The 69,149-nt window shown below is 51.4% G+C and overlaps 2 protein-coding genes across 7 annotated transcripts; both read right to left on the reverse strand.

The window, feature by feature from the left end:
- Positions 1–1,596: 1,596 nt before the first annotated feature.
- Positions 1,597–28,277, reverse strand: Znf385a (zinc finger protein 385A). 5 transcript variants are annotated; one of them, XM_041669244.1, is made up of 8 exons: positions 28,177–28,277; positions 20,761–20,897; positions 8,299–8,409; positions 5,842–6,004; positions 3,808–4,050; positions 3,316–3,485; positions 3,055–3,150; positions 1,597–2,929 (listed from the first exon to the last, which is right to left on the reverse strand). In XM_041669244.1, exons 1-8 carry the CDS (start codon positions 28,184–28,186, stop codon positions 2,699–2,701), a joined length of 1,161 nt encoding a protein of 386 aa, XP_041525178.1. In that variant the 5' UTR covers positions 28,187–28,277; the 3' UTR covers positions 1,597–2,698. The 5 variants fall into 5 exon arrangements, with proteins under 5 accessions (XP_041525178.1, XP_041525179.1, XP_041525180.1 ...); XM_041669245.1 differs by lacking the exon at positions 28,177–28,277 and adding an exon at positions 21,807–21,943; XM_041669246.1 differs by lacking the exon at positions 8,299–8,409.
- Positions 28,278–31,898: 3,621 nt separating this feature from the next.
- Itga5 (integrin subunit alpha 5) lies at positions 31,899–61,358 on the reverse strand. 2 transcript variants are annotated; one of them, XM_041669647.1, is made up of 30 exons: positions 61,316–61,358; positions 47,693–47,823; positions 46,270–46,382; positions 46,054–46,174; positions 45,824–45,885; positions 45,685–45,730; positions 45,336–45,461; positions 45,148–45,192; positions 44,992–45,035; positions 43,248–43,304; positions 43,061–43,113; positions 42,686–42,894; positions 42,229–42,420; positions 42,011–42,056; positions 41,571–41,672; positions 41,367–41,422; positions 41,125–41,279; positions 40,830–40,967; positions 40,667–40,734; positions 40,276–40,426; positions 40,095–40,187; positions 39,902–39,981; positions 39,695–39,775; positions 39,486–39,591; positions 38,484–38,636; positions 36,867–36,950; positions 36,649–36,762; positions 34,556–34,657; positions 33,801–33,923; positions 31,899–33,255 (listed from the first exon to the last, which is right to left on the reverse strand). In XM_041669647.1, exons 1-30 carry the CDS (start codon positions 61,333–61,335, stop codon positions 33,172–33,174), a joined length of 2,955 nt encoding a protein of 984 aa, XP_041525581.1. In that variant the 5' UTR covers positions 61,336–61,358; the 3' UTR covers positions 31,899–33,171. The 2 variants fall into 2 exon arrangements, with proteins under 2 accessions (XP_041525581.1, XP_041525580.1); XM_041669646.1 differs by lacking the exon at positions 61,316–61,358 and adding an exon at positions 54,284–54,542.
- Positions 61,359–69,149: the final 7,791 nt, after the last annotated feature.

Here is a 69,149-nt window from a genome sequence, read left to right on the forward strand (position 1 = left end):
AGCACCAAAAGGAAAGGGAAGGAACATGGAAGGAGGACCAGGCTTAGGGAGAGGGGTGGATGACAGCTTCCGTTTTGAAACACCAAGTTTGGGGCATATAGGTTTCCCAGCCTCTCCAGCTCATCTCTCTGATCCCTCCCTGTCAGCCTCCTCACACGGGACCCAGCTACTGTTTTCCGCCCATTTAATTTTTTTTTCATTTGTAAAGTCTGTTTATTTATTCTGTGTGTGTATGGCAGGAGAGTGAGGAACCTGCATGCCATAGTATAGATGGATCACTTGGGGGAGTGTCAAGAACTAAAGTCCTTAAAGTTGTAACAATGTAACAAGTTCCTTCACTGAATGCCTCCTTCCTCCATTCCTTCCTCTAAAGGGCCACCTTTGCCTTCTTCCTTCACAACCTTTCACGTCTGTTTCTAACAGAATTATTTACGTGTATGGGTGTTTTGTCTGCATGTATGTCTGTGCACTGTGTGCATGCCTGGTACCCTGGGAGGCCAGAAGAGGGTTTCAGGTACTTAATTGCCATGTGGGTGCTGGACATTGAACACAGATTCTCTGAAAGAGAAGCAAGTGCTCTTAACCACTGAGTCATTTCTGTAGCCCCGGTCTCTTCTGCCTTTTTTGAGTTGCAAAGTAGAAAAACCTATTTGATGTACTGGGGCCCTACTTCAGTTGATAAACCCAGGGGGCCTATTCCTATTTGATGTACTGGGGCCCTACTCCAGTTGATAAACCCAGGGGGCCTATTCTGGTCTCCTTCCTCTTTCAACCACATCCTACCCTCCCTCCTGTCTTCTGCAAGACTGGGAAGTGGGGAGAGAAGTGAGAAATCCGGGGCCCAGTGCAGACTCTGGGTTTGAGTTTGGCTTTTGTTTTGGTTTACTAGTCCACCACCCTCTAGAGCCGGAAGGCATGAGGAGATGGGGTGGAGAGGTGTGTCAGTTACAGTGTTTGGGCTGGATTCTGCGGTTGAAGAGGTACCCTCCAAGACACCAAGTGCCCCAAGACACAGGCCACTTGGGTCCTGACGAGAGAGTACGATAGCAGATCTGTAGATGGCACAGCCTCAGCCTCGGTGGGCTTGGATACAGGAGGCAGAAACCTGGTAGAAAACTCAGGTTCATACAGGACAAAGATCCGGAGTCAGTATATGAGGCCCATCCCTGCTTCCTCTGTCTGTTTTGTTGGTGTGGGTTCCTAATATAGTCAGAAAAGCCTGGGTTCTTTCCTTAGTCTGGGTATAGACCCCGCTCCCTAGAATCGCGAGAAACACGAACGGAATGGAAGACTCCTTTTCTGCGTTCTTAGCGCCGCCTTGTGGAGTTGTAGCGAATTCTCAACAGCCTCAGCTGCAGTCCCCGAGTGGAACTCGAAAGGATTTCCTCTGGCCAAGTTTACACTGACTAGGTTAGGACTGAGACTCCCAGCCCCCCCCCTTCCTCTCCCCTCCCCTCCCCCTCCCTCTGCTGGCTTTACACAACCACTTCCCAATCTCGTTTTCCCGTCCCCCTTCTAGGGTGTTGGGCTTTCTCACCCTAAGACACACCTTCTAAGCGATTTGCACCCAAAACAAGGACAGTCTGAGACCTGGGCGCAGAGGGCAAAACGAATCCAGACTTTATTTTCAAGGAGAAGGAAAAGGGGAGGGTGGAGGTGGAGTGGGCGCGGGGTTGCTACATTGTCAAGCAGAAAGAGTCCATAGGGAGGGGAGGGCCAGTGGGGGCCGGTCCCCATCCCAGGTCGGCGCTGGAAGGGCTGACCACACAGAAACCACAGAAGGGACAGGTTGGGGGTCACGCCCCCGCCCGAGTTGTGCAGTGGAAGTGTCACGGGAGGTGGCAGCCATGAGGTCTAGGGATTGGGATCAAGGAGGCTACAGACGGCAAATCCTGCGGAAAGGGGTGGGGCGAGGCGGGGGCGAGGCTTCTATTGCTTTTTGCTCACAGTTTTGCGGAAGGCGAGGCGGGGGTGGGCTTGGACTGGACACCCCTTGCCCCCCTTGATACCCCTTGGGCGATGGGTGCTGGTGAAAAGAATGGAACCCGGACTGGGGAGTAAGAAGGTGAGGGGAAGGGTCTATGAGGGCATCTCCTTGGTCCCACCCAAGTGCCTGAGACGCCCCCAAGTGCTTGCTGCCCCTGCTATGGGCCCGACTGGACCTGGGATGGGGCATGGTGCGGGGCGGGCACAGTGAGGTTGCAGGCGGTAAAACCAAAGTGCTTATGAGGGACCCAGGATCCCGCCTGCTCCCCTCCCCCTGCGGAGGAAGCGCTTTAGTTGGGGTGGGGGCCGGAGTCCCAGAGTCCGCTTATTGCCAAGAAAATCCATGTTCTCCCCCCGGGCCCGACCATGGCTTGTGAACCCCGTTTTGTGCTAGGTTTGGAGGGGAAGGGTTGGATGAACATGGCTTTTGGGAGGGGGTGTCTCCGAGGGGGCTCGGGGGTGAGACGGACCCCCTCTTTTCTAGGGGAGAGGCAAGGACAGGGGGCGGGGTTCCCTGAGATCTGGGGTGTTCCCCCCCTTCTTAAGCCCCCCTCCCCCGCTACCCCTCCCCTTTCCTGGAACCCCGTACCTCGGGGTGGGGGGAAGGACAGACCATTTAGGGAGCGCCAGGAGGAGGGGCGGGCTGGGAGCCCGAAGGCCTGGGTCCCGGCTGGAGGTGGGGGAATTCAATGGGAGGGGTTCAGGGTTGAGGTCAGTAAGGGGAGAAGAGGATGGGTCCGTGCGCAGTTCGAATGGGTCCCGGGGCCGGGTGGAGTAGAGGATGTGTGATCGGTGGTCCCTGCAGAAGAGGTGCGGCTGGAGCTGGGCGCAGGGACAGCGGGGAGCCTGCTGCAGCGGCCATCACCGCAGCCACCGCCAGGGGGCTGGGGAGCAGGCCACCGGCCAGGGACTTCGGCAGCTCCTTGGAGAAAGTCAGCGTGCCCTGCAACAGGCAGAGAGGGAGACAGAGGTCGGGTCAGTGGTCCGGCAAGCCCAACCTCTGCTGGCTTGCCCAGGTCCCTTTCCAACTCTCATGGGTCCCCCAACTCCCCAGCATCCAGGCCTCACCGCCAGCTCCGCAGCGCCCCTAGGCTTCTTGTGACGGCTCAGTAGAGGGTTGGGCTTCCCGGCCACGCCGTCTCGGTGCCTCCTGCTGGAGATGTGCTGCGATGCAGTGGGTAGTGGGGCTATGAGCTTTTAGCCAAGAGTAACCCCCACAGGCAGGGCCACAGCTAAGGCCATATTTCCTTCTGAGTGGCCCTTACCCAAGCTCCCTTCCCTTTAGTGGGTCAAATTCTTCAGACATCCTGGGATGGGTGTAGGACTCACTTGTTTCAGCTGGACCTCCGAATTGACCTTGACGTTGCAAATCTCACAGTGGAAGGTTCGGTCCTGGGAAGGAGCCTCTGGTTCCCCAGGAGTGGGAGGCCCCAGCCGAGGGTAAGCTTTGATGGGCCCCAGTCCACTTCGGGCCTCCAAAATTGTCTTGTGCTTAGTACCTGGTCCACAGCGGCAGGAGAGGAGGGCAGATGTAAATTTCTCCGCGTCTACCAGGCCTCTGCTGCCCACCTTCCCAGTCATAATGTGTGAATGAATGGGGTAAGTGAGGGATTTATTTGGAGCCCTTTGGGCCCCTCCCAAGCACAAGGGGGTCTGGGAGAAGGTGAAGGTGAATGAGGAAGCAAGAGACTAAGCAATAGGGGAGACGCGGGAAAGGAGACAGGCTGGAGGTCTCACAGGACCCAGACGCTAGAAGGCAGGGAAGTGGAGGCAGGGTGGGCTGTGGACAGGAGATGGCTGGAGGTCTTAGAGGACCCTTACCTTTGTTATGTGCCTCAAGCTGGGAGAGGGAGTTCACAGCCACCTTGCACAGAGCACAGTAGAGCAGACGCTTAGCCTTCTCCTCCTCTTCCTTGCTACCCCCAGGCAGGGAAGCTGGGGCTGGAGTTCCCCCTTCAGCCTTGGTTACACCCTGTCCAGACTCTGGAACACTGGGAGGGGATGGGGAGCCAGGCTGTTTCTCTGGGGATCCTGGAGCTGGACCCAGGCCATTCTCCATGGAAACTGTTGGGGAAGAAACATGGGGTCATCCCAAATGGCTCTTCATGTGCAGATCCACCCCCATTTCCTCAAGGGTAAGGGCCCAGAAGTCAGTCCCCACCCTGTTACAACATGCATGTCCTCATGCCCTGAGCCTCAGCCAAATTCCATTCAGCTGCCACTGGCTGGGTTGTGATCGCAATGCCTGGCTAACACACACGCCCGCTACCTTTAGTTACCCTAAAGTTTTCCCAGCCAGGGGGAAGTGCAGAGACTGACGATTCATCCCACTATGGCCTGCTGGCCAGCCTGGGATTCCTGTCAGGGCAACCCCTTCCCAAGCCCCTCTCCAACACTCAAGGAGAACACCAAGGAGCAAAAGGAAGGTGCAGAACTAGGAGGAGGGAAAGCCAGGAGACAGATGTAAGCAGAGCAGGGGGAAACAGAAACAAGACCCGAAGCGGGAAGAAGCAGGGATCCAGGCTGCTCTATAATTCATGGCTGATCAGAGATGCGCAGCCCGGGCCTCTGCACTTCAGGGGAAACTCTAGCCCTCCCGCTCCTGCTCCAACAGTGATCCATTTTCCGGGTCATGGGGAGGCTGTGGTGAGAGTAAGAGAAGGTGGAAGAATTCCGAACCCTGTAGGTATGTGCTTGTCCATCCTATGACCCATCCTTTGTGTCTCCTGCTCATTCAGCTCCTGTGTTCATCCCAAACCAGACAGCAATCCTTATCCCAAACTGGACAGGACATCATGGTTTATGAAAGCAGTATGCATACAATGTCTATCCCATGTCCTCGGGGAGGGTGCCAGGACTCAGTGAGGTGATGTGTAAAGCATCTACAACAGCAGCGGTCAGGAAGTGTTGGCTGTCGCTGTCACCAGCTCTTTCCATCCTTATCCCTATTTTATAAAGGTGTTAATACACTAACCCAAGATGATCAGACTCAGAAGCAGCCAGAACACAGTTAGAAATTAGGCCTGCTCCCTACATCTTTAAATGATAGAGGGTGTGCGCGCGTGTGTGAGTGTGTGTGTGATGTGCATGTGTGCGCGTGCATATATATGCGTGGCTACAGTGGAGATCTGGATCCCAAGCTGGTGATATAGAGGCCTGTTTCTCATTATTTTTAGGGTGGGGCAACAAGGACAGGCCAGAATAAGAGGAAATGAGGACAAGGGGAATGTTAGGTCTTTCTGGAGTTGGCTGTAACTGATATCTGTGGTAATCCCAGGGTGGGGTGGCTGATATCTCTCTGTCCCTGTATTTCCTCAGTCCCAGTTCTTTGGAAATATGGTTGACCAGCCATGAGGGGGAAAGAAATGCGGAAATGCGGCAAAGTTGAAAAAGACCTTAAAGATTTTCAAGTTTTTCTTTCTTAACTTGGCTCCAAGAAGTCCACACGTCCATCCAAAATCATTTAGGGAGTCTCGGAGCACACGGCCTCAGTCTCCAGGTAGGGCTCTGATGTCCCTATTCCCTTTGGCCTGCATAGAGGGGCTTCATCAGGAGTAGACGGATGGCTCCCTGTTCCTGGGGATACTTGCCAGGCAGCCTCACCCTAGGCCTGTGCTGAGCCACTGGGCAGTGGAGAGGACAGACAGTAGGGGCTTTGTTGAAAAGAGCTGAGGCAGGGGTGGGTGGGATGAGAGGACAGAATTTGACATCACTTTGCCTGGCTCCAGGACTCACCTTGGGTGTCAGTGGGAGTGAGTGGGGATTGAGGGAGGAGAGGAGCTGAGGGGGAGTTCTGGGAATCGGAAAGGAGCAGAAAGACAGATCAGTTGAGAAGTGTGAGGGGTTCAGACACACCTGGACGAGGGGCTACACCATCCCCACTTGGGGGGGTGTTGCCTGCTGGAGCTGGGTCTGTTGATTCCCGGACACTAGGCTCCCTGCCGCGGGTCTTGGCAGCCTCGATGCCTTTGACTCTTCGGGCATGGCGATTACCCTTGTAGTGTGCTTCAGCCTGGCTCTTCAAGGATGGAGGAAGAACATGGAGTCTGAGATCACCGTTCATCTGCTACATCCTACAGAGCTCCTTCAGGTCCCAGGGTGACCTCAGCAGGCTACAGTAGGCTCTGCCTACACCCCTGATGAGCGGAGCCCACACTGACACATCTGATGATGCTGTGGTTCAAGCTGAGTCCCTGGGAATACCGACCCCGACCTGGTCTAGCTACACTCTCCACTACACCCAGAACCTGGCTGATTAGCCTGAGTCGCAGGAGGAGACCCTGAAGCCTTCACGGGAACGGAGAACTGGTGAAAGTGGAACACGCAGCTAGCTGGCATCTCAGACACCAGGCCTAGAAGCCTGAGTTCTTCTGGACCCTGCTCTGCTGATTTTACTAGCTCTGTCCTGATAGTCCTCCTAGGCCTCATTTTCCCTGGAGCTCCGTGGACACCTTGGAGGACCCTGGACTGAAGCCCAGCTCTGGAGACAGGAGACAGCAGCAGAGACAGCTGTCAAAACAGAGACACTTTATAGGGGAGGGAAAGGGGGAGCAAAAAGAAGGGCGAGCTGCCCATTATTGGCTTTCTATCCCTCCAGTCTTATTCCCTCCACCGGTAAATGGAGTCAGAGTTGGGACAGAGGATGCCTGGAGTCTAAGCAATGAGGCCCAGTTTGGTTCTGGCTCTGCCCACCCACTGTCTGCCCATCCCCTCCTCTCCCATTTGTGCCACGGCTAAGAATGTATAGCCTTGGGGTAAAAAGGTCACCTAAACAGGGGTAGAAATAAAGGTGTGAATGAGCAAGAAAACAAAATTGACAGATTGGGCCTAGCAGCGCGGTGCCTGTGGTCCTGTGTGCCGCATAGAGAAACAGTGTTTTCTTTTCCCTACTCAGCAGAATAAGGCTGTTTTTCTCCTAAAACTTTTAGGGCTTGCACCCTATAAAGTCTGGACCCAAACAGAAATCCCGATGAAGCTTTAGAGGGAGGAAATCTCGGCGGATTCTCCTCATGGGCAAAGTCTAGGATGGTGTAGAGACTGACTTTGAGGGTGATTTGGAGGGAAGATAGCGAGAAAGGAGGTTCAGCAGATGCCAAAGAGGACCGAGGCTCTGTAAAGAGACCAAACTCAGCACCTAAGGATGGAAGGCCGCATGCCTGCATTGATTCTTGAGTTTCCAGGCGTTCTGAGTAGGGAATGCTCCAGCGCCAAGGGACAAAGGGGCCAGCCAGCCTTAGAGGATTTTTCTGCTTTCTGCCAGAACACACAGCAATGTCCAGGTCTGGTGGCACAGGTTTATAATCATAGCTACTTATGAGGCTGAGATAGAGGATTGAGAGCTCAAGGCCAGAATAAGCTAGAGGCCAGCCTGGGCAACTTTTTTTTTTTTTTTTTTTGATTTTTGAGACAGGGTTTCTCTGTAGCTTTGGAGCCTGTCCTGGAACTAGCTCTTGTAGACCAGGCTGGCCTCGAACAACTTCTAAAGTCATGTGTGGAAATTAAAAATATAAAAAGGAGTCAGAAGCTGGTCTGGGTGTAGTGGTGGCATTTGCTAGTGAGTTCCAAGACAATCAGGACTATGTAGAGTGACCCTGTCTCAAAAAAAAAAAAAAAAAAAAAAAGGCAGCCAGGTGGTGGCGCACGCCTTTAATCCCAGTATTTGGGAAGCAGAGGCAGGCAGATCTCTGTGAGTTTGAGGCCAGCCTGGTCTACAGAGCAAGTTCTAAGAATACACAAAGGAACCTTGTATTAAAAATAAAAGGGGGGGGGTTGAGGACACAGTGGTATAGCACTTGCCTTCTAATTCAATCCCTATCACCACACACACAACACACACACCAAGGGGGCTGGAGAGTCTGCTCAGGGGTTAAGAGGACTAACTGCTTTTCTAAAGCACCCACATGGCAGCTCACAACTCCAGTTCCAGGGGATCTGTTACCCTCACACAGACATGCATGCAGGCCAAACACCAGTGCACGTAAAATAAAAATAAACTGTTTAAAAAAAAAAAGCAACCGCCGGGCGGTGGTGGCGCACGCCTTTAATCCCAGCACTTGGGAGGCAGAGGCAGGCGGATCTCTGTGAGTTTGAGGCCAGCCCGGTCTACAAGAGCTAGTTCCAGGACCAGCACCAAAGCTACAGGGAAACCCTGTCTCGAAAAAACGAAAAAAAAAAAAAAAAAAAGCAACCAAAACATAGCAACCTATTGTCTTAAGTGTCTTCCACCACAGGGTCCCCATTCTTTGTTCTTTCTCAAGGCTCCTTTAGTCACTGCCCTCCCTCAAGCTCCCATGGCTGCCCCGCCCTACTCACCTGAGAATTGAATCGGATTTGACAGACATTACAGGAAATGACTGGCCTCTTGGTCTTGAGCAAGGGTCCTCCAAACGTGTGTGAGAGCACAGCCTTCTGTACAGGGTCCATCTGTGGATGTTGGGCAGGGTGGCTAGGACCAGAGCAAACTCATCTACCATCTCCCTTCCCCACACCACTGAGCCCTCCGCCTCAGGCCTCAACATGCTTAAGGCGCGGAGCCTCAGTTTTCTGGTTCTTTCCAGACCAATCTTCATAGCCCTGGAAGGGACCTGCTCCCATCTCACAGGAAGTAGAAGTGGTCTGTCCAAGGCCACACCATGGAAGTTAGACCTTGACTCTCGCTCTTGTTCACTACACCATCACGAAAGCTCACCTGTTACCTTGGCCTATCTCCTTCAATGAGGTCAACTGTCAAAAACCACTAACAGGCAGTCCCAAAGCATCAGAGGTTCTAGGGTTCCTGAGTCCCTTTGGCCTCACTCTGGGTACAACTAACTGTCTGCCAAGTTCAGCTTTTGGTCCCAAGAGATGGATGTTCTCAGTTTCCTGTCTCTGGACCCCACTTCACCCTAAAACCCCCCTTTTTTTTCGTTTTTCCTTTTATGGTTTCTCAAGACAGGGTTTCTCTTAGTACCTCTGGTTATCCTGGAGCTTGCTCTGTAGACCAGACTGACCTCCAACCCACAGAGATCCTCCTGCCTCTGTCTCCCAAGTGCTGGGATTAAAGGTGTGCACCACCAACCACCTGGTGGATCTCTGGATTTCTAAGTTAGCAGCTTCTAACAGGAATACAAGAACTCGGGAGAGAATTGGTGGTTCTACTGGTGGAGAACAGGGAAGAGGAGAATAGGAAGCGGTTTGGTCTGAGTGTGCTCAAGACCTCTGAACCCTTTTCTCCCTATTAGCATCAGCAGGACTTCAGGGCAGAGCTGATGGCTTGTAGGAATTGGGAACCCTCTCTGCTCACTCTGCCTTAACAGAGTGGCAGTCTCCAGCCAAGAGGACAGGAGTGCCTCTGAGGCCTCTTCTGTCAAGGGATACAGCTAGGGGCCCAGAGGCACAGGGAGGCGCCTCTGAGCAGTCCTCTTTCTTCACCCTGACGGCGGGAGGGGGGGGGGGGACGACGGGACGGACGGACACTGGAATGCAGCCAGGGCTGAAGAGATTAGGAATAGCTAGGAACTCTCAGAATTTTCCAAGGGGAGGGCATTAAGACATAGTTGCTGGTGACTCAGGGGTCCTTAGCAATTCACTTGAGTCTCTCTGTGCTCGGGTTTTAGGGTTTTCCATGAGACAAAGTGAGGGATAGAACAGGAATCTTCTCTCTGTCTCTCCCAGGAGTCTCTATAGCTGCTTGGAGTTACTATCAGGAAGGGGCTTCAGGGTCCTAGTGAAATGGGTGCTAACCTGTATCTGTTCCATTTTGGTAATAGTGGATGCTGGAGCCATAACTGAGTTCAGATAACCAGTGTGACAACTGTCAGTCTCTTGGCCTACTCTTGACCAGAAGCAGACCCTCTTAGCAGCTGTCTTCACCTTCCACAAACTTGTTGAAAGCCCCAGTCACATACAGGGAAAAAATCAAAGAGCGCGTCGTGTGTACATGCATTACATGCACGAGCATTAGACAGGCTTCGATCAGTTTGCGCGTGAGGTGTGATGAGTGCCACGCACTGTGTGTATCTCTTGAAGAGCAACAGCTCTGCACTGGGGGCCTTGCTGACACCGTGGACGGTCGGGTTGTGTGATCTTTAGCTGTGTGTTTATCTGTACAAATGTATGATACGTTTGGCAGAAAGAAAGACCAAATTGGAGGCAGGCTTTAATCCGAAAGGGGAGACAGAGTGCTGCTCCCAGCTTCTAGTCTCCACGCCTCAGTCCTTCCTTTTCAGAGACACCCCCACCCAGCTCTGCCCCAGGGTTCTCATGAGCCCTGGGCTTCCTCACATGCTGGGTGGGGAATGGGAATTCTGCCCAAACAGAAACCTAATCCAGGCCAGGAAACCTAAGTCGTACGACAACAGCAGGGAGAGAACAGGATGGAGAGGCGAGAGGAGTCGGTCTCCTGGTTCTGTCTGTACCATCATCCCAGTCAGCTCCCAGGAAGGTCTGGGGGCCCAGGACCCCAAGGATGAGTTGTTAACTGACTATCCCAGTCCCCATCTCCTAACAGTCTAGGTTCCAGTCAGGTCCCTCTTTAGGGGAGGGGAACAAGGAATTGAGGGAACCCGGGCAGCCTGCCCCACCCTCTCTTCTAGGGACTGAGGAGACAGCTGGCTGAAGGTGAAGGCTCAGGGCCCAATCCCCAAGAAGGTGGAATGTGAACCACTGAGGTGCTCCTCTAGACCAAGGTCAGGAGGCCCCGGTGACCTAGATGAAGGCTCCCTATGGGAGGGTGGAGGCCAGCATCTCCCAAGGCCCATTTCATCCCAGAGACCCTTCTTTAGGATGCTGGCCTAGACACAGCCTGGCAGACTCTCCCACCTGCCCTCCAACAGTGGTGAAGGGGACTGGATCCCTGAAGCTGGGGCAAAACGAATCAGGCAAGGAGGGAAGGGCAAGGAGGAGGGAAACCAGATCAGGAGCAGGAGGGGCCTACTACGATTAGGTTTCCCCTCACTGCTCTTTATCGGATGGAACCCACTACCCCTTGTTCAACCACCCAGTTCCCTATCCCACCCACCCCTCAAAATAAGACGACAAGGGAAAGGGGTGGAACGGCAGGGATGGAAAGACCTGAGCAGACAGGGTTGACACGGGAAAGAGGGAGCTGAGGGTGTCCGAAGAGCAGGTGGGGAAGGGCTGCTAGGGAAGAGGGCAAGGCTGGAGAAGAGAGGGCTGGGCAGCGTAGTGATCCGAGGGTAGGTGCAGGACCAGAGGCAAGTCTGCGATTTGGGGGATTCCAAGGACCTGGGAAGCAGAGGTTAGCCTGTCCAGCAAGGTGGCAGTAGTCGGGGGCGCCAGTTGGGCTCCAAAGATCGGTGAGGGCCGCGCCGCGTGGGGGATGGGCGACAGCGGAGGACTGGGCGAGAGAAGAGGTGGCCGGCCCCGCAGGGCGGGCGGGGATGGGGGGGCGCTGCGGCAGCCGCGGAGGCGGGGAGGGAGGGGCCGGGTGGCTTACCCTGCGGGGCCCTGGAGGCCGCGACTCCATGGCCCGGGTCAGCAGACCCAGGCGGGGGCCGAGCCTGGCCGGCCGGGCGGCCCGGGGACGCGGCGCTCGTTGCCCGGGCGGCTCGGGGCTGTGAGGCCCGGCTGGTTAGGAGGAGGGGAGGCGGCGCCGGGCGGTCCGGAGCCCGCCCCGGAGGCGGGGCTGAGGGCGGGCCGGGACCGGGGGCGGGGACAGGGCACAGGCGAAGGCAGCCCAGGGGGCTCCGGCGGAGAAAGCTGGGGACGGCGGCCAGACACTGCTTCCAGGGAAGGCCTTGTTCCGGCTAGGGGCCTCTCGGTCAAGCGGCAGGGGCACTGACCCGATGACCTCGGCTACCAGCACTTGGGTTCCTTCCTGGGTCCCCAGGGACCGCCCCAGTCCTGGGCATGACCGTGTTGTCTAGTTCAGACATCTCTCTGTCCTTTCTTTCAACCCTTCCTCCCTGCTCCGTGCTCCTCTGCTCTGCTGACAGACAGCTTTTTCTAAACAACCCTTTCCCAGTTTTCTCGGCGCACAGCTCCTGCGACCCCGCCCTTAACAAGTCGCTTCTCTCACATGGGTTGGAAACCAAGCCCGGGTACCCAAGATTCTTAGCGACTTCTCTGGTTGGTGCAGTCGCTGCCTGAGCAGAAGCGCCCTCAGAGTTGTGGACGTCGCCACTTAACCTCTTCCAACCTCATCTTCTGGGTTCTTCACCTGCCCTAGCACCAGGTTCTCAGAGCTGCGCTTCGTGCAATTGCTGCCCTCTGGTGGCCAAGTGCGACAGCACCGAGAAGGCCAAAGAATCCCCACAGCCAGGACGCCTCATTTTTCCTTGGACAAGGCCTCTGTCGCTGGGTCTCTTAGCTCCTACCTCACCCAGAACAGAGCCCAGTGCAGCGACCAGACCAGAGAGATAAGTGAAGTTGGGTGCTGATTTGAGAAGGGTCAACTTTGGGAGACAGTGACGGATGTCCAGTAGCAAAGGCAAACAGTGTATTGAACAGAGAGAGAATGAGGGAAGACAATAACGCAAAATAGCTGAGAGGCAGGACTACCCGTGCAGGAGAGAGAAAGGGAGGGAGGTACTAATTCACACACACACACACACACACACACACACACACACACACACGCACACACACACACACACAGAGAGAGAGAGAGAGAGAGAGAGAGAGAGAGACAGAGACAGAGAGAGAGACAGAGAGAGAGAGAAAGACTCAGCCATAATTCCACCACCTACTGTCGACTGAGCCCTTGGAATGTGTCAGCTCTGCTCTGGGCTCTTTGCTTGGCTTATCTCATTTAATCACCACAACCGCGATTTGAAGTGAGTACTATTATTATCGTTACTGTGTGGATGAAGGAACTGAGGTTTAGAGAGGTTAGGTAATTTGCCCAAGGTCATAAGCTAGTTAGTGGCTGAACTGGGGTTTGAATTTAAACCTGGGCAGCCTGACTGCAAAGCCATGGACTTAGCTGCTACGCAGTCCTTCCCAAGGCCCGTGAGCAGCCTTTCCGCAGTCCTCATTCCTCATGCAGCAGCCTGCCATTCCCCTTGCTCTCCACCTCTCTCTCCTTCCTGTTCCCACTACCCAATTCAGCTTATTTTCTAAGGGCTGCGGCCTTGGTCTTCCTATCTTCCCTTTCTTTCCCTTAAATACCAGTAGCAGTAAGTAGCAACCAGGCAGCAAAACTTTGATCAAACATTAAATCTGTGCTAGGCATCCCGATTTTGTGATAGTACATGCAGCCTTGTAGATTTAGTACTGTTCTGCTCCCCACGCATGCGTATTTGTTGGGCTATCTGACTGTTGTTTTGAAATCTGTCCTTGAACTTGTGAGCTCCCTTAGGTAGACCGGGCTGGCCTCAAACTCACAGAGATCCACCTGCCTATGTCTCCCTAGTGCTGGAATTAAAGGCGTGCGCCACCACCACCTGCTGCCATGCCTCACCAGTATCTCCTTTATAGCTGGTAAATTTAAGGTTCAGGGCGGTTAAATGACTTGCCTAAGTGTGTACAGTGCAACATTAATTTATACCCTGGAAGTCAGGTGCTAAGATGGTGCTGTCTGCTACCTGCTGCACTCCCAGGTCTGTTCATGCTCGTGGCTTTATTAACTATAATTTATTTACTCATTCCTCCTGAGGTATTGGGGCTGGGACTCATGATCTCACACATATCAGTGTGCTACCACTGAACTATATCCCCAGACTTCTCTCTTTCTGTGTTTATGATAAAGTTTTACTTTAGTTCAGGCTGGCCTGGAACTCACCACTGTAGCCCAGGATGGCTTGAAATTGATGGTGCTCCTTTCGCCTCAGCATCCTGAGTGTTGAACACCACATCTGGCTCCAAATCTGTCTTGACTAGTTTTCTATTCTGCACTTGAAAAGGGTGTGTGCTCTCATTGGGTGAACGCCCCGGCTGCTGAGCCTGAGGACCTGAGTTCAGTTCCCAGGACCTACAGCAGAGGGAGAACTCAGTGGAAGGAAGAGAACTAATTCCCACGTGCATGCATGGTGTGTACACACACATCCCACCCCACAATAAAAAATAGATAAATAAATAAAATGTAAGCCTAGTATGGTAGTGTACACTTTCAATCCTTGTACTCAGGAGGGAGAGACAGGTGCTCTCTGTGTGTGAGGTCAACCTGGTCTACACACTGAGTTAGTTCTATATAGGGAGATCTGTCTAGACAGATAAAGTGATAGACAGATGGATAATTTAATAAAAAGAAGGCTTGCTGTTCATACCCGGAATCCCAGCACTCAGAAGCCTGAAGCGTAAGGATCTTTGTGAGTTGGAGGCCAGTCTAGGCTACATAGTAGAACTTGTCTCAAAAAACAAAAACAAAAACCTCCAACACCTGGCCTTGATGATTCAGATTGTGTGAGAGGTAGAGACATGAGGATCAGTACAAATCTGAGGCTATCTTGATGGACAGTAGGAAATTCCAGGCTGGCCATTAGCCAGGACTATAGAGAGACAATATCTCAAAAAACCAATACATCCAGGTGGTTGCGCATGTCTTTAATCTCAGCACTTCGGAGGCAGAGGCAGGTTGATCTCTGTGAGTTCAAAGCCAGCCTGGTCTACAGAGTGAGTTCCAGGGCAGCCAGGGCTGTTACACAGAGAAACCCTGCCTCAAAAAACAAAAGAAAGCAAAACAAAACCCCCAAAAAAACGAAGGGATGGGGGGTGGGGAGCAGGGAAGGCAAGAGGCAATGAGCAGCTTAGATGATATGAGCGTTTGTTATGCAAGTTTGAGGATCTGAGTTCAGTCCATGGAAGAAGAAGAAGGAGAAACCCATTTCCAGGAGCTGGCCCCAGCCTCCTCCACTACATGCTGTAGTATGTGTACGCATGCACGCAATAATAATACATTTTAAACAGTATACATCAACAATATAAGCTTGATAAAACAAAACATTCAAAATACAGAAGAGAATAAAGTTGGCTCTCCATATTTTGAGGTCTAAGCCTGTGGATTCAATTGATGGTATGCTGAAAATATTTGAAAAAAATCATGCCTGTATTGAACATGTACAAATTTTTCCCTTAATAGTTTTTAAATTTTATTTATTCTTCTCATATATTACATCCTGACTATAGACTTTAGTAAAATACTAAATATTTTACATTTACATTAAATAATAACTTTATTACATGTATTTATTTATGTGTATGGGAGACCTCTTATGCATACATTCATGCCATAGTGTGCTTGGGAGGGTCACAGGGCAACCTGCAAGAATCAGTTCTCTTTTATTACATGGTCCTGAGAGGTAAGACCCAAGTCCTCAGACTTGGCAGTAAGCACCTTCACCCGTGGAGTCATCATGTCATCCCCAGACTTTTTTTCCTTGTCATTATTACCTAAACTGTACAATTGTAACGTATGCTATAAGTAATCAGATGCAATTCAGTGTGTAGCAGATAGGTAGGTTATCTGCAGATACTGGATTACTTTACACAAGGGGCTTGCACATCTACACACAGACTTAGCACTCGCGGAGTCTTGGATCCAGTGCTCATGAATGACACAAGATGATTATATAATAAGGGTATATCTAGGATGCAGGGCATTGGTTACACATGCTTTTAATCCCAGCACTCAGGAAGCAGAGGCAGGTGGATTTCTGTGAATTCTGGGCCAGCCTGATCTGTATAGTGAATTCCAGGCCAGTCAGAGCTACATAGTTAGACCTTGTCTCAAACAAACAAAACAAAATAGAAGCAACACAAAAACAACCCTACATCTCAGTCTGGAGAGAAGACTCAGCAGTCAGAGGACATATGTAGGGCTCTTCCAGAGTACCCGAGGGCTGGTCCCAGCACCTACTTCTTGTGGTTCACAACAGTTTAACACCAGTTCCCAGAGGCTCTGATGCCTCTGGCATCCTCAGGCACCTGCACTCAAGTACAGATAGTGGCACATATATAAACATAATTTAAAATAATAAAAATAAGTCTTTTAAAGCTCATATCTGTGTTCCTAACTGTGAGTCCTCCTTCCTCCACAAGTGCATCATTTGTAACCCTGGGGTGTCCATCCTGGGAACACCCTAGCACTTAGATAGAAACGCCCGAGTCTACTATTTTATAACTTGTTCTTTTCTTTCTTTTTTTTTTAAAAATTATTTATTTATTATGTATACAATATTCTGTCTGTGTGTGTTTGCAGGCCAGAAGAGGGCACCAAACCTCATTACAGATGGTTGTGAGCCACCATGTGGTTGCTGGGAATTGAACTCATGACCTTTGGAAGAGCAGGCAATGCTCTTAACCACTGAGCCATCTCTCCAGCCCCTGTTCTTTTCTTTTTTAAAATGTGTTTTAATTTGCATTATCTATGGATGTGTGTGTGTGTGTACTGGAATCAGTCTCCTTCCACACGTGGAAGGTCATAGGCTTCATGGAAGGCAGCTTCACCCACTAAACCACCTTGCTCCCCCCATTGCCCCTCACTTTCTCTCAACAGAGTCTCACTCTATAGCCCAGGTGGGCCTTGAACTTGTGATCCTTCTTAGTTTTTTGTTGTTTGTTTAATGACTCCAGTCTCATGTCTCAGCTTCTTGAACAGCTGGCATAAGCCTGGCTTTAAGTTTTCATTTTATTATCATATATGGGGAGGAAGGTATAATTAGTTCCCTCCTTCCACCTTTATGTAGATTCTAGGGATTGAACCCAGATCCCCAGGTTTTCATGGCAAATGCCTCAGACCCACTGAGCAGTCTCCCCCCATCCTGTCAGCTTTTCTTTGAGATTGTCTTGCTAGGTAGCTCAGGTATGAGTGGAACAGAGGCCCTCCTGCTTCTGTCTGCTGGGTTCTACAGTTACAGGTGGAACCACCATGCCCAATTCATTGATTATTATTCAGTTTCTTTTTAATGTAGTGCTAAGGATTGGACCCAGGACCTCATACATCAGAGACAGAAGCTCTACCTCTGAGGGACCAGGAGAGATAGTTTAGCAGTTAAGAGTACCTGATGCTTTTCCAGAGACCCCACCTGAGTTCCACTCCCAGCACCCATGTGAGATAGTCTCCACAGACACCTACCTGCGTGCACACATACCCACTGCATGCACACATACCCACTGCGCGCACACACACATAACTAAAGAGAAGACATTTGTAAAGAGTTCTCCTTCTGAGCTACAGCCTCAGCTTGCTATGCCACAGCCTTTACTGTCTCCTCTGGAAGCAGAGGCACCATGGAACTGTCAGGAATCAGAAATTGCATTGTAGACGGCCAAATGGCCGAGTGAATGAAAGGCCTTGCCTTTAAGTCCAACAAGCTGAGTTCGAGCCCAGAACCCACAGCGGAGGGAGAACATTGCCTCCTGAAAGTTGTTCTCTGCCCTTTTCACGCGTGCACAAATGTGTCAGCACACACAGACATAAATACATTAAAGAGAAAGAAACCCCAGGCTATAGCTGGATGGAATCTCAACCAGAAAGCAGAGGCAAAAACCCAAAGGACAAACAAGACAACAAAAGAATGTACACGGATAGATTAAGATGAGTCTCAGGTGAGTATTTAACCCGTGTGTTCCTCATCTATGGATGGGGACAGTACTAGGGCTGCTGAGACTAACGAGAAGGTAGGGTTAGATAGAGGACCGCACTCCCTGCCCTTCAACTGTGGTGACATCAGCTCACTTGTGCTTTCGCAAATGTTATTTTCTAGCTCTTGTTCATGTCTTTTGATTCAATCCAGAATGTTCTCTATAGCTACCTCCTTCATTTTCTCTTACTTCATTCTATTTTATGTGTAGGAAGTGTTTTCCTGGGGATATTCTATTTTTGTTGTTTTGTTTTGTGAGACAGAGTCTCTCTGTATCTCTGGCTGTCCTAGAACTTGCTCTATAGACCAGGCTGGCTTTGAACTCACAGAGATCCGCCTGCTTCTGCCTCCAATGCTGGGATTAAAGGCGTGTGCTGCCAAGCCTGAATTTGTATGTATCTTGTCTGCTTGTTTGTATGTGCATCACATTCAGGTTGGTGCCCTTGGAAGCCAGAAGAGGGCACCAGATCCCCTGGGACCGGATTTACAGATGGTTGTGAGCTGCCATGAAGGGGCTGCGAATCAAATCCAAATCCTTTGGAAGAGCAGCTGAGCTCTCCAGGCCTTCTCGAAGGCCACTTTTACAATCCTATGAACATGCTGTGTTGTGACACGTGTCTGAAATACCAGCACTTGGGAGGCTGAAACAGAATCCCCAAGAGTTTGGAGCCAGTGTGGTTTACACAGTAAGACCTTATTTAAAAACACAATACCAAATAATACAAAATAACCAAATAATACAAAAAAAATTAAAAAGGAAACCAAATAATACAAAATAAGTAGCTGGTGGTGGCACATTACTTTAATTCCAGCCCTCAGTGAGTTTGAGGTCAGCCTGGTCTACAGAGCGAGTTTCAGGACAGCCAGGGCTACACAGAGAAACCATCTCGAAAGACCAAATAACAAAATAAAAACTACTAATGGCTCTTTAGAGCCCAATCCTGAGTCCTTGTCCCAGCAAGGTCAAGTCCTTTTTTCTCCTTCCTTTTATCCTGCTTAACTCCAGTTGGCCCCTTAGGTTCCCTACACCCAGCAAGCTTCTCTTGACATCCCTTGTAGTCCCATGCAAGCTAAATGCTTTGGACATGGCTCTTCATCAAGTTATAGTTAGCTTGCTTTTATTCCTGCTAAACCGTGGGCTCCCTAAGAGCAGTGACCAACTGACTCCTGTGCCTCAACACCGGGTGCAGTTATGAGAATATAATATGTTCACCACTGTGTTTTCATTAAGTTGCTTTAAAATTTTTTTTCTTTTTTTTTTTTTTTTTTTTTTTTTGGTTTTTCGAGACAGGGTTTCTCTGTGGTTTTGGAGCCTGTCCTGGAACTAGCTCTTGTAGACCAGGCTGGTCTCGAACTCACAGAGATCCGCCTGCCTCTGCCTCCCGAGTGCTGGGATTAAAGGCGTGCGCCACCACCGCCCGGCGAAAATTTTTTTTCTTTTTCTTCTTTTTTTCCCCTGTGCTGGGAATTGAGCATTGAACCTCACTCACACTCACGCTAGGCAAGTTCTTTACCACCGAGCTGCATTTTAAGTCCCTTCACCCACTTTTTTTGAGACTGAGTCTTATAAAATTTGGAATGGCCTCCAACTTGTTATGTGGCTGAAAATAACCTTAAACGCCCACCTGATTGGCCTCTATCTCCGATGTGGGGCTGCGGGTGTGCACACCACACCCAGCTAAAATCGCATCCCCGTTAGTGTTCTCTCTGACAATGTTTACAACCCTCCTGCTGTACTGCATACGTGCCTCTCTTGCCCCTGGATGTAAGGCCACTAAGATACACCTGTCTTCGGTGTACGTGTACTCCCCTGTTAGTGTCAATGCCATTCTCACAGTCAGTGCTCGCTTCCCTCACCTGTAAGATGATTCGATAACAGCAGCTACCCCACAGGATTCTGGAAAGGTTAAGATGTTTCGAACACTTTGCGAAAGTCAGAGTGCAATGCAAGTGCTGGTTTGGGTTTCTGGAAGGAGTTTGGGGGTTGCAGCTATGGGCTAAAGAGAACGCTCTCTCTCTTTCTATCTCTGTCTCCTTTTTAAAGACAGGGTCTCATGTATGCCAGGCTGAGGATGATCTTGAATTTCTAAGCCTCCTGAGTGCAGGTGTGCCCCGCCACGCCTCATTTCTGCAGTATTAAACTTCAAATTCAGGGCTTGCCTTAATTACATTTTGGGCACATACTGTGATAACCAACGTCTGTCAGTTACTAAACTCCTCTGGGCCTCAGCTTCTACCACCCCATTTGTCAAACAGAAATATTAGTGTCTACATTGCTAGGCTGTCTCTGTCAGGGTGATTTCCTCCTCCCACTCACAGAGGCCTGAGCCCTGGACTCATCCTTAGCTTCCCCTTCCTCCTCTCCCTATTCCCTCAGCACCACTCGGTTACCACGGTGGGTCAAGATTTCCTTGAAAATACCCCACCAGTCTTTCCTTCCTCTCTTTCCCACTCTTACTGCCCATTTAGGCTTGTGAGGCCAGACAGCCTCCTCCAGGTTTTGTTCCCCTCGTTGGCTACCACAGTCATCTTTCTCAACCACAACTCTTAGTGAGGCATGTCCCTGCTGGAGAACGGGCAGATATTCTCTGTCGCTTTTCCTACTGATTATTGAAGACTTTTGTCACCCTCTATAACGAACTGATCCTACCCACCTGGCTATGTGCTCGAGAGTAAACGAGAGGCTGTGTAAGCCTATGGCCTGAGTTCGATCCCCAGGACCTGCATAAGAAGCTCGATGCCATGGTGTGCGTCTCTGGTGAGACGGGAAGTAGAGGGGAACATGGTGGAAGCTCATGGGCCAGCTAGCTCGGAGCCACACTGTCCTCCACACGTGCAAAACCTATGTGTTGTGTGCACCTGCACACAGGCATACAAACATACTGGACATGCACACACAGAGGAAAAGTCCCACAGCTGTGCTAGCCTTCTCGCCCCTTCTTTCTTCCCCAACCTCAACACTTTTACTGCTTCGGCTTCCTTATTCTCTGGATGGCCGAGCATTTTGCGGAGGAGGCCTGGGTGTTACAGAGCAGTGTCTGGGTGACAGGGAGAGCCAGCAAATACTCTGTTGTTATTGCAGTTACTATAGCACCACAGAGCCAGCAAATGCTTGCCATCCAGTGGCTGGACATGAGGAATTTAGGCTCACAGGAGTGAGGCTGAGTTAGGCCTAGGAGAAAAGCGCAGTGGTAGACTGGACATGAAGGGTACAGGCCAAGGGGCAGGGGAGAGGCAAACGGATGGTACTCACTGTGCTGTAGTTGCTGAAGAGGCCCAGAGTTGGGGCTGGCTCCAGTGGAAAGGGCAGGATCTGCTTGAGGTCCATCGGGGGCTGCATGATGGGGGGCTGCCGGAGCAGAGGAAGGGGCCCTGCCCGGCTCAGGCTGCCTGAAGGGCAGAGAAAACATTCTGTGGGGTAGGGAGACTGAAGCTTGGAAGCGTCACCCAAATTCATAGCACTACTCCCTAGATGAGGTTCCTGTATTCGGAACTGTGCAGAGTGGGAACCATACACACACTTCCCCTGCTGCTCAAGCGGATCCACTGTGGGCCTGGGGACACAGGCTGGTCTTTCCTTATGGGTGGTTTTCACTTCCCCGTTCTGCAGCCTCTTTCTCCAAGCCCTTCAGGCTTTTTACAGACGCGAGAAGCTTAGACCTGCTCTGGACCCAATCCCCAGCTCCCCGCTCTGGTCTGCAGTTTCCTGGATATCTAGAGGTTTGTTGCATCCCCAGAGCAGATTCAAGTGGGTGACTTATCCCACTGTCCAGAGGGGGACTCTGAAAAGGCTGCTGCATCTGGCTCCCAAGGTTATGGTGCTGTTCAGGTCATAATTCTTGAGTAATTTTCACCATCTTTGGGGCCATTTGCTCTAAGCCTTCGGTAGCCCTCAGTCCAATCAGATTCCTTAGTCTCACCCGGCAGGCAAAGCAGTCCCAGCTCTGCAAGAGGAACCTCGGCCAAAGCCTCTGGGAGAGGAGGGCCTACACGTGACCCCAAGGGGAAATGAAACCTTCTCTTTCCCCCTGGAGTCCTGAAGGACCCAGCTCAAAGGCCCTCAGGACTCTCTCCGGCTTTCTGCTGGCCCAGCTTCCCTCTGAAGAGGCTTCTGTCCACCAGCTGGGCAGTTCCTGCCACCCTCCACTGCTCCAGCGCCCTCTGCCAGCAGCAGGGGTTTCTGGAACAAAGGCCAGACCAAGAGACTGCATGGCTGGCCCTGGACCTCCCTTGACCTTCCTAGGGTAATGGGTCCCCAGGATCCTTTCCTGTTCCCTCCAAAGAGACACCCTGTCATACCTTCAGTAGCTGGTACTTGCTGCCCCCCAGGCAGTGGCCTGGCCCTGGCCCCCTAGGGGCCTGGGCCTGACAGTATCCCCTTCCCTTGCTTCTGCCCTCTGCCCCCTTCCTTTACCATCGCCCCTCCCCCAGCCCAGTCAGAATCAGCCAATCAGAGTCCTGGAAAAGTGGGGCAGAGGGGAGGGCGGGGGAGCAGGGATTAGGGGAATCTGAAGCGAGAGGGAGGGGGTGGGGAGGGCTCAGGCACAGCTGGGGGTGGAGAATGAGGTCCAGAAAGGTCTGGAGGGGTCTGTCTCTTCCACCCAGTGCCAAGACTGGAGGCCAGTGTGCCTGAGGCAGACACAGGTCAAGGCTGCTGGTAGCTTAGTTTCCAAATTCTAAGTCTGAAGGAGATGATAGGATGTTTGCCTTTGGCCTTTGACTGTTGGGGGTCTGAACGTCTCCTGTCCATTTCCTCTTCTGATACTTTACACTTGGAATGCTGTGCGTGTGTGCATACGTGTGTGCGTGCACGCGTGTGCGCGTCTGTGTAGGGGGAGAGAAAGAACATACATGAGAAAGCATGGCAGAAGCAGGAGTGACTGACTAGAAAAGGGACAGACACAGAAAGGCTAAGGGTGGAAAGTGAGAAGGAGTTTAAACCAGCAGGACACTGTTGACAGGCAGGACGAGAGCTAGGTGAGGACAGGAAGACCCCGGGGCAGAGAACAGAAGGGAAGACAGGGACAACCGGGCTGGTTATCTCCTCTTCCTGGTCCCCTGTGCCCCACCCCATCTCACTGCTTGGCACACCGGAGCGCTGTACCGAGCCTCAGGAATGGTGAGAGAAACCCGAGTACTTGCGGTGTCCCCCGCTCCCTCTCTCAGCAGCTGGTTTGGGGCTGGCACTTCCACACCAGGGCACCGGCTACTTACTACAGCTTGGCGCCTTGACCTTGTCGCTGGCTGTCAACTGTCTAGGATCCCACTCCCAAAATCCAATTTATTGGAGAGAGCTGAGTTCCAGAAACAGTCATAGAAAAACATTCAAGGAACCATGAGGAACCAGGCATGAACAGGAGTCTCAGCACACGTCAGCTTGGAGACAGCAGTCTGGGAGCTGGTTGTGATCCATGAAGTAGCCACTATTATTTCTCCCATTCGGCACAGGAGAAGACTGGGACTCAGAGAGGTTAAAAAGCTTGGCTGATGTCACACAGCCTTAAGTATCAGGGCTGAGAGTCAAATCAAGATCTGTCACACTCTAGCAAATCCTTCCTCTGCTACACGGCTCCCAGAGGGCTCTCATTTGATGCTGAGCCGGAGAGCTGAGCACGGGCTTGCATCTGTTTTAAGCAGAGAATGGGGAAAGCAATTCCTTGCTTTTCCTGGGTGTGGAGTCCTCATTTAGCTTTAGAGGAGAGATGGAGGAGAGTACACAGAAGCCACTCAACTCCCTAGAGCCTGAAACTGATGGGAGCAGGGCTGGGGTGAGAAGGGAGAGAGGTGGCCACTAGCGTGGGCTGTCCCCCGACTCTCATGGCTCTCCACTCTGAAATCTGAGGTGGAGAGGTGCAGATGGCATCTTAAGAACTGGATGAGCAGAACAGGGCTCTTTGGGGCCGAGGCTCAGGGACAGAGCACTTGCCTAGCATGTGGGAGGCTCTGGGTTCAGTTTCTGGCACCTCACTGCCCTCCCACGCTAAAAGAGCTCCAGGGTTCTTGGTTTAGAGCCTCAGGCACATCCGCCCTTTTCTGAGAAAAATAGTTGTCACTTTTTCAGCTTATTTTTTCTTTTTCTTTTCTTTTTTTTATATTTGTTTATTATGTATACAATATTCTGTCTGGGGGGCTGGAGAGATGGCTCAGTGGTTAAGAGCATTGCCTGCTCTTCCAAAGGTCCTGAGTTCAATTCCCAGCAACCACATGGTGGCTCACAACCATCTGGAATGAGGTCTGGTGCCCTCTTCTGGCCTGCAGACACACACACAGACAGAATATTGTATACATAATAAATAAATAACTATTAAAAAAAAAAAAAAAAAAAAAACAATATTCTGTCTGTGTGTATGCCTGCAGGCCAGAAGAGGGCACCAGACCTCATTACAGATGGTTGTGAGCCACCATGTGGTTGCTGGGAATTGAACTCAGGACCTTTGGAAGAGCAGACAATGCTCTTAACCTCTGAGCCATCTCTCCAGTTCTTTCTTTTTTTTCTTTTTTTTTTGGTTTTTTCGAGTCAGGGTTTCTCTGTGGTTTTGGAGCCTGTCCTGGAACTAGCTCTTGTAGACCAGGCTGGTCTCGAACTCACAGAGATCCGCCTGTCTCTGCCTCCCAAGTGCTGGGATTAAAGGCGTGCGCCACCACCGCCCGGCTTTTCTTTTTCTTTTTTTTTTTTTTTGGTTTCTTTCTTTTTTTTAAAATACTATCCTGGCTGTCCACCATGCAGACATACAAACCAGGTTGGTCTCAAACTCACAAGAGATCTGCCCGCCTCTGCCTTCCCAGTGCTGGGATTTAAGGTGTGCACAACTGGCAATTTAAAAATTACTTATTTTTATTTTTATTATTTTTATATGTATGAGTGTTTTGCCTGCAGGTATCAAAGTGTACTGTGTGTACCTCGTACCCCGCCCCCAGAAGCCAGAAGAGGGTGCTGGATCCCCTGGAACTGGAGTTAACTGTTGGTACTGAAACTGCTGAGCCATTTCTGCAGCCTCTGCGGCTTATTCATTGACCGGACTTTATCTACACAATGTCCCATGAGATGGTTTCATTGTGCTAACTGGATGAGTAGAAGCTGGTCTCTGACTGGCTCACTCTCATTTCTCATCTGTCAAACTAGAGCAGCAGTCCCTGCATCCGCGAGCTGATGACAAGATTGAACGAGTCTGTGAAGTGCTGGCACCACACACCGAGGGCTCCATAAATGTTTGCTGAATAAATGATGACAGTTGGTTCAGATAGGGGGCGTTAGTAGACCAAGGTCCCACAGCAAGTATCGAATTTGAAGGGGTTTTGCTCCTGAGTAAGGTTTTCAAAACATCATGCTTTTCTGGGTAGACTGGAGAAGAAAAGGAAGACAAGAAAGAAGAGGAGGAAGGGCAGGGGGAAAAGGAACAAATCCAAGGCTTTTGTCGTGTGGGAGGTGAGGGCTGCAGGAAACTTGGAGGAAGAGAAGGAGAACAAACTGTGCGCTTGTGTTCGTGTGTGTGGCACCCAGGTTAGGCAGGGTTGGGAGGAGTTAGGGTCGGGCTAGGGCAGGCCACTCTAGAGGGAAGCTCATTAGTGTAATTACGGCCAGCAGACAGAGCCCCACCCTGCTCCACAGGGGATTGTTACCTGTTCTATACAAGACAGTTTCTAAGACACGCGACAGGGGTGAGCTTACAGACCCCTTTTAGCCCTGGGTACTTTGCTTGCATTCTGTATCTCCCGGTCAAGCCATACCCAGCTTCCTGCGTCTCAGTGAGGGCAGCTCTTTTCCTTCCTCCCCTAAAAGGTCTGACCAGGTCCTGAGCCGTGGCTTCCGGGTCGTCTTGGGTGGGCTGGGCAGGTCTGGTGTAGAGAATGGGAACAATCCCAGCAAGTCTGCCTTGAACTGAGCTGTCTCCAGGAGTGGCCCATCTGGGCAGGGCAGGATCAGGGAAGGTTTTAGGGCAGGGCTGTGATTTAGTGACTGTCTCCCAAGGGTGACACCGAAATCAGAGAGGTTTTGGAGTTAGGGCTGTGGGTGACTAAGGTCCCTTGTGGCGAAAGGTACATCATGGGACTAAGATGGGAACAGGTTCTGAGGCCAAACAAGAGATTTGAGATTTCATCTTTAACCACCTCTTTTCTTCTTTAGGCTTTTTAGCTTCTTTCCCAGAAATGTCTAACATCAGGGTCAGACTGGCGAGGGAAGCATTGAACTCCTGTGTCTTATGCTTTTGGTCCAGTCCAGTGAATCTGTCCCCTCTGCCTCAATTCCTTCATCCTGGCAGAAGACAGGCTGAGGGCTGGAAAGGCTTTGAAGTCAAAGATGAAAGAGACAAGTGGATGATTGTGCACAACTAAAAACACCAACCCTAATAACCTCGGGGTTTCTGTGGGTGGGGGTGGGGCCTTGAGGGAGGTGGGGCCTAGGATGGGAGGAGCTGACTGCAGACCTGAGCCGAAGGGCCTCCCTCTCACTAAACCAGGAACTTAGCTGCAAAGGACTAAGGCAGCCTAGGGAATGTGAACTCAAAACTGCCATCTTGAAACTTGAGGCCCTGATTCTTTCTTTCCTTTTTAATTTTTTTTTTTTTTTAACTTTTTGAGACAGGGTTTCTCTGTGTAGCTCTGACTGTCCTGGAACTAACTCTGAAGACCAGGTTGTCCTCGAACTAACAGATCCACCTGCCTCTTCCACCCCCAGTGCTGGAATTAAAGGTATGTGCCACCAGGGACCTGCTGAGGCCCTGATTCTTGTGTGTTTTAATTTTGTTTTGAGGCAAGTTCTCACTCTGTAGGCCAGGCTGACCTTGAACTCACTTTGTAGGCAGACTGGCCTCAACTCCCAATAACCTCTCTCCTCCCTTAGACTGCTGAGATTATAGGCCTAAGGGCCCACATTCAGCTGAGCTAGGTAGGATTGCCTTGGAAAAGCCTCAGGGACCTTAGCATTCAGACCCAAATACCCTCCTATGCTTTTAAAGGTAGGTCTTGGGTCCTGGCAAGCAGGCCACCCGCTTCTTCTTCTTAAAGAGGGTTGGGATATGGGGGAGGGGGCGCTCCCACCCCTCTATGGACTTGGCACTAGAAAGGAGTTAATTATAGCGTCCTCCAGGGAGATGGTAGAGGCTAGTTGGTGGCAGGGTTCAATATCAGAGAATTTGGATTCAGTCTTCTTGTGGCTGGGTGTTGGCCGGGCTCTTCCAGGTCTCTGACAGTTATCTGGGGCCTTCTGACTGGGGCCACAAGGTTTAGCCTTGCCTGCTCTGGGCAAGCAGGATGTGGACTCTTCAGCTGGCTCAAGGTACAGTTAGAACACAGGAATCACACAGGCTGGCAGAATGTGGAGCCTATGTGTTGGGGTCCTGAGTCTGAACTGTATTGGGGTGTCCCCTGGAGTTGGAGCAGTAGTCATAGAAGGGCAGATCACCTGCTAGAGACAGGTGGGTGACAGACATTCATGCCTTTATTCTCTCATTCATTTAAGTAGCTGGATGGCCAGCTGGAGGTAAGGCATCAAAGTCACAGAGAGGCCGAGACCACACCGCAGCTAGATAGAGGGAGGAGGGCCGAGTGGGAAAGACCCTAGTGGAGTTAGTGGGACACACAGTCAATGGAAAGAAAAGAAGTCAGGCAGAGGGTCTCAGGAGAGGGATGAGAGCCAGGCATAGCCTATCAGCGTGTCCTCCGTGGGGGCAGGGAGACCACAGGTGGTGAGAGTGTTGGGGGCTCCACCATAAACAGGGTCCTGGAACCGGCCTAGCCAGGGTGAAGGTCAGAGGTCATAGCAGGCTTTTCACTGCTGTGGCAGCAGGGTTGTGAGCAGGGGCTGCTGCAGAGCCAGGAGTACAGCTAGGCCCTCTCCTCCCCCATCCCTGGGGCTCCCTTTCCGATGTAGGTCACGAAGATGGGGTGGCCAAGGCTGACGGGCTGGCTGTCAGAGCCCAGCGGGACTTCCCTTCCCCCACTCCGACTTTCCTTAGTCCCTCGGTCTCCTGTAGCCCCCGACCCAGGTCTGGGGTGGAAGGGAAGGAGAAAGAGGGGAAGAAGGGCCCAGACAGCCGGCGCAGGGAGAGAGGGGCAGGTCCCGGCGTGTCGGGGCAGGATGGCTGCGGAGACAGGTTCTAAGCCGCAAGAGCCGGGAATGGACAGTTTCCCACCCGCTCTTTTACCCAGCCCCCTTATCTTCACCGGTCAGGTTCCCACCTCCCACCACACTCACCTCGAAGCTACACCCAACATCTTCTCCCTCCGCCCCCCACTTCCTCCTTTCCTTCTTATCCTGGGCCCAGAAGGCTGTCGGAGTGCCAAAGCCGAGGGTGGGGGAAGGCGCTGGGGGTGACGGGTCAGAACCTTTACCTCAACTCCACCAGGCCAGGACCTTCCCTCTTCCCCAGTCTCTCATACACCGTCTTATAATATTCATGAGCCTCATGAATACTCAATACTCTCATTATGGGGCGGGGGTCTCACTCTCTCGGCCTTCCTTTTGCCCCTCCCTAAGATTACCAGGAGAAGCCGCAGCTAGCGAAGGAGGGGAAGAGGGGACCCCAGATGTGCAGCCAGATGAGGGGGGAGGGGGAACGGGTGGCAGACAGGCGGCCGCAGTCACCGCGGTGCCGAGGTGGAGGCGGGGGAGGTGACCCAGTGAGAGGGAACTAGATACCCGGAGCCCAGAGCCGCAGAGACCACTCACCGAGGATCATGCTGAGGACCCAGGCGCCCGGGGTTCCGCGTCGTTCTGTCCCGGGGGCCGTTCTGGCCGGACTGGGGGTACGGGAGGGAGGAGTCGGGAAGGAGCAGGGCGGGCCGAGGCGGGGCGGGGGCGGGGCCCACAGCAGGTGAAGACCGGAGGGGGCACCCTGGCACCCAGGGCTCCCACTTCCTCCAACCTTTCGGTTGCCGCCCCCAATCTCTGGGCTTTACGATGTCGCTTTAGCTGGTGCTGGGGATCAAGATGTGTGAGGCGATGGAGGGGGCTGGAAACTGAAATGCCTAGGTTCCCGAGGGGTTCAGTATGAGGGCAGGAAGACGCATTCTCGGCAGATAGGGGGCCGGGATTCTAAATGCTCCGGGAGGGGTCAGAGGCCGGGTTGAGTGGAATAGTGATGTCCCACTGTGTCCAGGGAATGCAGTGAGGATGCCTGGCTCCTAGTTTGTTCTTCCTGTTCTTCCGCTTCGGAGCAGGATGTCGGGATTGGGTATCAGAGGTGAGTTTGGGGTCTGAAGAGGGATCCGAGGTGGATCTCCTGGGGAAGAGACTGAAATCAGTGGCCCTGGTCCTGAGGAAGTAGAAATAAATAGGCGCTTGCAGTGGCGATCGCTAGGGCATTTGGAAAACGACAGAAAGTCAGAATCAGCAAGAAACAACCTTCTAGAGATGTCCTGGACTGAGTTGGGGAGGAGGAGTATCTATCTCGAGTTTAGATGCAGGACATTCTCCACCAAGGAGAGCTGTGAGTCAGGTAGCAGGGGTGTAAACGGCTGGGGAGAACGTCTGAGGATCGGGTGTTCTTAAGGCAAGTAGGAGGAGGCTGGAGTGTGAGAGTCAAGGAGGTATCTGGGGAAGAAGCAGCTGCTGCAGCCTGAACCTGTCTGTACCTGCCACAAGAGGGAGGGCAGCCGGCTGAGTTCCCAGAAGGCCAAGCAGCCAGCTTTAGGCCAACCCTAGCCAGAGGGAAAGGGGATGAGACTGGGAATTGGAACACTGGGGGGTGGGGGGTTAGGGAGGGTGGAGGCAAGGGTGGAGACCGGGGTTAAAGGTGGTAGGACTGGATCCAGAAACCTTCAGGAAAGGAGGGCATTTCTAGCTTCTGGAGGGAAGTTGGGGCTTGATGGCCAACTAGGATGCCGAAAGTTTGGGTTCCTATCGCGAGCTCCAGCAATGTCTGCTTTCCTTGTGTGAAAAGCTGTTTGCAGCTGTCCGGATGCTCCAGCTCAAGGCTGAGTGGATGATGGATGTCTTTGGGTCCTGTGGTCCTGGTTTGAGGACCTGGGTGGGACCTCTGTGTCCTCCAGAGGCAATCTTCTTGCTTTTAATCTAACCTGTCAGGATCCCACTGCACTTCTATAACAGAAATCTGGCTTCTTAGATTTAGCCCCTCCTCTTTCAGGTCCATCCCCAGGGAAGAGACAAAGTAGACAAGGGCCAGCACTGGTCTTGGATGATCTGAGAGAACCTTTGCCCTTCAGGCCTCATCCACCTGCCCACAGTGTCTCTAGGCTCTCTGAGTTAGGCAGAACTCAAAGGAGGGGTTGCTTAGCTTACTAAGGGAGGCAGCTGGCTGGAGGGTGGGGTGACCTTGCAAGCAGCTGGGAGGGGGAGCATTGTGTGGGGTGAATTCATTATTGATGAGCCCTGCACCCCAAGCTACTAATGAGTCCAGGCCGACTGCCCTAATTGATGTTAAGAAACTTGAGACCCCCCAGATCATCTTCCCGCCTGCCAGCTGCCTCTTTTGAGCCCCTTCCCCCTCCCACATCTCCAGCTGCTCTGTTCACTTCCTTCTCCCCTCTTTTCCACCTTCACCAATGCAGACAAGGAGAGGGTTCAGGCGGCGATCTCCACAGCCTTCCTGCTCCTCTGGGTTGCTCAGACTCCAGAGTGTGAGGCATGTGTCTGCAGGGTAGGGAGACGAGGACAGGCAGCTCAGCTCAGGAGAGAGGAAAGAAGTTCGCTCAGGGATGCTGCTGGTGCTAGATAGTATCTGTGGCATGCCTGAGCCCAAGGAACTCCGTAAACCACCCTCAGAAGCAAACGCACCATACACCGACACACCCATGACACCAAGTCCCAGCTCACTTCCCTTCTTCATTTCCTCCTCATTACAACGGGAGACATTTCAGATCCAGTCCCTAGAGTTGGTGTCAACCTTCCCCAGTAGGATCTCCCTTGAAAATTCCTGCTGTCCTTGGATGTATGGGGTGCTCCTCAGTGTGTCTCTGCTACCTCAACCTCACTCCTTTTCCTTGTGGGTTCTGGAAAGACACTCGGTAAGTATAAGATTCCAAGACCTTAGTCTGGAGTGTGGTTCACGTAGCTAACCTGGAGGACTATTTGAAGGTGTCCTAAGGGTGTGAGTTAATAACAGCCCTGCTGAGGGGAGTTGGGTCTTACACCGCTCTGCCAGATTCCCAGAAATTTGTGGTTATCCTGCCCTCTGGTGGTAAGATTCTGGTCTAGCAAGACATAACCAGCTTTGCCCTTTTCAGCTCTGTGCACTTCAGGACAGACCTTGAGAAAGAGGCTTTCACGGTGCCGGTTCCCTCTTTGGAAAACTTGAGTTCTCCAGTGTTTGGCGTGTTGGTTAAGAACAGGGAGTGTCACAGTCCGGTACTACTTGTGAGCGTGACTACTGGTTTTGCTTTGCAGTGTGACCTTGGGCAAGTTACATAAGCTCCAGGACTCAGTCTCCTAGAACAAATGGAGGTAATGGGACCATCACAGGATTGTAAGAGCTTAGATGCAAGCCTGACAACTTGGGTTCAGACCCCCAGAACTCACATAAAAGGTTGACTTGTATAATTGCATGTGTCTGAGATCTCATTGCACCCACCCCAGGCCGGCTGGCTAGTCTGTGGTATTCGGCAGTAAACAAGAGATGCTGCCTTAAGACTAGGGCCAACACTCAAGTTCAAGGTTGTCTTCTGACAAGGACACACACGTGCACACGTGAAGTATTTAATACCCCTCACCTTACCCTTGCACACAACAGTAACTCCAATACAAAACTCCACAGCAGACCGGGGACTAAAGGTTGTTGTCATCAAGTTTGAAGACCTGAGTTTGATTCTTTTTTTTTTTTTTTTCAAGACAGGGTTTCTCGGTGTAGCTATGAAGCCTGTTGAACTTGAACTTGCTCTGTAGATCAGGCTGGCCTCGAACTCAGAGATCCCCCTGTCTCTACCTCCCAAGTGCTGGGATTAAAATGGGGGGGGGGGGAGTCACCACTGCCAGGCCTGACTTTGACTCTTAAACTCACGTGGAAGAAGACTAAGTCCTGCAGATTGTCTCCGAACCTCCGTTATTTGTGCTGTGGCATGTATTCACACAAAATATGCAAAGCAAACAGAAAAAAACTAATAGGCTTTCTTTTCATCTTATTTTTCTGACTTAAGGGAAGCCCCGGTGAGTGCTTTGTACGATCTTTCCTCACCTCTCAATGGGACCTCTCTGCATTCTTCCATAACCCTCAACCCCCAAAGAGAAGAGATTTCCTTCTTTGCTCCTTGGTGGTAGGGAAGCCCAGATCTGGTGGGGGCTGGATGAGGAACAACAGAGATAAGCTCCCCACTTTCTTTTTTTTTTTTTTAAGACAGGGTTTCTCTGTGTAGTCCTGGCTGTTCTAGAACTCACTCTGTAGACCAGACTAGCCTCTATTTCAGAGACTGCCTGCCTCTGCCTCTTGAGGACCGGGATTAAAGGAGTGCACCACTACAGGGCTCCTTTTTTTCCTTCTATTTTTTTTTTTTAAAGATTTATTATGTCTATAGTGTTCTGCCTGAAGGCCAGAAGGGGGCACCAGATCTCATTATAGATGGTAGGGAGCTACCAGGTGATTGCTAGGAATTGACTCCTAACCTCTGAGGTCTCTCCAGGCCTTCCCTCCTACTGTTTCTCTCCCTGACCTTGAACTGATCCTCCTGCCTCTCCCTCTAGAATTCTGGGATTGAAAGCAGGTGCTGTGCTAACATACCTAGTTCTTAGTGGGAACAGGCCCATGGGAGACAGATATTTCTCTTTTGCCCTGCTTTCTGGGTCTAGGATGGGTCTGGAGAGTTAGGGTATAAGGACAGACAGCAACTTTGGTCAATGGGGGCAGTGGGTGGGGTTTATTGCACTTGCAACAGAGTTTAAATAAGTTGGGAGTGGGTTCTGGAGCAGAGGAGAGGGTGGGGTAGGGAGGAAGGGGCAGCATCAGTGCAGCTGGTGGGCAGAACCCAGGTCTGCAGGCCTGGGGCTCCCCGTTTTCTGGGGAATGAGTGAGCCTGTGTCTGGACAGGCTGAGGTTCCAGATCTGTTGCCACTGTGACCTGGTTAGGGTCCTGGGAAATTCCTGACTTGTCCTAAGTCAGGGATGAATCTGCAGCTAACCCAAATGCCATCCTGTGAGCGCAGGTTCTTAAAATCTGAGACTGGGCTCCAGACCGACCCCAGGCCCCAGCCTAGGTCTGGTTCCGTTCTCGTGACTTCCCAGACCTGGGTACGAGATTTGTCCTGAGCTGGCCCTGCGGCACCGTCCATGGTTAGTGTTCTTTATTGGCCCTCCAGGATGGGGGCTACTGGAGCTGCCAGGTCTCCCAAGTCTCAGACTCTTAGCTGCAGGCTGGAACCAGACGAGAAGTCCTGGCGGTATTTCTGGCCCAGGGAACCACTGCTGGATCTCCTATTATGGCTCCAAGTGGCTTTCATAAGTCTCCAAAACGCAAGGCTGAAGGAAGGCTGAGGCTTCTGGCCCTGGCCCTGAGGCCCCCATCCATGAGAGGGCATGTGTAAACGAGGGTCCTTCACAGTGCATGGGGGACACATCTCCAGCTTCTCGTCCCCCATCTCTGGCCCTTCAAGTATGTCTTTGGGCTAAGGAGAACAGAGTCTCCCCAGCTCTCAGCACCTTCAGGAAGTGCCTGGTCCCTCCCTGTTGGCAGGTAGGGGACTGGCTCTTCAGGATCAGGAGTCTGGGATCAGGAGGACTCAGGCATCTGAGGTGGCTGGAGGCTTGAGCTGAGCTTTTTCCATGGCTGTGCCGTATGGGAGGGAGCGTTTGAAGAAGCCAAGCTGATGAGAAAGGAGGCACAATGAGAGGCCACATTCACTCAACAAGGGACCCAGGGGATGAGGACCGTCCCGCCTCCGGCTTCCCCATCCTGCAAAAGTGGCTTCTGAATACCCACGTTTGGATTTATTATGGGGCAATCTTTTTATCAGAGTTTTAAAAATGCTAGCAGTTAAGTCAGAAGGGGTAAACAAGTTCAACTCAAGCACTGATTGCCTAGCGGTGGCGGCCACCTGCAGACTATGATCATTTGTTGTTAGCTGCCGCAGAGCTGTCGAGGAAATGAAAGCACAAATGCCGTCACTATTTGCCATCTGCAGTTCTGCAATATTGGCAAACTTATTCTGAGACAGGAGGCTCTTTCTAAATTGGGGGCTGCAGACTGAAAGGAGGGGTCCAATAGTAAAAGACAGGATGGGTATAAGTAGCCAGGGCAGAGAGGGGGCCTGTGCTGGAAAACAGATCTGAGGGTGGCTTCTTGGATTCTACTGTGTAAAAGGCAGGGCCTGGTAGGAGGGTAGCCAGGCCGGGGCAGGGTGTGGCTGACCTTGTAGAGGACGTAGATGAGTAGACCTAGGAGCAGGAGCCCAAAAAGGATGGCTAGGACAATGATCCACAAGGGGACGCCATTGCTGCCTTCTGCCTTGGTCCACTGCACGGCTGTGGCCACCTGGAGATAACACTGAGAATCCATAAACTCTGTCCGCTCTATTCCTGGCTAACGGCTGTTGGATCTGGATCTAACTCTCATTTTTAGCTAACAACATTCTGAACTTAAAGATAGAAGAGTCTGAAGTGCACAGTGTCTTTTTTTGTTTTTGTTTTTTGAGAGACATGGTTTCTTGGTGTAGCTTTGGCTGTCCTGGAACTCACTGTGTAGACCAGGCTGGCCTTGAACTCACAGAGATCCACCTGCCTCTGCCTCCTGAGTGCTGGGGTTAAAGTCGCGCGTCACGTCTCTTGTTTTTGTGCTTTTGCGTCTATTGTTCTCTCCACCAGAATCTTCCTTTTCGGAATAGTCAGCCTGTTTAGTTTCTTCAGGCCTCAGCTTGTACACCACTCCTTCCGGGAACTCTTTCCTGACTCTGAGACTGGGCTCAGGTATTTCCATGTGTTTCCACTCACTGTCAGGCATATGAGTCACACTGATGTCCCTGCCCTCCAGGGTGTGAACTACAAAGACACCATGTTAATCTGGCTGATCTCTGAACCTACAACGGGAGGAAATATCCTCGTCCTCACCCTGCTTCTGACATTCTTGAGCCTGCCTTCTCTGTCCCAGACCTCTGACCTTGAACTCACCTGAAGTTTCTTCTGTGGCAGCTGTTGAGGTGGGATTTGGTAGGGCATCTTCAGGGCTTCATACACAGCCTCACACTGCAAGCTAAATGGCTGGTGTTCCCGCTGTGGGTGGAGAAAGGCGGTCAGGGCAGCCCCTTGCAGGATCTAGAGAACACGAGCCTCCCCAGCTTGTCTGGGATGGGAGCTTTCCTATTATGGACTCACTCACTCTGATTCTCTTAATTTTTTAAAAATATCTATTTATTTATTTATTTATTTATTTATTTTGTAGACAATATTCTGTCTGTGTGTATGCCTGCAGGCCAGAAGAGGGCACCAGACCTCATTACAGATGGTTGTGAGCCACCATGTGGTTGCTGGGAATTGAACTCAGGACCTTTGGAAGAGCAGGCAATGCTCTTAACCTCTGAGCCATCTCTCCAGCCCCTCTCTTAATGTTTTTATGAGAAATAATAAATGTCAAGTTGAGTAACTATAACTGAATAATGCATAATCAGATGACTGTATGTTCAATATATATTTTAATGGTTGATATGGGTTAACATGGTTCAAAATGTGTGTTCAGTAAATGTTTTTTCCCTCTTCCTGCTTCTGCTTGTCTGTTTGCTATGGGTTCATCTTGCCTTCTACTGTCTTAAATTTTTTTTAAAGATTTATTTACTTATGTATTTTAAGTATATGAGTGCTCTACTTGCATGTAGGCCTGCATGACAGAAGACAGCATCAGACAGAAGAGGCCATTAGACCCCATTACAGATGGCTGTGAGCCACCATGTGGTTGCTGGGAATTGAAATCAGGTTCTCTGGAAAAGCAGCCAGTGCTCTTAACCACTGAGTCATCTCTCCAACCCTCTTAAAATTGTTTTTCAAAAATGACAGTTATTTATGTGCCTGTGTGTTCTTTGTGTGTGCATATGTGTGTATGCATGTACATACGCCAGCACACATGTTCCATGACACACATGTGGAGATCAGAGGATAACTTCACAAGGTAGTTTTCTCCTTCTAGTTTTTTGAGGCTGGTCTCTCTTGTTTCTGTCACTGTGCTATATATCCCAGGCTGGCTGACCCACCAAACTCAGCTTTTTCCTCGGGTTCCAAGAATCGAGCCCAAGTGGTCAGGCTTGAACATATAGTTCACTTACTCACTGAGCCATCTCCCCAATCCTCTTTTCTTTTTTCTTTTCTAAACATTTGTTTATTTATTTGTGTGTGGTTGGGCATGCACATCCCAAGGCTTGCCTATGGAGGGCAAAGGAAATCAGTTCTCTCTTTTTGTAATGTGGGTTCTGGAGATCAAACTCAGATGTTAGGCTTGGGGGCAGGCACCTCTGCCCACTCCCCAGGCCATCTCACAGGCCTCCTTCCCATGTGTGGTGTATGTATGTGGGGGCTCAGAGGCTGAAGACTCATCCATTGAGACGTGTTCTCTCTCATGTGCATATGTGTATATGGTGTGTGGCTACATGTATGGGTGGATCAGAGACTGATTCCAGATTTCTCACACATTGAGACGGATTCTCTCATCAAACCCAGAGCCCCGAGATCACCAGTTTGCATCAACTGTCTGATCAGCCAACTGTGGGGATTCCGTTTTTGCCTCCTGTGTGCTGGGACTACATATAGGTGGCTGCCACACTGGCTAGGCATTCTTTTATGTGAATGCCGAGGTTTTGAACTCTGGTCCTCATACTTGCATGTAAGTGCTCCCCAGCCCCAGCTCTGGTGTTTAAAGCCATGGATTGGGAATGCTCTATCACTGACGTGTTCCCATCCCCTCTACTGCTTTGCTTTGCTTTTCCTTTTAGTTCTTTGAGACATGGTTTCTCTCCTCCTGAGTGCTGGTTTGAAGGTGAGCCTGTCCTATCATGCTCACCACGCTGGGCTCTTTTTTCTATCAGAACCAGAAAGGGAAACAGTTGCTCTTTCTGTGCCCACAAGGTGGCGCCAAGGACGCACAACTGGTCTAAACCAGGGTGAGGGAGAATTGTAGTTTGTGTAGGGTTACCAAAGCAGAGGTGGAAGGGCAGAAAGCAGAGAAAGAGCAGGGTCAGCCCAACTAGGTGCAAAGGTTGGGGTCCAGGCTCCCTCACCCGCAGGAAGGTCTTGGCCCAGACTCGGAAATGCAGCTGCAGACTCCGGCTCTCTTGGCGGTGCAGTGGCCCAAATTCACAACGCAACCTGAAGCACTTGGCTTCAGGACATTTCTGGAAAGAAAGAAGGCCTCTGAGCCCAGACTGCTCTGGTGATCCTCAGAACTCAAATGGGTGTCCAGTGCCAGGGACAAACTTCATTCCCTGCAATGACTTACCAGGACTTGTGGCCCAGAGGCGGTAGAACTCCTGCCTGGAGCCTCTCGTTTCTGCAGGTGGTGTGGGGAACTCTCCAGATCCAACTGGAAGAAGAGAAATGTCCCTCCTGACTCATCGTACCTAGATCAGCCTGAACCTGAGTTCCAGAGTAGGGGCCTTGCTTCTGTCTCTGTCCCTATGTTCAGCCAACCCACCCACTGCCAAGAACAAGGCCTCCACCTTGTTCTGCACTGAAATAGGAGATGTGTAAAGAATCACTAAGTCCTTCCTAGAGCTGGAGAGATGGCTCAGAGGTTAAGAGCACTGACTGCTCTTCCTGAGGTCCCGAGTTCAATTTCCAGCAACCACGTGGTGGCTTACAACCATCTGTAATGAGATCTGGTGCCCTCTTTGGCGAGTAGGCATATATGCAGACAGAACATTGTATACATAATAAAAAATAAAAATCTTTAAAAGAATCACTAAGTCCTTCCTGCGTCTTTGTACTGACTGTTTCCTCCGTTGGGAATGTCCTCAGCCTTGTCTTTCAGGCTTTAGTAGAATCATGACTTGATTTGTTGATTTAGCAATGCTGGGATTGAACCTAGAGTCTTGGACATGCTAGCCAAGTGTCCTACCCGGCTAAGGCTACCTCTTCTAGAGGTCCACTTGCCTGTTTTCTTTCTTTCCTTCAAGAGTTCTCACTATGTGGCCTTGGCTGTCCTGGAACTCACTATGTAGACTGGACTGGCCTTAACTTTGTGGTTATCCCCCTGCTCCAGCCCCTCTAAGTGCTGGTGGTTATCCCCCTGCTCCAGCTCCTCTAAGTGCTGGTGGTTATCCCCCTGCTCCAGCTCCTCTAAGTGCTGGTGATTGAGATTAGAGGTGTGCTGAGATGACAGACATGCCCACCATACCTGCATAGCTTTCTCCTTTTTTCTTTTTGGTTTTTCGAGACAGGGTTTCTCTGTAACTTTGGAGCCTGTCCTGGAACTAGCTCTTGTAGACCAGCTGGCCTCAAACTCACAGAGATCTGCTTGCCTCTGCCTCCTGAGTGCTGGAATTAAAAGTGTGTGCCACCACCGCCCGGCTAGCTTTTTTCATTTTTTAAATTATTTTCTGTCCATCTTCTTTTTCTCTCAGGGCCTCAGGCATACAGCTGAGGATAACCCTGAATGCCTGAGCCTCCTGCCTCGCCTCCCAAGTGCTGGGACTACTATGCCAGGTTTCATCACTTCTCATCAGCCAATTATTTTTCTTTTTATGTCTTATTGTTTACCAAGTCTTCGTTAGATGCAAGCTCCAGGAGTGAGAGGACCTTGTGAGTTTCATTTGGTGTGGGGGTTTTCCTAGGTCTAACAGTGTTCACTGTAACCCTTACTTCATTAAGGGTTGTTGACAAGTAAACACAGTCTCAGAGGGCCAGAGGACAGGTCTGAAGCCTCACAGAAGGACAAGGTGGCACAGATCTAGGAGCACACCAGGACAGAGTGGAGGCTATTTCAGGACAAAGGACAGAAATGCAGTGGATACAGGCCTTTTTTTTCCCTTCCAGATCTCCCCACCACTTCCAGTAGTCTCCAGGCAGCTTTCCTAGACCCCAGTCCACCACCCCATGCCCATGTCCAGGTCCTTACCTCCAGGCCTTGTGAGTTGGGGGAATAGTTGGAGGTACAGTTGCTGAGTCCTGTCATCCTGGTCACATAGAGGAGCTGCTGGCCTTCCAGAGCCTGGGGACAGCTAAGCTCCAGTACACCCTGGCTGATGGAGCTGGGGCCCTGGTTGATGAGCTGAGAGGGAACAATACAACTCTATTATTGTGTTATCTCTGAACTTGTTAACTGTGAAGGAGCTAAGTACAGAGAGACATTTTATTATATGGGCTGCTAAGCAAAACCAGCAAGTATATTATAAAGGTATCATGACTTTAAAATTTGAGTCTAAGGCTATGTTGCTTTTGAAAAGAGGTTCTTCTCTTGTTTCCACAGAAGATGAGAACCTGTGGATTGCTTTCAGACCAATATGGTTTGATAAACAGCAGGAAAAAAGCTAATGGGTCAAGCAGTGACTTTTTTTTTTTTTTTTTTTTTTTTTTTTTTTTGGTTTTTTGAGATAGGGTTTCTCTGTAGCTTTGGAGCCTGTCCTGGAACTAGCTCTTGTAGACCAGGCTAGCCTCGAACTCACAGAGATCCGCCTGCCTCTGCCTCTCAAGTATAAAGCAGTGATTTAATTAATACAGGTTCTGTGTGGTTATTTCGGGTCTAAGCTAGTTGGGCGGCAGGGACAAACAAGTGGCCCCTCCTCCAACACAATTCTCTGAAGGGAAGGCTGGCTCGATATGCAGGCCTGGGTCACAACCCATACACACTGCATCAGGACTGAGAACTGAAGGGACATCTTTTGAGACAAGGTCTTACTCTGTACCCAGGCTGGCCTGGAACTCACAGAAATCCCCATGTGACTCCTTGTAAGTCTGTGGCTGGTGTGTTCCTCCTCTGGCCATCTGTCAGAAGCTCTCAGTACTTACCAGGCTGTCCCCTCTTCTCCACTGACCCAGGTCCTAGCTGCTGTCACTTACAGTGGTCCTCTTTTGTCCCCTCATGTGGTTTGACCCCCAGCTTGTCTCCTGACCTCCTCACCTCATAGACATGGTGGACAGCAGGGCCCAAGTCTCCCTCCTTCTGAGGCTGGTCTTGGGGGTCCCAGTCGCTAACTGGGAAGATCACGGCTTCAGGCTTGGAGACACTGAGGAGGAACATGGTTTAGAACAGGCAAGAGGAATCCAAGTGTCCTTCCGTAGAAATCCACCCCCTTCCCTCTAAAGGCCCCATTCTGCTTGGGCACTGACCCATTAAGGGAGACCTGGGCTTGAGCCTCCACGGAGAGCGGGAAGGAGACCACATTGCTTTGTGAGTTGTTCAGGTTCTTGCTGTGGGATGGAGGCAAGAGTGAAGTCGTTTGATGAGAATCCCCAGGCACCAGGGTCTGCCACCTGACCCACTCTCCCTTCTTTCCCTCTGAACTCAGTCCCAGCTCCGCTCCAGTCCCTCCTTACCTGAGAATCTGGAAGTCGAACTGGATGGTTTTCTTTGTGTCTTGAAGATGAGGAACAGTGAACCGAAGGCCACCCCAAAGCTGTGAAACAGGGAGGAAAAGGGACAGTTAGATGGGGTGCTCAGCTGTATGCTGGGGCAGCAGGACCCCATCCTGGGCTCGCTTCCACCCTTCCTCTTCTATTCCTGACTTACACTGGCGCCTGCCTTCATGGGGTTGCCCAGGTCACACACCAGCTGGCGGCTCTGGTTCACAGCAAAGTAGTCACAGCTCAGGCTGGAGAAGTTCTGGGGATAGGTGGGCACAGGCCACTCAGGCTTTGGCACCCCTCTGGAGGGGACCACCTCTGCACCCCACCTGAGAGTCCCTTCTCACCCCTGGGTGTCTGACAAGTCCTGAGTACTCGGCCTCCAGAGGGGCTGTGACCCAAAGCTCAGCCTCATAGGCGCCACCCTCACCCAGATTCTGGGCATGGAATGTCAGGTTCAGTGAGTTCTTGTCACCCAGGTACACTTGTTTCTTCTCCCTGGAGGGACACAGGGTAAGGACACTGAAGAATGAATCCACGAACCGAGGCAATCAGGCATGGTAGCACACAGCAGGAGTGGCCCTGGAGCATGAGGAGCTGCATGGATAGCATTGTGCTTACTCTGTCTAGAGCCAGAGAAACGGACAGAGCTGACAGCCAGAGATGCTCGCAGACTCCCAGCTAGGCTGTCCCCGACCCTTGGTCACGTGACGTTGGTCATGTGACAGTCCCACTCACCCATACACAGCCAGCTGCAGGTCAGGCACACAGATGTTGTCCTCACCGCAGTCCAGCAAGATCTGGGCCTGGGGAGCAGGACAGCTTTGAGAAGGGTCCTCCGACCCCTTTCCCAGGGCCCTGCCTCAGGTGCCAGGCCTGTCCTCCCAAGTTCCTTCCTTACCTTGTCCTCTATCCGACTCTTGCTCTGGTAGTGTAGGACTGGCCGCAGGCCATGGCTGTCCATGGGGGCTTTGGGGTCCAAGGAGAAGTTGAGGGCAATGTGAATTGGGGAGAGTTTGTCTCGGAATTCTGACTCGTTCTAGGACCAGGGTAGAGAGTACACGAGATCAGGGACTCTGAGGCTTCAGTGGCCCTGTTTCTTCGTCTCGCTTCTTTTTTTAATCTTCTCAAGACCCATATCTGACAATCCCCATTGCTCTGTAGGTCCAGGCACCAACCACAGTCTCAGCCCATACCCTGAGGTAGATCTTCATCTCCCTGCAGTCTTCCCGAGCCCCATTCTGGATAAGCAGGGTCTGGGTAAGGGTGGCCTGCTTGGAGGCCAGGAAGAGCGCCCGTCGGATCCCTCCCTTCTGCTTCTGCCAGTCCAGCTGGAGTTCAACCTCGAAACCTGTGGCCGGGAAACACAGTGTGAGTCTGTCCCTCTTCCCTGCCGGACTCAGCCCTCACACCCCGCCCCACGGCCTGTCTTCCTCACCTATAGACTTGGGGACGTGTTTTCCAGAGGCGTTGAGGCAGAAGCTCAGGTTGATGCTGGGGAACAACAGAAGAGGAAGCACTGAGTGGAACGGAAATTGGACCCTCCCTGCTTCAGAAAGACCCAGACTAGGTCACCCCCATTTGTTCTTTCCTGAGGCAGACATGGCCCCCTGCCCACTAACAGGGTTCTGGCTCAGCTCACCAGGACACAGGGTTTCCTTCCAGGCTGCAACTGCGCTCCTCTGGGTTGAACATGGAGGGAAAGATGGTGAGAGATGAGCTGACTGACACGATAGGCCGCCCCCTGCAGAGAGTGAATGTGTGTTAAACAGGGTTGAGACTCCTCTGAGGTGCTGGGCAGTGGTGGCCCACGCCTTTAACCTCAGCACTGGGGGGGCGGGGGCAAAGCAGGCGGATCTCTGTGAGTTCGAGACCAGCCTGGTCTACAGAGCTAATTCCAGGACAGGCTCCAAAGCTACAGAGAAACCCTGTCTCAAAAAACCAAAAGAAAAAAAAAAAAGACTCCTCTGAGGGCTGGCACCGGCCCCAGGACACCAGTTGCCTCTGCACTGGTGTTCCCAGTCCTTGTTCTAAAGGGGCATTTCCAGTTCCCCAGGCTGCCTCAGTCTCCCTGATCCATACCTGTACACCAGAGCCTTGTCCACACCGAATGACCCAACGATTAGATCTGCAAAAAGCCAACATACAACCCTTCACAGCAAGCCCCAAATTAGGACCCTTTTTTCCTAAACTTTCTAATTTCATGACTCAAGGAAGCCTGAGCTAGGGGACTGCACCATCTGGTGGCAGCTGCCTAGAAATGCACCTTCTAAGACGAAGGGGCAGTGGCTACAACTTACCAGGGTATCCATTGCCGTCCAGATCCTGGCCTCCTCGAAGGGCGGAACCAAAGAAGTCTGGCGTGTGGTCAGCTGCCCACAGGGGCTGCAGAACCTGGGAAGGCCTAGTGCTCAGTCCGCCTGGGCCTCCGGGGAATATAAACACCACTCCCTGCTGGGTCTCCCCACCAAATGGAGCTCCAATGGCGACATCTGCAAGACATAACACACATTTGTCGTCAAGTCAGGAGGCCAGGGCTCCAAATCCCTACCACAAAACCTCCGGATATCACTCTCCACACACCTACCCGTCAATTCCTGCTCTAAATCTCTTTAAACCCCAATACCCGTGGGAAGTCAAGGGGGCCTGGGTAGTTAGTTTAGTTGACAGAAACCCTCCCCCTAAGTTCCTGATCAGCCCACCCCCCATCCTCCACCCCCGACTCCCCGCCTCAGCCCCCTGGGCCATGATGCTTACCATTGTAGCCATCTTGGTCCAGGTCCCCCAGAGGTGTCAAGGAGCTTCCAAATCGGCCGAACTCATCTTGGCCAGTGAGGGTGAGGGTGGGTGTGGGCTCGATGCCAGCTGGGAGCTGCAGGTAGAGGTAAACCCTGCCCACCTCCTGAGGCCTCCCGTCAGCTGTCCGTTCCATGAGCAAAGGTGCCCCTACCAGAAGGTCATCTAGCCTGAGGAAAAGGGCAGACCCAAGCATCCTGATAACCTTGTCCTGCCACCATTTACTGCCCCATCCAGGAAATCCCAGGCATTCTGGATTCCCCAGGCTCCCTTCTGTGAATAGAAAACACCCTCAAGGAGCACTCTGCCCGCACTGCCCTCTTTCCCAGCACTCACCCATCCCCGTTGGTATCAGTGGCGGCCACAGCGTAACCGAAATAGGAGGCCATCTGGGGGGACAAAGAACAAGGTTCAGTCGGTAAAAGGATAACGAGGACCTATGAGCGGACGTTCAGGGGCTCCAGAGAGGTGAAGAGTTTGACACTATTGGTCCACAACTTGGTGGAGGCAAGGGTGTCCTCACCTGTTCTCCTGAGACATTGTAGAGGGAGTGGATATCTGAGCCATTAAGGATGGTGACCTGAAGGTGAAGAGAAAGGTCCTGAATGCCCCACAGTCAAAGGTCTGGGACACATAGGACAGGCATTCCTCAGCGCTTCTGACTCCTTTCCAGTTTGCCCTCCCTCCACCTACAGGTTTTCTCTACCCCCTTGCTGTTTTGCCTTTTTTTTTTTTTAAGATTTATTTATTATTATGTATACAGTGTTATAATGTATACAGCATTCTGCCTGCACGCCAGAAGAGGGCACCAGATCTCATTACAGATGGCTATGAGCTACCATGTGCTTCCTGGGAATTGAACTCAGGATCTCTGGAGAAGCAGCCAAGCCATCTCTCCAGCCCCCGCTGATTTGTCTTTTCCCTTTATATCTCTATATCTCTTATGGATTTTTATCTCTACCCAGTAGATTCTAGTCACTATAATGTAAGATCAGTGGAACCAGGAGCATTGTTTGGGATTTTGCCTCTCAGAGACTAAAGAAGAACTTGGTAAGCAGCAGGTGAACAGTAGCTGATACTGAAAACACACTGGGGTTTCAAACCCAACAGATTCAAGACTTCAGCCTCCCCTCACCCACCAGTGTCTACAAGCCACTCCATCTGTCTCCTCTGAGCACTGGCCCCGCAGACCTCCAAGTCTCTTGGCTGAGAGTCGGTGTGAGCCTGTGCGCCTTGGGTTTCCCCACGGGCAGAGATGCCAGAGCAGATGGAGGACCTGTCACTCCCACCTATGCCCGCCCCGTGGCCACTGTCAGTCCGTCTCGTGGCTGGTACTCCAAAGCTCTGGTGTTTGCTCCCACTGCCTGTGCTTGTCCAATCCGCCTTTCTCTTCTCACCCTCTTTTAGCTTGTGAGGCTACAAACTCACTCCGATTTCCTACTCTGTGTTCTTCAGGCGTGTGCCTGGCACTCCCTCTTGCCCCATGTGTACAGAGCCCTCACAGAGCCTTCTCTGAAAAGAGGGTACTGCTATCCTAAAATGTGTTAGGTTACCTCGATTGCTTTTCAGGAATTTCCCACTCAGAAGGAGTGTGGAATTGGGAGTATGGTAGCTATTAAATATTTATTCCGCTGCCCCTAAGCAACACACTTGGTATCCTAGGACCATAGTTTTTGTGGAGACTATCAAGGCTGTGCTCCGCCATCGTGAATGGCTAGTGCCTGGGATATTGAAAGGCTCATGGACGGTGGATATCAATATGATAGCTGCGTGTCTCGTCCCATGTACTCGCTAGAAGCACCTGATGGGATGGGATAAGATACCTTTGTCTCATCCCTCATCTTTCCTTAATAAATGTTATTAATCGAACAGCCATGTGTGGCACTCATCTGTCTGGGCTCTTGTCGTGGTCTAATGATAGCAACTGGCTGTCAAACACCACCTAACAGTTCGCAAGTGCCTGATGAGGTCAGAACTATTATTACCCCATTGTACATGGAAGAAGCAGCTTAGAGAGGTTAAGCAGGGGACAGCGTAGCAATAAAAGAACAGACAAACTTACCCAGAGTCAGTGCCAGAATCTGAACCCGAGTCTGACTTCACAGCTTCCTTTTCTTGAACTAGACTTCTGAAATCCTATCTCTTTTCCCCAGAGCCTATGTTCTGATCTATTTTTTTTTTTTTTTTTTTTGAGGCCCCATACACTGCTATGCAAGACTCTGCACTGAGCCAGGGTGAGAGGCAGGAGATGGTAGGCGGGGTCTTACATAGCCATAGGTGAGGTTTCCTTTGGGCACACCAGCAACAAAGTCTGCAAAGAGAAGAGAAACTGGTGGGCTGAGGGAAAGACAGGGCGGACTCTGACGGCTGTGTTTGGAGCTTTCTCTAGCTCCCCTTTTGGCCTAATGTGGGCACTCACTCACCTTCAGTGTCGTCACCGCTGAATTCACCCACGGCCACAGAGTACCCTGGGGACAGAGTGGAAGGATGTTAGCATCGCCTCCTCTGAGACCCCTGTTCTCTAACCCTCAGCTGGGAGAAGCAGAGGAGGGCTGAGCGAGGCAGAAGGCCCTGAACTCCCCGCCCATTCTCTCACCACGGGCTCGCCTACCCAAGTAGCTGTCATCATATATGGAGCTGGCCTGGCGGGTCTGTAGCTGCCCCTGTACCGGGTTGATGAGGTATTCTGGGTAATAGGACTCTGAGATCTGTTCTTGAGTGGCGGACAGGATCTGGCCTGGAAGGGGAGCAGGGTGATAGGCAGGGGGAGGTAACTTTAGGGCTTTAGGGGAACTGAGTAGGATTTTGAGTTTGGATCAAGAAAAGGGACTATGTGGAGGATGGAGTAGAAGGGGGTCTGGAAGTGGAACTGGGAAGTTGAGGAGTGGAGAAGGGAAGGATTAGTGATTCAGACCTAGAGTGGGGAAAGAATGCAGTGCCAAGGCCTGAAGAGGGCTTACCTTGCCAGAAGTAGCTCCCAGGACCACCCAGGACCACATGGCCGGTCTATGGGGAGGTGAGAGGAAGAGGGATGAGTGCACCATTTGGGGCTGACCCTGGATCCTCACCCACTGCCCTCCCTCCCCAATCACCTCTCACCTTGGTGAACTCAGCACTGAAGCCCCCTTGGCAGTAGCCCTGCCCTGCTGCGCTGCCGAAATCTATGAGGGAAGAAGATGGTGAGATGAGTGAGCCATGCAGAGATGTGCTGTTAGGGAGAGCAGTTTTGAAAATGTCAGTTTGATGCTTGGTGGCCACGAGGAGAGACACCGAGCACCTGACACCCTCTCATGAAGAAGGTGCAGTGGCTTGTGTCACTCGGCCCCTACCTGAGCGGCAAGGTGCATACTCCAGAACCCGGGTGAAATTGTCTGTGGAGAGGTAGCAGGTGCCCACGGGGTCGTGCTGAGGCTCCTTTTCTGTGCGCCAGCTGTACAGTGGAGCACATGCCTGGGAGGGCCCAGAGGGGGTTCAGGTTTAGACCAGGCCTGGTTTTCTCCACCACGGCTCAGCTCTTAGCCACCAAGAACCCATTGGTGCCTCACCAAGATAGAGGAGCCGTGGGCTCGAACCGTGGCCCCGAACCACTGCAAGGACTTGTACTCCACAGGCTCCTCTCCCGTGGCACTGGACAGTGAGGGCTCCAGGATCCGGGAACCTTGGGGAGGTTGAAAGGAGGCCATCACCCTGGCTCTCAGAAAGGTGACCCTCAGTCTTGGCCCAGGATGCTCAGTGTTTCTAGACCCTGAACCCCGAGCCCTTGCCAAGTTGTCTCTTCGGTTTCTCTGGTTTCCTTTTAGCTGTAGCAGAAGTTTGCACTGTGGTGCTGGGGAAGACTGGCAGAGTCCCATGGCTAACTTCTGTCTGTACACCAGCCCTGTCTCTGCCTCCAACAGCCTCTTCCCACCTCCTTACTTCCTCTGCCTCTTCCCACGTCTAAACGCCGTCCTCTGGACCGCTGCCTTCCGAGCTCTTCTTACTCTCCACCTGTCTCTAGGCTTTTTATTTCTTTATTTGTTTTAAGACAGTGTCTCAGTATGTAGCCCAGGCTGGCCTTGAACTTTTGGCAATCTTCCTATCTTAGTCTCCTGAGTGTTCTTAGGCTTCTAAAAGCCAGCCTGCTCAGAACAGAGGCTGTAACCCAGTGGTACGGCATATGGGTAGTGTGCATAAGACTTTGGTTCAGTACCTAGCACCCTTTCAGAAACCAGCTGGCCTCAAACATTATTTATTTATTTATTTTTCAAGACAGGGTTTCTCTGTGTAGCTCTGGCTATCCTAGAACTCGCTTTGTAGATCAGGCTGGCCTCAAACTCACAGAGATTCAAATGCCTCTGTCCAAGCCCAGTGCTGGGATTAAAGCTGTGCTCTATCATGCCTGGCTTGGCCTCCACATTTTTATGCTTACTTCTTCTTGCCCTCTTACTCCAGTCCCTATCTGTGTTGATAGACTGCCTTGCTTTCTTACTAGCTGGGTGGCTTACCTTCTGCTTCCTCCCTCGCAGGATGGGGCTACAGTTGCTCAAGTGACCAACACACCATGCTGGTGCTGGCTGGATATCCTCAGCTCCCTCAGCTCCATCTGCCTGAGGGCTGAGCTCCCTAGGGAGCTGAAGCACACTATAGCTGATGTGCACTATCACTTAGCTTAGGAATAGAACCCTCTTCAAGCTTCCTCTGTGTTTTGTGTTACGGCCCTGGCCTCCCAGAGTTGTGGGTGATTCAGTGAAAATGAGAGCCACATGTTTCTGAATCATGCCTGCCATCCTTGGGCTGGGCTGGAAGCATGGAGTGAGGGCCACAGGAAGCCTACGGCTAGGAAATGGAGCACCAGAACTACTACTGGGAGAGCACGTGGTTCTGGTGCTGAGGCTGCACCCCTTGCAGCAGGAGCCCCAAGCCCCATCCCCAAGCTGCAGGCCCACCTACCCACTTACACTAGGCCCTCCCTGAAGTCTTCCAGCCTACCTCTGCTGTCAAACTGAATGGTGGCGCACTGGGTAGGGCTGTTGTCCCACGGACAGATGTAGACGGCACCACCCTGCAGTACCCCTGGCTGGCTAGTGTTAGCCTTGGGTGCTCCCACCAGCACACTGACCCTGTGAAGGGGAAAGGAGAAGGGCATTAGGAAGGGTCCTATTTCCAGGTCAGTCTCGGGTGGCAGGATGCACCCAGACCTTTGGGCCAAGAATGGGGGTGGGGTAGATGTCCCTTGGGTTGTATTTCTATCTCAGGAGATGCCAAAGATGCCAGAGGCCGGGGCTGGAGTCAGACGTTCCCCATATGCTGCTGTCACTAACTCAGCTCCTCCCCTCCTCCCACATTCTCCTACCTTCTTCTACTACAAGAAGGAACCAGAATCAGTTCCTGGAAAAGGAAGGAGGGATAGAGGGTCTGGACTCCAGCTTTCCCATTTCTTCTGTCTACCTGCCAAGGTTAGATGCCCAGACCTGTGAACTGAAGCTGCGGCCCAGAGGTTGAGGGTGTGCTTGGCATCAGGAAAAAACGAAACAAGACAAAACAAACAAAAAGTAGTACTAAATGCAAAGTATGAACCTTGTTTGAAAATGGCTTGAAAATACATATTAAAGGGACAATTTAGCCCTAGAACTCCACGTTCCTGTGGAGCCTCAGGGTCCTCACCTACTGGGTACCCTCTCTTCCCAAGCCAAATTTTCTCTCTGGGCTGGAACACAGGCGACTGGCCACTTAGTCTTGGGGCATGTAGGAGGAAAATGTGAGTGCCGGGAACCAGGCAGACGCGGAGAGAAGCTGTTTCCTGGGCCTGGCCTGCCCCACCTGCGGCTCAGGATGGATGTCACCTTCCCGCGGGGCTCTGCCTCACTGGTACCTCTCTACCACAAAGCAGCCCCAGAAGACTGAACTCAAATCCTGTTCTGTTGGCTGCTCTTCCTGGACACACACGTCTGAGATGGGGTCCTCCACACAGCCACAGCCCAGTCCTCTCTAGGCGCTTTCCTCAGGATCCCCTGCAAGCACTGCGCCTGGCAGCCTGGGCAGCTTTCCCTGGCACCCCCAACTCTGGGCCACTGTCCCGGCCAGCCTTGGCCTCTGCTCTGCTCCCCTGCTGCCATTGGCTCCTCAACCTCTCTGCCTGTCTGTCCACAGTAGTGCTTGCTCTCCTGATTTAGATTACTGGGTCTCTCTCTCTCTTTATTTATTCATTTAACATGCATGGACATTTTCCCTGAATGTCTGTGTGCCGTGTGGGCACTTGGCTCCAGAGGAGACCCGAAGAAGGCATTGGATCCCCTGGGACTGGAGCTGTGAGCAGTCAGGAGCTGCCAGGTGGATGCTGGGGAATTGAACCCTGGTCTTCTGGAAGAGCAGCCAGTGCTCTTAACTGCTGAGCCATTTCTTGCTTCTTTTTTTTGATCTCAGGTCTTAGGGCTCTCTACTTCTAATGGTTTCTGTTGTCTTTTAGGTTTCAACACTCCCAAAACTACCCCTTTTCTTGCGGTTCCACAGCCTTTATCACTAGAATTGTGGGCCCAAGAAGGGACTTAGCAGAGGCCACAAAGGCAGGGCTGTCTTCCAATAATAGGGTCACATATAATGAGGGTCAGGGTCTAAGAAAGACGGGGCTGTCTTCCAATAGGGTCACTTATACTGAGGAGGGGGGGTCAGGGTCTAAGAAAGGCAGAGCTGTCTTCCAATAGGGTCACATATACTGAGGGGGCGGGGCAGGGTCTAAGAAAGGCAGGGCTGTCTTCCAATAAGGTCACATATACTGAGAGGGCGGGGCAGGGTCTAAGAAAGGCAGAGCTGTCTTCCAATAGGGTCACTTATACTGAGGAGGGGGGGGTCAGGGTCTAAGAAAGGCAGAGCTGTCTTCCAATAGGGTCACATATACTGAGAGGGCGTGGCAGGGTCTAAGAAAGGCAGGGCTGTCTTCCAATAGGGTCACTTATACTGAGGAGGGGGGTCAGGGTCTAAGAAAGGCAGAGCTGTCTTCCAATAGGGTCACATATACTGAGGGGGAGGGGCAGGGTCTAAGAAAGGCAGGGCTGTCTTCCAATAGGGTCACATATACTGAGGGGGCGGGGCAGGGTCTAAGAGGCATAAGTGACAGCAGCAGGGAAGGCAGTCCCCAGGACACCAAGGATTTGGAGGGAATGTTAGAGCGGAGGTGAGAAGAAAACAAGGGCCGGAGGAACAGGAGTGGGGACTGGACAGGAGGTGCCTGAAGTCAGAGTGGAGAGAGGAGGTGCCAGCCTCACTCGCCCAGGGGACAGGAAATGTTTACTGCCTGTGGCTTCCTGTCAGTTTCCAGCCTCACATTTCTCCATTTGTCTCCCACCCACTGGGTCTCACCTCTCTCACTCAGGAATTAAGGCCAATTAGAGGTTGGAGCCACCATTCCAAGGGCCCAGTGACCTCAGGTGAGAATGCCTGAGTCTGACAACACTGAGAAGCTGCAGCCCCAGGGGAGAGAGGAGTGTGCTCCTTCTCTGAGGCCTGTGGCTGTGGTGGTCCACAGTAGAGTGAGTTCCGGGATAGCAGAGTTGCCCAGGGAAACCCCGTCTCAAAACAGTGAGGGCGCAGCACAGGAGTCAGGAGCTGGAGCTCTGGTTCTTGCTCTAGCTCAGCAGGGCTTGGATTTCCTCTCGTTCTCTGGCTTCTCCCATACCACCTGCATTTGTGGAGGAACTGAGATGGGACTGTATAGTCAGCAGCCCTATAAATCCACGGGCCGGTGGAATATCTGTTTGCTCTGTGAAGGTTCGAGGATCCCAGAATGCAGGCTGGGAGCCGGGCGATGGTGGCGCACGCCTTTAATCCCAGCACTCGGGAGGCAGAGGCAGGCGGATCTCTGTGAGTTCGAGACCAGCCTGGTCTACAGAGCTAGTTCCAGGACAGGCTCCAAAGCCACAGAGAAACCCTGCCTCGAAAAACCAAAAAAAAAAAAAAAAAAAAAAAGCAACCAGAATGCAGGCTGGGGACGTGAATCCAGATCAGCCCACGCGATCCATGCATGGGTATGGCCATCTCAACAGTCCTCATTCTAGCACCTACACATGCCAGCCGAGGCACAAGGCTTATTTACCCTTCTTATCCCACCTGATGCTTCCTAAACCCTGCAGCAGTAGAATCCTCAAAGTGATCCAAGAGGGTACCCAGGGAGGCTCCTTGGGTTGGGAAATCATGCATTTACCTGACAAGGCATACCAGGCTAATGAAAACTTCAAATGCATTTGCTTTGGACTGGCATTGCACCAGCTTGTGTGAGGAGCCTGGTTATCAACTCTGGTCAGAAACTCTGATGGGCAGCTATAGATAGATACTCTTGGTTTGTAAAAGATAAAAAACGGTGAATTATCTCCCACTAGATGCAAGTTGGCAGTAGACTCTGTTCCGGAGTCCAGGGGAAGAAATGCTCGCCGTCATTTCTGTAGAAGCCTTAGAGTTCAGGGGGTCTTGTTGGTCTTTGGAGACAAATGGCCACTGCACAGAATGTCCACTGTTTCAGGACTAATGCAGATGCCAAGCGGCTGCTGCAGGCAGTTAACAAAGGCTACGCAGTCCTGACGTTCTTCAACAAGTCCCCAAACTGCCGATCTACCCTGATGTCCTTATTTGACGGATGGGAATATTAAGTCAAGAGAAGTCATAGCCATCCAGGGATGCTCAGAATCTTTCCCAGGATGTGAACAGAAGCCTGGGAGCCTGGCTCTGAGGCTAGTGTTCTGCCCTGCCCCATGGCCAAAACATCCCCTCCGCTCTTCTTCACTATCTCCCCAACCAGGCTTTTGATTAACCAAGGCCCTGTTCAATATTCAGTTACTGTTTGACTCCCTTGGCTGGACAAGGTCAGAGTAGAGAGCAGCAGGTGGGCCAGGGCCCAGCTCCCATGATTCTACCTCACCCTTAGCCAGGCCAGAGGGGGACACCTGCTTCTGGAACCCCAAGTACATTCCAAAGGGCTGTACTGATTGGCTGAGTAAGAGCTGCCTCCAGCAGACTGGCTCACTTTTTTAGCTTTAAGTGTCCTAGGCAAAGCCACTTTCCCTCTTCTAGCCTTAAATTCTCTCTCTCAATGATGAGTTGCTTTTGGATGGTCCCTAACTAACTTCTAGAACTAAATTTTATGACTTCTGAAGCAATAATATTTTCTCTGATCAACACAGGAATTTTGTACTAATCCAATGAGAAATTGATATCAAGCGTAAGAGGAATGTGGGGACTATTGCCACTACCACAGTTGTTAGTGCTCCAAGCGTGTGAGCACGGGGGATGAGTGGTGCCAGGTGGACTGCTTGCCAAGCACAGAGGCCCTGGGTGTGTGGAGGGTGTGGCAGAGCCAGCCTGCAATCCTAGCACTCTGGAGGTAGCAACAGAAATTCAAGGTCATTCTTGGCTGCACAGTTTGGGAATGAATAAACGCAAGTCAGAAATGGAGGAAAACAAAATGAATGAGGTTGGTGCCAGAAAAAAAAATTCAGAACCCAGACTCTCCCCATCAAATTCGTGCTCTGCATAGGCTGCCTGCAAGTGGGCAGCCACCTCCTAGATGCTGTCTCATTCAGTTAGGGGAAGGCTGGACTTGCTCAAGTCCCAGCTCTTGGGTGAGTGTGAGCACTCACACCCACGACTGCATGGCAACCTCTGCAGAGCTCGCCTCGTCCTCGTCATTTTTCAATGCGAGGGGTGATGCAGGAGAAACTAGGAACACTGAGACCACAGCCACAGGGCTGTTTTCCCACATGAAGGAGAGAGAGGCCAAGGCCAGCACACAGGCGCTGGGGGGGGAGAATGCTCTAAGAGGGTTACACACAGAGCAAAGCAGATCATGAGCAGGGTGGGGGTGAGATGGAGAGGCTGGGTCCTCTTTTAGAAGAAGCCTCAGGGACTGAAGGATCAGGCCAGGGGCCAGATGCACACCTAGGGGACAAGAAGTGCAAAGTCCAACAGATGCGTCAGTTTTCAGAGAACTGCCAGTTTTGTGGGGGATAGGATGGAAATAAGGGAGAAATAAAAAGCCAGACAGTTGAACACCCTGATAAGCCAAAGCATCCTATAGCCCCTCCACCACTTCTGCTCCCTCCGTTATGGTTGTGGTAAGAGGTTTAGGGGACCGGAGGAGGCAAGGCCTGGCAGGGACTCCAGGATAGGGTGATGCAATGAGGTTTGGGCAAGAGGCCAGGGTGTGGGGTGGGGACCTTGAAAAGCCCAAATTCAACGGCTGGGGCCTAGTTATCTTTTTTTCCATCCCTAAGTCCTCCAGACAAAGTAGAAAACTGTCCCTTCCCCAATTGAATTAGCTAGAGTTAGCCGCCTCCAACACCCCCTAGTTAAACAGATAACTAAAATCAGCTCACCTCTGACAAAGGTCCTATCAAGCCCTGAGATCTCGGGCGGGGAGGGGGCAGAGGGAGGCTCAGAGCTTGGAGGTAGAGGAGAAACAACTACTGCTGTCATAGAAGGGGTTCAGCAATCTGGCATGTGGGGTTCCTTGTCCCAGCAGCTGGGACTGTCAGCTTCCTCTTACTTCCTAACGTCCTCTCCTCATTGAAACAAACCACTTTTGTTTCAATGTGGGCTCTAACTCTGATTTCCAAGCCTGTGGGCACCCATTTTCCAGGCACTAAGAGTCTGGGTCTGCTTATTACCCGGAAATAAGAATTCTCCATAGAGGTTTTCAGGAACCTTCGTTCTGATGCTCTTGGGTCCGGAGAGCCTACGTCTCTCCAGCTTCCGACCCTGGTCCCAGAAGTCTGTGTCTCAGTTCAACTACTGCTACAGGAAATCAGCTTTTCTCTTCCTCCCAAGAGCTGGAGCTAGAGGGAAACCGCCCACCCCCCTTCAGGCGCGCGCGCACACACACCCCTCCCGACACATCCGTGCACCGCCCTGGGCCGATCCCGCCCCTAGTCCCAGTTCCCCCAGTGCCAGGATCCAGGGGTTCTCCCTAAGTTTTTGGATCTCCTCGCCTGAAGAGATTGAGGGTGGGAGGCGACGCAGGAGACTGAGGAGAAAGGGGAGGGAGCCTCTGTCCTTCTTCCCGGTCTCAGTCTGAGTTGATGGGGGAGGGGAGGATGAGACTGGCCCCCACATAACCTTCCGACCCTCTCAGTCAGTCTTCCCTCTAACTGCACGCGCTTACCCAGCTTCAACCCTCTCAATGGCCCCACGGAGGATCTCAAAGTTCCACCAGTGCTCCCTAAGGACCGGCCTCCCCTCCCCGCTCGACTCCCACCCACCACAGGTCCCCAGCAGCCCACAAATCGTCAGAGACCCTGAGTTTTCTAAGCTCTCTCCTCCCGGTTGGCCCCGAGTCCCTGCCTGCACTTCTCCAGCTTCTAGATTCCTGTCCTCTCCTCATGCCACAAGTCTCGACACTGATCTCACACTCCACGTCGGCCACGGTGCTTCCCTGCTCCAGCGCGGGCCCCCAATTCTAGCTTGGGCCCCCAACTCCAGTTCTAGTTCTTTCAAACTCCACCCTCAAACTCAAGTCTTGTCGCCTCCACACTCCGGCGCGCCCCCAATCTCCAGGTGGCCCCCTGCCCCCTTCCCGCCGCCAACCTCACCACTCACCCTTCCCTTCCCGGCCGGTAAAACTCCACGGAGAAGCCGAAGAGGGAGCCGGGGGGCCCGGAGAGCACCGCCGGGGCCTCCGCGTCTAGGTTGAAGCCCCCAACCTGGAGTGGTGGCCGCCACAGTAGCAGCAGCAGCGGCAGCAGCAGGGCGCGGGGCCCCCAGCGCAGCGGCACCGCGTGGAGAGGAGACTGTGGCGACCGTGGCGTCCTGCTCCCCATAGCGCCCGCTCTTCCCTGTCCTGGGGCCACCGACCCGGAGCCGCTTCCTAAACCTCCCAGAGGCGAATGACTCAACGCGGGGAGGAGTTTGCCAAACTCCCGGCTGGGCCCTCCCCCCGGCCGCCGGGCCGGCTGGCGGGGGGACATTCCTGGGTCCCCGGGACGCCGAGGCCGCGCCCCGCACCCCGAAGGGGGCCGCACCTCTGAACCCCTGGCTCCGGCCCCAGCTGGAGACTGGTGGTCTGGCTTGGCTCAGACTGGGCGGGCTCGGGTTCTTCGCCCTCCTCTCTGCTCCCCCCCCCCCCCACTCCTTTCCAGATGTACAGCGTAAACGCTCGGAAAAGTAGTTGGAAAAAGGGAGCAGAGAATTTCCTAATGAGGAAAGGAATCACCTCTGGGGGGCGGAGGGAGCCTGAACAGTGTGTGTGGGGGTCTCCCTCACTTATTCAGGAAAGAAGCCTTGGGGTCGAGAGACAAGGGACTCCTCTGGCATCCAGCCAACAGGGATTCCCCCTTGCCTTCCGGGGCCACTGGGTGCCTGGGTTCGGGCCAGCTGGATTAGGGACTCTCAGCCCAGGCACTGAGTGCTTCCAGGCAGCCTGCTGGAGCAGCTTCGCTGACTGCGGGAGTTCCGCGGCTGCCACTTCCCAAGCAGATAGAACAGGAGTTTGAGGTCTCCGACACGGGAGCACTGGGTCTCAATTCTCTGGTTCTCTTTAATATAGGGTTTGGAAGTCTCTGTTATGGCCCTTTCTTGGATTTGGCATCTCGCCAAGTGGCCAGCCCCTCTCTTCAGTGACTTCATTAGGTTGCCTGATTTCCTGGAGAAATCCCAGAAACATATAAAGGGTGGCATGGGGAGTCTTCAAAGGGAACCAACTTTCAGATTCTATTGGCCATCTTGGTCACCCCCATGGCCTGTGTAAGTAGAGGAAGGGGTTTTAGTAAGTGGAGGTACCTTTATAGTAGGGTACATCAGGCAAGATCCTAGTCTTTATCTTAGTCCGGGGATGGGAAGAGAATCTTAGAGTCTCTCCTAATAGCCTTCCCTTTCTACTCCTTTCTCTGCCTTCTTCCTCCAGGACTTCTCCCCTTCTAGAATAATGCCCCCAAAGTTAAATCGTGCCTCCTTTGCCCTTCTCTTTTGCTCCACTGTGGCCTGTGGGATTTCTGAATACAAGTCCCAGAGTCAATTTTTTTCTTCCCTCATCCAGTCTCTCTGCTACCTTGCTTCCTATTCCCAGTCACCCTGCTAGGTGTTCAGAACTGCATCGGCAGAGCCAGCTGCAGCCCCGGGACAGTCATGGTGGCTCCATCCAACTTTCACATCTGAAGGTATCTGACAGGTTAGGAACTCAAGGAATCTGTTGGTCAGGATCTGAGCAAGCTGTGCCCAAAGGTAATCTCTGGTGGGTGAGACCAGCCAAGGGGAACCCCCTCCCTTGAGAGAAGGAGGGAGCCTTAATGTTTCTAGAGTTTCATTGTGAACCTTGGGTTCCACGTGTCTGAATCCAGCCCTCTCCTTTCTCAACCCAGAGTCTCTCTCTTTTTTTTCTCTCTTTGGATTTTTTTTCCCCAGGATTTAGGAGCTGGGGGAAGGAGGGGAGTGTATAGCTAGGGAGGTGTGTGACTCAGATTCTCCCAGGAGCCTTGGTGGGGGACAGGGGACATAGTGTCCTGCCCTAGTCCTCCTCCTCAATCCCCCAACATTGGCCAACTCAAACAGGCCCCCTCCCTGTTCATTCCTTGCTCCTGTTTACACAGGAGCCCCTTAGTCATTCTCTGGCTGGCTTTTCCACTCTCCCCAATATTCCTCCTCTCCTGGCTCTCCCTGCCCTTATAAGTCCTCACCCCGTGGCCTCGAGCTTGCTCACTTGTCTTATTTTCCTTTGCCTAGCTAGCTTCCCTTTCACCTGCTTCTTGTTGAATCTGAACTGGGATTTCTTCCTGCTGGGAGTGCTTCAGCATCCCCTCCAGGCCAGTTAGAGAGGATCCCCAGAGGCTCTCCATCCAACCTTCTTCAGAAGAGAAAATTGCTAGAGAGTGAGGACTTGGTCTAGGTCACATGGCTAATCGTGGAGAGTCTCAGACCCGAGGGCTGGTTTTTTGCAGTTGTTTTCAGTTTGTGTGTGGAATCATGCCCAGATGACATGAATGGGTCAGAGGACAATTTTCAGGAGTTGGTTCTCTTATTTCCCCATTTGGATTCCTGGGATCAAATTCAGGTCATCAAATTTGGGGTAACAAATTTTGCCAGCCCAACTTGACTTGGGTGCTTTGACCCCAAACCCATGCCTCTCCTCTGAGCCCACTGCCTGGGTCCTCAGCCTCCTCTCAACCTTTTGCTCTCTGCTTTGTATCTCTCACCTCTCTGGTCAGTCTGAGGGCCTCTGTTTATCTCTGGTTCCCTTCTCAGATCTGACATCTCTGCTCTGTCCTGTGGCTCAGTGATAACGATTTGCTGTGATGGCTATTATTAATCATAGTGTGCTCCATGATGGAGACACAGAGGGTGAAGGACCAGACCAGGACACTCACCCAGCTCCTGCTGCCCGCAGAAGAGTGAATTTCCACAGAAGAGTGCAGATGCACATACAAAGCCCGAAGTCAGTCAGGAGTCAAGGGAAGCTCTGACAGCCAGGTTGGGGTGAGAAACAGCAATGGCTCATCTAACACATGCTGGCTTCTGGGCTGAGTTTTAAGCTGTTTCTCCCGAAGGCTCAGCATTGAAGGTGTATGGCGGCTCTAATTTTACTCTTAGGAAACCCAGAGGAGTAGCCAGCAACATCGCACAAAGAGAAAGGCAGAGGAGCACCCAAAGCATCCCAGGACTTTCTGAGGCTTGCTCCACCAGCGCGAGCCCTCTCCAAAGCTGTGTCCTACGGGGAGCAGGATCTTAATCTAGACCTGCTGTCCTTGGGGTGGGGTGAGAGGAGGATTGTATGCAACCCAAGGGAAAGGTTTTTATGTCTGAGGGTAAGACTCCTCAGCTTCCTCCAGAGTCTCAGATGCATATAAATGGAGAGCACTGAGTTTAAGAAGTAGGGTTAGGGTTAGGGGCCTGTAGAAAGCTTGGCTGGATAAAGGGCTCTGGCTTTTTATCAGTAGCTGGGCCTGTAGAAAGCTTGGCTGGATAAAGGCTGTGAGCTCTTTATCAGTAGCTGGGCTGACTGGCACATGCTTGTAATCCTAGCACTTGGGAAACTGAGGCAGAAGGATTGTGAGTTCTAGGCCTGTGTAGACTACACAGTGAAACTTTTCTTGAGAAATCCATAACCTAGCCGAGTGGTGGCACAGCTTTAATCCCAGCACTAGGGAGTGGGAAGCAGTGGGATCTCAGAGTTTGAGGCTAGCCTGGTCTACAGGATGAGTTCCAGGACAGCCAGGGCTACACAGTGAAATCCTGTTTCTACAAACCAAAACACAACAACAAGAAAACAAAAACCAACCCCAACAACAACAAAATGAAAACCCCATAACCAACCCCTTTTACCCCCGCCCCAAACCTTCCTTTCTCTGGTATAACTGAACACAAATGGGTCATAGGTGTGCTAGGACAGACTGACTCTCCAGCTCCAGAAGCATGGAGAAATGGGTATTCACTACCCGAGACCCCAGGCTACTGTTTTCCCACCAGAGCAGTCTCTTTTACTTGAGGGATTGTTCAGACTTAATGTTCTCAAAAAAGATGACACAGTTCAGTGAATAAGGAGACAGGAGAGACTGGGTCCTGAGCTGGAGTGAAACCGCCGTGGAGGAAGGAAAGGCGTCCCTAAAGAGGATGAAGCTGAGGGGAGGCGGATCTGCAGAAGCAGAGCAGGAACCTGCTACCATAGAAGCCTGCTGAAGTTGGGGCATTGTTGTCTGTAAGAGAGGGAAGTGGGAAAGTACAGGAGTAAGCCCTCTGAACTCAAGGCTGTCACTGCCCTGACTCAGGTCTCTGTTTAGGGGAACTGATGGCTCCATCATCTGTGAGTCACCATTTACCACTCCCACCCCACCCGTCTGCCCCGGGAGAAACCCCTCCTCATGTCCCAGAAGTAAAATAAGAAGAGTCCTAGATTACACTGTCCTTCCCACCCCCACTTTTCTCAGGATGGAGGAGGAGGTGGATAAAAAGTGTTCATGGGGCCGGGCGGTGGTGGCGCACGCCTTTAATCCCAGCACTCCGGAGGCAGAGGCAGGCGGATCTCTGTGGTTCGAGACCAGCCTGGTCTACAAGAGCTAGTTCCAGGACAGGCTCCAAAACCACAGAGAAACCCTGTCTCGAAAAACCAAAAAAATATATATATATATATATATATATATATATATATATATATGTGTTCATGGGGGACAAGAGCAGTGCTGGGGATAGTGCTTAGGTCCTCTGGGGGCTGTGGAACTCTGACCCTAGTGACTACAATGGTGACTGGATAGTTATGCAGACACCAGACTGGGAGTTTCCTGGACTGGGCAGGGGCGGAGGGATGGGGACTAATAATGAGCATTGATGGAGAAGGGTAGGACTGAAGGACACTGAGAAAAGGGACCAGTTCAGGCCCAAGTTCAGGCCCAGTCCAACTTTCTTCAGTTTTCCTTTTCTTTCTTTCTTTCTCCCTCCCTCCCTCCCTCCCTCCCTCCCTTCCTTCCTTCCTGTCTGTCTTTCTCAGCCCTTTTGGAAGTCACCTCAGGGGCATTCTAAACACTGACCTCCTTTGATTTGCTCTTCTTACCTCACCCCCATTTCTTTCCCTCACTCTTTCCGCTTTGCCCACAGTCCCTACCTCTGGAGAAGAAAGGAGTCCCTGGCATTTCTTAGCTGAAGGGCTGGAAGCTGAAAGGAGAGACTCTGGGTGGGAGCTGTAAGTGGGAGTGTCAACTTCCTGGGATGGCCTTCCCAGATGTGAGCACATCTGGAGCCCATCAGGGAGGGACCTGGAGCACCAGGATTCCCAGTGCACATCCGATTGAGGCTACAAGGGACTGTGGATGAGCCAGGAGTTCCCTCCTTCTTCACAAGTCTGCCTGCCATTTCTAGCTCTTTGTGGAACGATTACCAGCCAAGATAGGAAGTTGAAACATTGTCAGGGCCCTGTCAGGGAGGATGGCAAGAAAGCCAGGGATTGTGCCCCAAATCCAGGCATCTCAGTAGCTACAGCTCTTTATGTCTCTATAGAGATGACAGTATTTCTGATCTGGTAGGAGTGTGTGTGTGTGTGTGTGTGTCATGATATATACTGTGTCCTTAACACATAGCATGAAGCTGAAGCTGGAGATAAGGCCCAGCTTGCTTTTCAAGAACAAATCCTCCTCAGGAGGTCACTAAACCTTTGGCTCTCTTCATCTCTCTACTCACCCCAAACACACACTCCTTCTTTGGTTCCAGATCCTCCTTGTCCATCATGACTTCACAATGAGCACATTTGTTTTCTAGGGATCACATGAAAGGCTAAGAATAGGTAGGCCTCCTTACCCTTCAGTGAGCGCTACCTATCTCAGCGCTGAGTCATGGGGTTTACAGTGACCTCACAAGGATTCCAGCTGTCTGCTGCAGCAAGCATTGCATCAAGGTAACACAGAAAGTCTGCGGCTAGAATTCATGAGGCCAGTGATAGAGCACCCCCAGATTGTGTGTGTGTGTGTGTGTGTGTGTCCCTCCCTTTCTTTTAGAACAATAGCTGGAGGAGGAGTCAAGCCTTAAAAGATTCTTTCATTTATTGGTCTGTGGTGGTGGCACACACCTTAACCCCAGCACTTGGGAGGCAGAGGCAGACAAATCTCTGTGAGTTCAAGGCCAGCCTGGTCTACAAAGTGAGTTTCAGCACAGCCAGGGCTACACAGAGAAAACCTTTCTCAAAAAACAAACAAAACAAAACAAACAAAAGGTCTGACATGGTCTAGAGAGATGACTCAGCAATTAAGAGCACTGACTACTCTTCCAGAGGACCCAGGTTCAGTTCCCAAGTTCCCAGCATAGCAATTCACAACCGTTTGTAACCCCAGGATCCAACACCCTCACGCCAACACACATGCAGACAAGACACCAGTGCACACAGAATAAAAAAAAAAAATTGCCGGGCGGTGGTGGTGCACGCCTTTAATCCCAGCACTTGGGAGGCAGAGGCAGGTGGATCTCTGTGAGTTCGAGGCCAGCCTGGTCTACAGAGCTAGTTCCAGGACAGGCTCCAAAGCCACAGAGAAACCCTGTCTCGAAAAAACCAAAAAAAAAAAAAAAAAAAAGAAATCCATTTGTTTATTTTCTGTGTGTATGTGCACGAGTGTGCATTTTTTGAAATATAAAGGCAGATATTGGGTATTTTCTTCAATTGTTTTCAATCTAGTTTTGAGACAGTATACATAATAAATAAACAAATCTTAACAAAACACACATACACTCATAAAGAAAAATAAAATTTCACAAATAACACTGAATTTTTAAAATCAGGTTCAGTATTTTGAAGTATATTGGAAAGTGGTTACATCTAACTAAGAGGATCATAGCCTCACATGGTCACTTGATGGTAAAGGTGCCAAAGGGCAACACACCATCTTTAGCTGTAGTCATTTTGATGGGCACAAGATTTTAATCCCAGCACTTATGAAGCAGAGGCAGGAGGATCTCTATGAGTTCCAGCCCAGCCAGGGCTACATAGTGAGTTTTAGGACAGCCAGGAACACAGAGAAATCTTGTCTTGAGAAAAAAAAAATTAAAACAAAACCAAAACACCCCAAAACAACAACAACAACAAACAAACAAAATTCCTCAAATCCACCACTACCACCAAAATTTATATAGCAAAGACCCAGCACCCACTCCTCCCCAGCTTACCTTAGCGGCTGGAAGAGCATGAGCTTCCTGACCCTTTGGCTGAGATCCCTTTCAACAGCTGTCCCCCAGCTTATAGGCTGAATGCCAGAGGCCTTCCTGTCTCAGGTTCAGATCAACATTTAGCTAATGCATCTCATAAAATCTAATTCTGGAGATAGAGGATAGGGCTAGGATCTCTAAGTCTCCAAGACAGAGGGGAGGCATGTGATAGAGATTGACCTTGGAGGGAAAATTTGGGGGAGTCAGATGCAGAGCTGTGTCACAGGGGAGGGAAAAGCTCTAGAAAACTTCTAGATCACTTCCTTCCGGCCTGGCTGCCATGGCCAGCCATACCTCTCCACTGGAGGTCCCACTCTGCCCTCCAGCTGTGAGCCAATAACTTACTCAAGTTCTAAGAAGGGTGAGTAAGGAGGAAGGCCAGACTGGGAGGTGCAGGGAAAGAAAACCAAGAGGAGGGGAGGGGGGTGGAGGGGTGTGAAAAAAGAAGGCAGAAAGGAAGTTATTATCAAGTTGGGAGTCTTTGGGAAATGGCGAAGCCATCAGAGAGGAACAGCCGGGGAAGGTGAAGGGTGTGGCTGCATGGCGAGACCCTGTCATCCTCCAAACAGAAGAGAAAGGGGGTCTCATGTCTTCTGCAACTCACTTTCCTCATTTTGGGCGTCTGAGCTAGCTAAACAAGCCTGTGATGGTGGTATTTTCGGCTCAAAACCGATGGTTCCTCCCTGTGAACCCCAAAGTCTGCAAGGGACAGCCACGGGGCCTTCGATCTAACTGTTTGACTGAACATACAAAGCTCTGTGAACTGGAGAAAGGAGGGGAGCTGAGTTGGGTTGGAGACTTTGTTGTTATTATTTTTTTTTTTTTCAGACAGAGTTTCAGCTTGCAGCCCTGGCTGACCTGGAACTCACAGAGAACCGCATCCTTCCGCCTCCTGAGTGCTGGGACTAAAGGCCTGCACCACTAGCCTTACTCAGAGTAGAAGTTGGAGAGAGGCTCAGAGAAAAGGAGAATGCCTAGGAAGGGAGAACCACAAGTGCTGTGTGAAACAGAAGTGAGAACAGAGGTCCTGGATGGTGGAAGAGAGAAGGAAGAAGAAAGGAGAAGAGAAGAAACGGGAGGAAAAGGGAGGTAGATTGGTGTGGGGTCCCCAAGTGTGGTAAGCAGATGAACTCTGGAAGCTGCTTGAAGGAAAAGTTCAAATCAAGCAGTTGGTGAGGAATTCTCCATTGGTCACCGAGAGGCAGCTGCAGTTCTGAGGAGGCAGGAAGTAGGCCACCTGGTTTGCTTTATCCCCAAATCCCCTTCTCTCCAAGAAGGACCTAATTTTCTATGTCATCTGTCATTTTTAGGACCTTTGTTGGTCTTCTACCCTCCTGACCACTCTATCTCTTGGACACAGATTTCTGGTCACCCCCCCCCCCCCCCCCACTTATCACATGTAGGTTAGTCTCTTTGTCTGGTCTCTAGGTCCAGCTCTCCTGGTCTCTTCACCATCTGTGGCAGGCAGGGATAACAGACTGGAGGTGTATCCTTGTTCTCTGCTCAGCGCCCCTCCCCCTCCAAGCCAAGGTTGAGACAGTGATGCAACTGTCCCTTTGGCCCTTTTCCTGCTCCTGAATCCCAGGGGTGGTGTATGGGGTGGGAGGATGGGTAGATCTGAGGTGGAAAGTCTGACGCTGAGTTCAAGCCCCTAGCCCCACTCAGATTGGCTGAGTTCATCTCTTTAAGCAACCACAGCTGGACATTTTCCATATGATCACCTCAGGGAGCAGGGCAGGACTTCAGAAACTCAGGCAGCTGATAGAGCTTCACAGAAAGCAGGCTGCAGGCTAGAGCACCCTACATGTCTCCAGTCTTCCTTTTCGCTTCATTCTGCAGGCTGTAGTCCCTGGGGCGGGCGGGGGGGGGGGGGGAGTGGAGGCGGGGAGGGGTATAGAAAGGGCTCTGAGCCTGGAGAAGAGCCAATGCTGGACCTGTGTGTGGGTCCCAGACAGACAGGTTTCCTCATCCCTCCATTTCATCACTGTTTGTACCAGCCAGCTTGGGTGAGGTTTCCGTGTGGCATGAATGTGTATGTAACCTGTGTATACACACACACACGCACACACATGCACACGCACACACACAGGCTTTGAACTGTATATACTTGTGTCAGTGTTTACTAGGATGGGTTTTCTGTGACTTGAGTGGTCAACAGGCCAAAACTGGGGGTGCTGTGTGGGTATCAGCCTCTCTGCTTTCTCTCAGTGGTATGCGAGATGAAGCAGCAGGTTTGAGATGAGGGTTACTTTTTTCTTTTTTTTTTTGGTTTTTCGAGACAGGGTTTCTCTGTGGCTTTGGAGCCTGTCCTGGCACTAGCTCTGTAGACCAGGCTGGTCTTGAACTCACAGAGATCCGCCTGCCTCTGCCTCCCGAGTGCAGGGCTACTTTTTTCTGACCACTGTTTCCCCACCAGCCAGCCCTAACCTCACTTAGCCTTCAGCTTGTTTGTTTTTTTTTTTTTTTTTTTTTTTTTTTTTTTTTTTTTTTTTCTAGGCAGGGTTTCTCTGTGTAGCCCTGGCTATCCTGGAACTCACTCTATATAGACCAGGCTGGCCTCAAATGCAGAGGTTCATCTGCCTCTGTCTCCCAAGTGCTGGGATTAAAGGTCTGTACCCCACTGACTGGCTGCCTTCTTTCAGCTACAGAAACCAGAGGGCCATTAGAGACACAGGTTTGGGTGGGGGCAGTTCACTAGCCACGTATGTAGGGACTGCTGGGAAAATAACTAGGCTCCTGTCATGAAGGCTGGGTGCTTGCTATTTATTTGTTTGGTTTTGGCTTTTTGAGATTGGGTTTAGCTATGTAGCCTTAGTTGGCCTAGAAGTTCCCGAGAAGCCCAGGCTGATGGCAAAAGTGGAGTAATCCTCCTAGCTTTGTCTCTTAGTGCTAGGATTACAGGTGTGAGCCCCTAGGCCAAGCTAAACCTGTCTTTGCTGGGGCACTGAGAGAGAGTGGAGAGGGCTGCAGGCTGCGTGGACAGGAAGCACTCGACTGTTTGTTCCCTCTCTTTCCTGCCTCCTTTGTGGTGGCAGACTGGCTTCCTTCCTTGCTTCAGCACCTTGGCTCCCAGCTCATTTCCGCTCTTATATTCCCAGTGTGGCTCTCAACCTTGCACAGCATGGTCTTTCGGGCAAGGGACCCCTGGGTGGGTGAGTAAGGGACTGAGGAATGCCAGTGAGATCCCTCTGCATCCTTCCCTCACCCTATCCAAAGCTAGTGTCCCCAAAGGGAGAGGAGGGAGAGTTCCTTTGCCAGGGATGGGAGCACTGACCTGGATGGGTGGTTTACCTGAGATTGTTTCTCCTAGAAGATACCCCAGCCCCGCTCAGCCTCGCTTCACTCTTTGTATCCCTACTTGGCTGTCTCTGCTTCAATCTGCCCCTGCCCCACCTCCCACCTCCATCCACTGCCCTACAAGTCAAGGAATGTAACTTTTCTCTCTCACTCTCTCATTGATTAGTCATGGGCACCCCATCCCCGTGGGAACCGTTACTCACCCTTGCCCCCCCCACCAGCATTTTCCCCAGAACTGGCTTAACTCTGCAAGAGGGCACTTAGTCAGCTGTTGGACACCAGAGGTGGAGTGGGGGCAGTGTCCTGGAGAAAGTCACTTTTGAAGCAGTGTTTGATCTTATGGTCCAGAAACAGGAGCCTCCTCCCTCCTGGGTCCATACAGGAGCTTGCTCCTGGTTCTAGCTCCTTTAATAGCTGTGGTTTGGTTAGCAGGGGTAGGGTTGGGGTAGGGGACTGTCTGGAGAAGGGTTCAAAGCAAAAGGGCATCTCGTTCCTTCTCTGGAGCTAGCTTTGAGACTAGGACCTGGAGCCTGCTCTTTGGATTTGGTCTGGTGCCAAGGCCTGGCCTCTGTCTCTCAGAATCAGACAGGACCTTTCCCAATAAGGAGCCTCTCAACTCTAGGTCCACTCCCTGCTTCCCCCCTTTCCAGTTCCTCCAATAGTTCCTCTGCCCTAAAATAGCCAGGTTTTCCCCTCTCTTCCTCTTTGACTCTCCCCACGCCCAGGTTTGGGGCCCAGAGGGATAGAAGGGAGCTGGAAAAGGGTGAGATTGCACAGGGACCACATGGGCAGGTTTGGAGCAGGGTAGTAAGAGCCCATGAAGATACAGGGAACGGGCCACATGGCCCAGGTCTGCATGGGGTGGGGCTGGGGAAACAGCTTCCTGGAACTATTGACTCCAAAATAATAATAGCTCGTGCCTTTTGCGTCCAGTGTGTAGTCAAAGAGCTCCTTGTGAATTAGCTTAGTGGGTATTGTTCCTGTATGAGGGATGTCTTCTTGTCTCTCCCACAAGGGGAGAAACTGAGGGACATAGCAGAATTAATGTGCTTAAAGTAAGGAGAGAAGCAGGTTCTAATTCAGTCTGGGAGGAGCTACCTGTCTCAGCTTTCAGCTTGACTTTGGGGTGTTTGGCCCTCCCTAGGACAGTATAGGAAATCTCTTGTGGGGCTTACGGGGTGCTGACATTCATAGACTCCCGCTCTAGGGTTACTAAGGTGTCTATTCTTTGGGTGTCTGGAAAGATATGGATTCTGATTAAACACTCCCAAAGAGAACCATTAATAATCTTAAGAAAAATTTTAGTTTTTATTTTGTTTATGGGTCTGTTTGCGGGTGCCTGAGGGTGGTAGAGGAGGTTGTAATATCCCCTGGAGCTATTGTGACCCACCTCTGTGGTGCTGGGAACTGAGTCTTCTGGAAGACTTCATTGACTTGTTGAGCCAGTGAGCGCCAGACCCCCAGCAAGCACTGGAGAAAAGCAACCCTAGCTGCTTATTTTAATCCCAGCACTCAGAAGGTAGAGGCAGTAGGACCTCTGCGAGTTTAAGGCCAGCCTGGTCTATAGAATGAGTTCCAGAACAGCTAGAGCTACACAGAAAATTCCTGTCCTGAAAAACAAAACAAAAAACCCTAAATTCCCCTCATCTTATTGTTTATTTTTATAAACAAAATAACTTTATTCTAAAATGAAAAACAGGGTTTTTCTGTGTAGCTTTGGAGCCTGTCCAGGAACTCACTCTGTAGCCCAGGCTGACTCACAGAGATCCGTCTGCCTCTGCCTCCCGAGTGCTGGGATTAAAGGCATGTGCCACCACCTCTAGGACAAACTTTTTTTTCTGTAACCCTGGTGGCCAAAACTCACTATTGTAGATCAGGTTGATTTTGAACTCAGAACTTGGCATGTCTTGGCTTCAGATTAAAGGCATCCACTCATAGTCATTCAAAACAACAACAACAACAAAACCCAAACATATAGCCTGACATTGTTGTGCATGCCTGTAATTCCAGAATTTAGGAGTCTGAAGCAGAAGGTTGGTGAGTTCCAGGCTGTCTGGGATACCTAGGGAGATCCTGACTCAAAAAAACAAAGCTGGGGCTGGGGAGTTGGCACTGAGGGGAAAGCATTTACTGTGCAGTACGGAATTGGAACGAGCTCCCGTTACCCACGTACACGTGTGAGGTTAGGATGGGCTCCCGTTACCCACGTACACGTGTGAGGGCTAGGATGAGCTCCTGTTACCCACGTACACGTGTGAGGGCTAGGATGGGCTCCCGTTACCCACGTACACGTGTGAGGGCTAGGATGAGCTCCCGTCACCTACGTACACGTGTCAGGGCTAGGATGGGCTCCCATCACCCACGTACACGTGTGAGGGCTAGGATGAGCTCCTGTTACCCACGTACACGTGTGAGGGCTAGGATGGGCTCCCGTTACCCACGTACACGTGTGAGGTTAGGATGAGCTCCCGTTACCCATATAAAAGCTATAGCCACGCATGGCAGCCTCCCTCTCATCCCAACCTTCAGGAGGCAAAGCCAGATAATCCCTGGAAAAGCTGACTAACCAGAGAGCTCTGAGATCAGTGAGAGACCTTGCTTCAGAACTTCAGGGAAAAGGCAATTGAAGAAGACACCAGAAGCCTCAAGCCTCAGACACCTCAGGCTCCACATGTGTGTGCACCTGCATATGAACACTATAGGCACACACAGGCCACATATATACATACATACTCCAAAACAAAACCAATATTGCCAAATGAAATCAAGAGAGCAATAATTTATTGTTCAGCAAATGATATACAGGCTAGCGCTGAGCCAAGTGAGTGTGACAGGAGGCAGATGTCAGGAGAGGAACACAACGGCAGGAATCAAAGTTGGGGGACACTTGGGAGAATGGAGGAAGAAAAGCTGTTACTGGAGGACTTTCTGGGGCCCCTTCCTGCCCTTACTTATGTTCCAGGTAGTCAAAAATAATGACTTATTTTGCCCATAGAGAGGAAGAAAGGAAGAAGGGGGGGGGTGAGAATTCTTCTAGCCATGAGAACAGATAGGAATCATTGGGATGGATCCAGGCTTGAGCAAGAGTCTTTGGCTCTGAAGTTTGTCTTTCTTAAATGAGAGTGATTAAGCTAGCTGAGCATTAGGGCTTCCATCTTAGTACAATACATTCAGATTCTTATACAGAAACTCAGGGGAAAACCAGGGCCCAAGTCCTTCTGAGGGGCCAGGAACAAACAAATACTTGGTAACCATGATGAGCTTAGGGCTCTGTAGGGGGTGGTAAGGAAAGCTGCCAGCCTCCAGAAAAGGCCAGACTCCAGAAGTGAATGGAGGGAGGCCTACTCGTTCATCTGACCCTAAAACCTAGGATGTATTAAGACTGAAATGAGACACAGCTCTGGCCATCTGGGAAGGGACAATTCCTAGGTTCCTCTATGGAGATGGGAACAACCAAAATTATTAAATACCATTTAGGAAACTAGACCGTGACATATATTATCTAATTACCTCAAGATAACCCTAGGCAGCAGCAGTTGATATGTTTTAAATTAATATTATAGTTTCTTTCTTCTTTCTTTCTCTCTCTTTCCTCCCTCCCTCTCTCTCTCTCTTCCCTCCCCCCTCCCTTCTTCTCCGGACAGGGTCTCAACTAGTCTTGGCTGACCTGGAACTCACAGACCTGCCTGCCTCTGCCTCCTAAGCGCTGGGGTTAAAGGTGCCACCACGATACTTCTTTTTTAAGACTGATAATTCCGGCTTATCTCAAATTTCCTTTTGAGGCAAGGTCACTGATGATGACCATAAACTCTTGATCTTTCTGCCCCTACCACCTCCCAAATGCTGGGACACAGCCATACTCCACCATTCCAGGCTCTCCCTTTTCCAAAAGCCTCATTCTGTAGCCCAGGCTAGCTTGAAAGTCAGTATATAGCCCAGACTGGCCCTCAAACTAATGGACAATCTTCCTGCCTCAGCATCACATGGGCTGAATTAGAGGTGTGAGATGCCCAAGCCTGGTTTGATTTTCTCATTTAATGTTCTCAACAACTAATGTTAACAAGGACATTTGATTGAGGAGTCATTTTACAAAGCAGACAAAGCTGGCATGGTGGCATAAACCTTTAGTACCAGCATTGGGGAGGCAGATCTTGGTGTATACCAAGAGTCCCAGGGACAGCCAGGGCTACACAATAAGACCCTGTCAAAAAAAAAAAAAAGAAAAAAGAAAAAAGAAAAAAGAAAAGAAAAAAGAAAAAGATGGTTAGGTTCCAGAGGAACTTTTTCTAACTGGTGAAGGAACATCTCTAGAAGTTAAGGGAGGGCTGTGGGGGGATGGATTTGGTTTCCAGGATAGGATGAGAGTGAAATGGACGCCCACACCATGTTACTGATAGAAGAACGCCTGATAGCGTCCTCCTCACTTTTTCTTGGCGTTTTGAGAAGGATCTCACTGTGTAGCTCTGGCTAGCCACAAACTCAAGGTTCTCCTTTGGCC

This window comes from Microtus oregoni, unplaced genomic scaffold (assembly GCF_018167655.1).
Source record: "Microtus oregoni isolate MIOR12 unplaced genomic scaffold, Mior012 000019F_ref0000042, whole genome shotgun sequence".
Classification (NCBI taxonomy): Eukaryota; Metazoa; Chordata; class Mammalia; order Rodentia; family Cricetidae; genus Microtus; species Microtus oregoni.

Excerpts from the sequence above, each read along its gene's own strand:
- Znf385a (XM_041669244.1), bottom strand. Across the intron at positions 8,410-20,760 it reads TCTTCAGCAACTACAGCACA|ATGGACCCTGTACAGAAGGC; the intron begins GTGAGTACCATC and ends CAACATCCACAG. Across the intron at positions 6,005-8,298 it reads AAATCCGATTCAATTCTCAG|AGCCAGGCTGAAGCACACTA; the intron begins GTGAGTAGGGCG and ends CCATCCTTGAAG.
- Itga5 (XM_041669646.1), bottom strand. The coding sequence starts at position 54,504 with ATGGGGAGCAGGACGCCACGGTCGCCACAGTCTCCTCTCCACGCGGTG. Across the intron at positions 45,462-45,684 it reads TGGGAGCTACTTCTGGCAAG|GCCAGATCCTGTCCGCCACT; the intron begins GTAAGCCCTCTT and ends CTCCCCTTCCAG. Across the intron at positions 40,188-40,275 it reads GACTTGTCAGACACCCAGGG|AACTTCTCCAGCCTGAGCTG; the intron begins GTGAGAAGGGAC and ends ACCTATCCCCAG.